The 72089-nt window shown below is 46.9% G+C and overlaps 1 protein-coding gene across 1 annotated transcript; it reads left to right on the plus strand.

Annotated features, from left to right (window-relative positions):
• The first annotated feature begins 6465 nt into the window (after positions 1–6465).
• Positions 6466–51751, plus strand: LOC139235174 (neurotrypsin). The gene is made up of 16 exons (XM_070866394.1): positions 6466–6482; positions 8384–8468; positions 8772–8811; positions 12744–12986; positions 16458–16596; positions 19488–19666; positions 20408–20555; positions 22883–23061; positions 25802–25943; positions 30104–30309; positions 31554–31695; positions 32696–32901; positions 35242–35320; positions 37536–37658; positions 47488–47768; positions 51396–51751. Exons 1-16 carry the CDS (start codon positions 6466–6468, stop codon positions 51749–51751), a joined length of 2565 nt encoding a protein of 854 aa, XP_070722495.1.
• Positions 51752–72089: the final 20338 nt, after the last annotated feature.

Raw genomic sequence — 72089 nt, forward strand, 5'->3', positions numbered from 1 at the left:
GGGGCGAAGGAGTGGCAAGAGTCCGTAGAGGTCCAGGAGAGGCGTGAATCTGGGGCCCAGAAGAGGCGAGGGCCCAGGGGCAGCACGGGCCAGCCCACACTGTGTGTGCGTGCTCGGTCTGTGCAGCAGAGCTGGTCTCCAGTTAGTCTTGGGTAATCCTTGCCACTGGACCAAGACCGAGCTCTGTCAAGCCCGTGTGGTGGCTGGTGTGCAACGGCCACCACACGTTAAAAAAAAATCCACGCACTGGCATCTTCCACTCTTCAAGATGTATTTCGGGATCTGAAATATTAGGTCCTTCCTTGAAACATCTGTGAACTCATCCTTTTGGCGTGGAAGCAAGTCATCCTTGCTTCGAGGGACCGCCTATGATGATAAATGCAAGTCTTCCTATCGTCCAAGCACACAAATAGATGCTCATATATCCTGGGTGGGTACCTTCCTTTACTGGGTTGCAAACAGGCAAGCAATGCTAAACCCTCTGCACCTCCAACTGGTGGAAGCAGTGCTATGAAGTATGGTGTGTATGCAGTCTTTCAAGGAGATGATGGCAATGTTGTACCCAGTTTATGGAGAATTGTGTTCCTCATATCTGCTATATTCCTAGCAACCCATCCTTGTCCGTTATCTAATAATCAACCAATCATAGGGCTAGACTTTAGACATTTACTACCGAAAATACCACCAGTGGTCAATTCATCGCAGATTACCACTGATTTCATAATTTAGCACCGGAAAACCAGTGATAGGGCTAAATGCTGACAATCCAGCCCATAGGAACTGGAGGAGGCCATTCAGCCCCTCGAGCCTGTTCCGCCATTCAATGAGATCATGGCTGATCAGTAACCTAACCCCACATACCTGCCTTTGCCCTATACCCCTTAATACCTTTGGTTAACAAGCTATCAATCTCCAATTTAAAATTAACAATTGATCTAGCATCAATTGCTGTTTGCCGAAGAGAGTTCCAAACTTCTGCCGCCCTTTGTATGTAGAAGTGTTTCTTAATTTCACTCCTGAAAGGTCTGGTTCTAATTTTTAAGACTAGTCCTAGAATCCCCAACCAGCAGAAGTAGTTTCTCCCTATCTACCCTATCTGTTCCCCTTAATATCCTGAAAACTTAGGGATCACTAGCCTCTTGGGTGGGTGGGGAAATGCAGATAAAATAGGGTGATGTCGGCTCCAAGATTCAGAGAATGGAACTTAAGTCATTCTGTGGCATTCTATTGGTCATCTGGTGTTCTGCAGTATGGTTGCTGATTGGCCAGCTGGCCTGGAAGGGTAGACCTGTTTGGAGCTGGGATTCTTCCCACATTCTCCAGGCTCTGAAAGTTTAATGCGGTAACAGGTTCTAGCTCAACAAATTGTGGGAAGAAAATGGAAAAGGAAATATGCAGTCAGATTTGAGCGATAAGTAAGAATAACCAAATTGTCCACTTAGTGGGAGAGGGAATTAAAAAAAAAAAATCATTGACAGGATGTGGGCATTGCTGGCAAGGCCAGCATTTATTGCTCATCCCTAATTTCAGAGGGCAGTTAAGAGTCAACCAAATTGCTGTGGGTCTGGAGTCACATACAGGCCAGACCGGGTAAGGACGGCAGATTTCCTTCCCTCAAGCCCATTAGTGAACCAGACGGGTGTTTAAGGACAATCCGATAGTTTCATGGTCACCATTACTGATAGTAGCTTTTTTAAAAAAGTCTAGATTTATTTAATTTAATTAATTTAAATTCCCTAGCTGCCGTGGTGGGATTTGAACTCACGTCTCCGGATCATTAGTCCAGGTCTCTGGATTACTAGTCCAGTGACAACCACTATGCTACCATTCGCTCACTGGAGTTACTAAAGTGTAGTGTTAGGCCTTCAGGGGCTGAATTGTTGCTAGATCTGGTTATGAGTGAGGAATTGATGAGCTAGATATGAGTGAGCACCTTGGGAGTACTGCGCACAATATGATAAGGTTTCGGATCCATTTAAAAGGAAAAAAATCAGTACAAAACTAGAACGCCATATTGTATCGGGACAGATTTTACAATGATGAGGTGAAATGGAAAAATAAATTGGCACACTAGGTACAAAGAAAGAGATTGACAAAGTACATTCCATTTAAAATAAGGAAGCTACCACTATGGATGCTTAGAGGTTAGAAAACAATTAAAATGGAAGTCATGGACTTGTGAGCACTAAGAATAATAATGAAAAAGTTAAAGAAGAATATCAGAAAGTAGAAGAAAAAGAAAAGGAAGACTTGCATTTATATAGCGTCTTTCATGACCACCAGACATCTCCACAATGAAGTACTTTTTGGAGTGTAGTCGCTGTTGAAATATAGGAAACGCGGCTCCCAATCTGCTCACAGCAAGCTCCCACAAACAGCATTGTGGTAATGACCAGATAATCTGTTTTAGTGATGTTGATTGAGGGATAAATATCGGCCAGGCCACCGGGGATAACTCCCCTGCTCTTCTTCAAAATAGTGCCATGGGATCTTTTACGTCCACCTGAGGGGGCAGGCGGGGCCTCGGTTTAACGTCTCATCCCAAAGACAGCACCTCAGCACTGCACTGGGAGTGTCAGCCTAGATTTATGTGCTCAAGTCTGTGGAATAGGATTTGAACCCACAACCTTCTGACTGAGAAGACATGACTGCTGCCCACTGAGCCATGGCTGACGAACTGGGAAAGGAAAGCTGAAAGGGAATTTGAGATATTTCAAAAGACCTCAGAGGAACAGTGATGTATTTACAAGTATATTAGTAAAAAGAGAATTATTGAAAGCGAGGTGGGACTGCTCTGAGGTAGATGATGAAAAAAAATGACAGGGTATTTAATAAAGACTTCACGTTGGTCTTTACTGAAGAGAAGGATATCAGAGAGGAGGTGAGTACTGAAGTTGCTGAAAGCAAGATGAGTGACTTAACAATGGATAAAAGGAAAATATTAGATAAATTAGGCTAAAGGAAAGAAAGTACGAGGGCCTGATGAGATACATCCTGAGATACTGAGGGAGGGGAGGGAAGAAATTGCCATGGCTTTTGTGTGATTGAAGAGTGGTGAATGTAGTACCCATTTTTAAAAGGGAGCTAGCTAATCCAGGTGATTACAGAGCAGTTGGATTAATACCTGTGACAGGGAAAAAAATAGTTATTAAGGGTGCAATTACCACATATCTAGATAAAGAGCAAATAATTGAAAGCGGCCAGCACAAAATTCAAATGGAATGATACTCGACAAACCTTATAGAATTCTTTGAGAAGGTAACGGTGATAAATAGGGGAAATGCAGTGGATGTAATGTACATGGACTTTGTGAAAGTTGTAGGGAGTGAGTATATTCAGTATTTGATCTGCCCATTTACATAACTTTTCAAATTTAAACATCATTTGCCAAACATAAGCCCATCCTTCCAATTCATCAAGATCTGCTTGCATTAGTTGTAACATGCACTGCAGTCCTAACTCACGCACATATCTTAGTATCACCCACAAACTTGCAGATCACTCCCCTAACATCAGCATCTAAATCATTAATGAAAATTGTAACTAGCAAAGGTCCTAACAGCCATCCCTGCGTGAAGCCACTGGTAACTGGTCACCAAGCAGATCCAAATCCATTGACATCAAATAGCTGCCCAAGGGAATTAGACAATTTTCAATCTACTGGAACAGATTAGAATCCTGAGGAATTAGAGCTATCTTGTAGCGAAGCCTCTTGTGCGGCACCTTGCCAAACGCTTGCTGAAAGTTCAGGTAATGTCTACCCTCGTCCACTAACCTGGTGACTTCAAAAAATTCAAGACACTACCTTATTTTCCAGAAGCTGTGTTGGGTGTTCTTGTTAAGACCTTCTTTATCTCAGTGGTTATTCAGGACATCCCTAATAAGAACATAAGGAACTAGCCATTCGCTCCTTGAACTCACTCCATCATTCAATAAGATCCTGATTGATCTTTGACCTCAACTCAACTTTCCCCATATCCCTTGATTCCCTTAGAGTCCAAAATTCTATCTCTCTCTGCTGTGGCTCAGTGGGTAACACTCTTGCCTCTGAGTCAGAAGGTTGTGGATTCAAATCCCACACCATGGACTTGAGCACAAAAATCTAGGTTGGCATTCCAGTGCAGCGCTGAAGGAGTGCTGCACTGTCAGAGGTGCCGTCTTTCCAATGAGACATTAAATCGAGGCCCTGTCTGCTCTCTCAGATCGATCTCAAGGATCTCACGGCACTATTCGAAGTAGAGCAGGGGAGTTATCCCCGGTGTCCTGGCCAATATTTATCCCTCAATCAACATCACTAAAACAGATTATCTGGTCATTATCACATTGGTGTTTGAGGGACCTTGCTGGGTGCGACTTGGCTGCTGCATTTCCTACATTACAACAGTGACTGCACTCCAAAAGTACGCCATTGGGTGTAAAGCACTTTGAGATGTATGGTGGTCATGAAGGCGCTATATAAATGCAAGTCTTTTTTTTAATTATACTCAATGACTGAGCATCCGCAGACCTCTAGGCTAGAGAATTCCAAAGATTCACAACCCTCTGTGTGAAGAAATTCCTCCTCGTATTAAGTAGCCGACCCCTTATCCTGAGACTATGCCCCAAGTTCTAGACTCCCCAGCCAGGGGAAACAACCTCTCAGCATCTGCCCTGTCAATCGCCATCAGAATCTTATATGTTTCAATGCTTCCTTTGAGCGCCTTACCTACTATTGGATCAAGTATATGGGTCTCTAGTTACCTGATACTGCCATATCACCCTTTTAAAAAATTGAAACCATGGTAGAATCCTTTCGGTCTCTGGGAACGGTTCCTGACTCCAGCAAATGATGAGGATACGGACAAGGGTACCTGTCTTATTTCCTTAAGGTGGCTATCATCTGGGTCGGTAGCCCGATCTATTTCTAAACAGGAACTTTACCAGTGGTCTGCTGGTAAGCTTTATGGTCTTAAGCAGTTAGAACTTTAGCAGAAAGAAAGAAAGACCTGCATTTCTATAGCACCTTTCACAACCAGCGGACGTCTCATAGCACTTTACAGCGAATGAAGTACTTTTGGAGTGTAGTCACTGTTGTAATGTGGGAAACGCAACAGCCAACTTGCGCACAGCAAGCTCCCACAAACAGCAACATGATAATGACCAGATAATCTGTTTTTGTTATGTTGATTGAGGGATAAATATTGGCCAGGACACCAGCAAGAACTCATCTGCTCTTTTGTGAAATAGTTCCATGGGATCTTTTACATCCACCTGAGAGAGAGCAGACGGGGCCTCGGTTTAACATCTCATCCAAAAGACGGCACCTCCAACTTTGCAGCACTCCCTCAGCACTGCACTGGGAGTGTCAGCCTAGATTTATGTGCGCAAGTTCCTTGAGTGGGATTTGAACCCACAACCTTCTGACTCAGAGGCAAGTGTGTTACCCAGTGAGCCACAGCCAACACTCCATTTACACTTGAGAGTCCCCAAGCCTTTGTTCTTTCAAGCAATGCTGATGTTTTATGGACTTGCATAAGTGGAGAATATACCAGACTGCTTCAAAGGAGAGGTGTTATCAGCCTATTATTGCACTATGTAGGTGTTCCTTTTTAAAATTAATTCTCAGAATATGGGCGTCGCTGGCAAGGCCGGTAATTTTCTGCCCATCCCTAGTTGTCTTTGAGAAGGTGGTAGTGGGTCGTCTTCTTGAACCGCTGCAGTCCGTTGGTGAAGGTGCTCCTACAATGCTATTCTGCAGGGAGTTCCAAGACTTTGACTCAGCGATAATGAAGAAACGGCAATCTATGTTCGAGTCAGATGGCACGTGACTTAGAAGGTTCCCAACTATTACATTCTTAAAAGTCGATTAAAGCATTTTAAAAATGTCTCAATTGTTTACTCAATTTCCCAAATCATTGTTTGATTTATCTGTGGCTCAGTGGGTAGCACTCTCTTCTCTAAGTCCGAGGTTCTGGGTTCAAGTACCACTCCAAGAGACTTGAGTACAAAAGTCTGGGCTGACACTTGAGTGCTGCACTGTTAGAGGTGCCATCTTTCAGATGAGATGTTAAGCCAAGGCCACGTCTGCCCTCTCAGGTGAATCTGAAAAATCCTGCGACACTATTTAAAGAAGAGCAGGGGAGTTCCCCCAAGTGTCTTGGCCAACATTTAACCCTCCCAAGATCACTAAAACAGATAATTTGATCTATTTGTTGTTTGTGGGAGCTTGCTGTGTGCAACTTGGCTGCTGCATTTTCCTACATTGCAACAATGACTCATTATTCAAAAGTACTTCATTTGCTGTAAAGTGCTTCTAGACACCCTGAGGTTGTGAAGCGTGCTATATAAATACAAGTTCTTTCATAAACAAAGCTATACGTGATGGGGCATTATCCAGGAGCACAAGTCTTTATCCCATCCCATCCTGTGTGCGGTGAAATTAGCAACAAAATTAGGGTCTGTAATTAGCAAGGATAGACTGCGGAAATGAATCAGGCTATTTAGTGAGAGTCTCTATATATGGGAGGGAGGGGTAAAGAACATTTACTTGGGTCCAGCTTTGCTCTGTTTGTGTTCAATTGTTCGGATTTCCTGTGACCCTCTGATTATTATTTTTTTAAATTAGCCTCATAATTTGGATTGAAGGGTCAATCCCAATTTTACATTTTATCTTCCTGTACCAAGCACTGACCCGGTTTACCTGGTGTTACACTGACACATTCTGAAGTGTAAAAGGACGGAAACTACCTCGCGCCAACCTTTGCTCCCCTGCACAGTCCCTTTTTGCCTTGTGTTTACAAACGGTTGAAAAGAGAAGGCTGAGGGGTGGTCTAATAAAAGTTTTTTAACTTGTGAAAGGTTTTGTTGGGAAGGGCAAAACTAGAGACCATCAATATAAGATACTCACCAACAAATCAACTGCGGAATTCAGAAGAAACTTTTTTTAAGAAAGACGTGCATTTCTATAGCGCCTTTCATGACCTCAGCCTGTCTCAAAGCACTTTACAGCCAATAAAGCACTTTTGGAGTGTAGTCACTGTCGTAATGTAGGAAACGCGGCAGCCAATTTGCGCACAGCAAGCTCCCACAAACAGCAATGTGATCGTGACCCAATGATCTGTTTTTTTGTGATGTTGATTGAGGGGTAAATATTGGTCAGGACACCGGGGATAACTCCCTGCTCTTCGAAATAGATCTTTTGCACCAACCTGAGAGAGCAGACGGAGCCTCGGTTTAATGTCTCCTCCGAAAGACGGCACCTCCGACAGTGCAGCGCTCCCTTAGCACTGCACTGGAAGTGTTAAGAGAGTGGTAAGAATGTGGAACTGGCTACTACAGAGAGTAATTAAGGCGAATTGGTTGGGCCTATACTCATTGGAGTTCAGAAGAATGAGTGAGAGGTGATCTTATTGAAACTTGTAAGATAATGAGGGGGCTCGACAAGGTGGATGCAGAGAGGATATTTCCACTCATAGGGGAAATTAAAACGAGGGGACATAGTCTTAGAATAAGGGGCCGCCCATTTTAAACTGAGATGAGGCGAAATTTCTTCTCTGTGGGTTGTAAATCTATGGAATTCTCTGCCCCAGAGAGCTGTGGAGGCTGGGTCATTGACTATATTTAAGGCGGAGATAGACAGATTTTTGAGCGATAAGGGAGTAAAGGGTTATGGGGAGCGGGCAGGAAAGTGGAGCTGAGTCCATGATCAGATCAGCCATGATCTTATTGAGTGGCGGAGCAGGCTCGAGGGGCCGTATGGCCGACTTCTGCTCCTATTTCTTATGTTTTTATGTTCTTATGAATAGCATAGATGCATTTAAGGGGAAGCTAGATAAGCACATGAGAGAAGGGAACAGAGGGTTATGTTGATAGGCTGAGATGAGGGTGGGAGGAGGCTTTAGTGAAGCAGGAACACCAGTATGGGCCGAATGGCCTGTTTCTGTGCTTTACATTAATGTTTGGTCTCAGGGAAAGTTTCTTTTTACAAAGACGCTGGCATGCACTTCAACCTGACCCTGTGTTCAAAGGGCAGTGCAATCACGATTGAGACTTGGCCAGCATCCTGGGACGGGCTATACTTAAGGTGATGCAATTGAAGGGAGGGGGATTGGAGGACGTCTTGCTGATCCAATCGTGCAGAAAGGGAGAAACCGAATACGCCGATGGGCTGAGATTATCTGCAGTGTGCTGTTCTTTGTGCTCGCTCGGGTCCCACCCATTCACACTCGGCTCCTGCACACTGCAGGGCCATCTCTGCCCACACACACACACACACACTCTCTCTCTCTCTCTCTCTCTGTGCAGACGCCACACTCCGCCTGTTGCCGTTCCCTGGGGCTGGAAATTGGAGCAGGCGCTCCTGCAAATCGCTCCATTTTCCGGCAGGTTAAGAGGCTCCCCGCAGCTCTGGAATCCGGACATGTAACTTCAGGATGGTATTGGCTTCTGTGATCTCGGCAGTGCTTTATTTCTGTTGGGTGGGAGTTGAGGTAAGGTTGCAGCTCAATTTGCTAACTTTAGAAATCTAAAAATTAAGTTTACACTTCCCGCCCCCCCCCCCTAGATTTTTTTCTTACATTTAAAAAATATGATAGAGGCGCAAATTGCACCCTCTCTGATTGATAACCTCTACTCGTCCTGTTGTCCCAGTTTCTGTAGCCTGGCTTGAATCTATGAATTGGACCTGGTATTGGAGCGTGGAGGAGAGATGCAGCCTATCAGTCTGCAGAGACATAGCTCTTAATCATGCACTGGCTTAATTCATATTTGTCTGATGTTTCCTTAAACTACAGATTTCACAGACCCAGCAAGCGGAAGACAATCATCTCTCAGGTAACACCTTTTAATCGGCGTTCTTGTTAAACGTTGTCAAACGCCACGACTTGTTTTATGTTGGTGTATTAAAAAAAAGACAGACTTGCATTCATATAGCGCCTTTCAGAGCGTCCCAGAGCGCGTTACAGCCAATGAAATACTATTGAAGTGTAGTCACTGTTGTAATGTAGGAAAAAACTTAATGTAGCAAATAAATATACTTGGATTTGTATCGCTGCTTACCAGATCTCACTGTAAATCACTTGGAAATAGAAAACAGTCCCATTGCCGATTTTACCCACGGGTAGGTTTGATTTTATTAGTTCATTATAAAAATAATTGATTATTGAAAAAAATCATTTTGAAATAAAGAAGTATGAATGTCTAGTTCAGTGTGTCGTTTGAAAATGTAAGGAAGGCAGATTGATAAGCCCTCCTGTCATTGCAATACATCTGGTTGGAATGATAAATGTTTTTTTAATTTAATTCAACATGTTCCTACATTGCCTCCAGAGAGCAAGCAGTGAGGCTGTGTCGGTGCGAGGGCGTTTACTGGCTGGGAGCAATGTTTCCAATTCTCAGAGTGCAAGATCAAACAAAATGAATGACGAAATGGTTCTAATAATATAATTCTAGGGGGGATTTTACAGACAGGTGAGGACAGGCTAAAGGGGCTGAATGGCCCATCCCTGTTCCTATGTTATGCAAATAGTCTCTTACACACACACACACATACTCACAGATCGCTCCATTCCCATCTTCAAGAAATAGTCACAGAGTGCTGGACCCTTTAAGTCTGTCAAAGGTTTTAAAAATACACGCTGAATGTCAGGCATTGCAACAAAGAGGTCCAGCAGAAGTGAAAGGCAGTATTTGTAGCTGAGAGCCAGGAGCTTTGTGTCAACTGTGGCTCAGTGGGCAGCACACTTGTCTCTTGAATCGGAAGGTTGTGGGTTCAAGTCCCCACTCCAGGGACTTGAGTACAAAAATTTAGGCTAACACTTCCAGTGCGGTGCTGAGCGAGCGATGCACTGTCGGAGGTGCCGTCTTTCGGGTGAGACGTTAGACCGAGGCCCTGTCTGCTCCCTTGGGTGAACGTAAAAGATCCCATGGCGCAATTTTGAAGAAGAGCAGGGGAGTTATACCCGGTGTCCTGGCCAATATTTATCCCTTAATCAACATTGCGAAAAACAGATTATCCGGTCATTATCACATTGCTGATTGTGGGAGCTTGCTGTACGCAAATTGGCTGAGCGTTTCTTATATTTCAACAGTAACTACACTTCAAAAAGTATTTAATTGGCTGTAAAGGGCTTTGGGATGCCTGGGTGGTCGTGAAAGGTGCTATATAAATGCAAGTCTTTTCTTTTTTATGTCTAGAGCAGGGAGTGAAGCTGCTGCCCCCCACCCTGCCACGTGTTCTTCCCATTGCCAAAGTTCAAAGCCCCTCTTGTCCAGTAGGGATGCAGGTTGAGAAAAAGCTGAGGGAAGTTGTTTTCTCAGACTCAAATTGACCTGAACATCGAAGCAGAGGGCCTCATCTTTGACCGTACCAATGCGAAATTAGATGGTTGCTCCAGGTTGCCCTTGATGCCATGAACTTGGCAAGTCGGATGTCTGAAGTGAGTACGAAAGAGTACTCAATCGAGATCCCAGCCTGGCCTGTACAGTAGCCAAGGGACCAGCTTCCAGCTAGCTGTGGCTGGATGTAGGAGTTCTACAATTTTCTGGGGACAGAACACTTGTCACGTATTAAGGGAAAGAGATGTGTCTCCGGGAGGGCTGAGAGGTGGAAGGAACCATGTCTGGGAGCGAGGTAGGGGGGAAAAGAAAGACTTGCCTTTATATAGCGCCTTTCACGACCACCGGACGTCTCAAAGCACTTTACAGCCAATGAAGTACCTTTTGGAGTGTAGTCACTGTTGTAATGTGGGAAACGCGGCAGCCAATTTGCGCACAGCAAGCTCCCACAAACAGCAATGTGATAATGACCCAGATCACCTGTTTTGTTATGTTGATTGAGGGATAAATATTGGCCAGGACATCAGGGATAATTCCCCTGCTCTTCTTCCGATAGTGCCATGGGATCCTTTACATCCACCTGAGAAAGCAGATGGGGTCACGGTTTAACTATTCACCCCTGTGATGCTTCATGCCCATGCAATAAAGAGGAAAATCTGTCCTATTAACTTAAAGTGTGTTTTTTACAATTTTTTTCTTAAGAGGAAGATTCAACAACTTCATTCAAGTAGCCTTTTACGTAGCAAAATGTCCCAAGGTGTTTCACAGGAGCACAAAAAATAGATTTAGTTCATAAGAGTCTAAATATTTTATTTTAACAGCAGCACAGTTTGGCTAAGTTGGTTACAAGATCATGGCTTCAAGCCCCACCGCAGATTTGAGCACATAATCTAGACTGACACGCCAGTGCACTGTTGAAGGTGCTGTCTTTTGGGCGAGACATTAAACGAGGCCCCGTCTGCCTGATCAGATGGACAAAAAAAGATCCCATGGAACTATTCAAACAGGAGCCCCAGTGTTCTGGCCAATATTTCTCTCTCAACCAATACCACCAAAAATAAATTACCTGGTCATTCATTCATTTGCTATGTGAATAACTTTGCCGTGTAAAAATTGGCTGCCGTGCTTGTCGACATGACCCAGTGATTGCACTTCAAAAAGTAATCTTGTGGTTGTAAAGCACTTTGGGACATCCTAAGAATATGTTAAAGCAATGTAAATGCAAATTCAACCTTTTAAAATATTTGATACCATGCTTGATGTGGCTTTACATTGGTCTAATGGCGTAATTTAATCGACTCTGCAAGGTGCGTGTTGCACTGAACATCTGCTGTAGGAGCTGATATCCTTTTGGTTGCACATATTTCGGGTTTGAAAGATGATGATTTCATATTGTTAATAACTGTAGGCATTGTGAGAAATCAGTCTGTTTTACATGCAGAATTTCTGCCAGTATTTTCTAGAGTGGTACGTTGGCCAAGGCTGTAGGTGGTCCAACACCCAAGGCGTGGAAAGGACAGGCTTAGTGTTCGTGGTTCCCTATATTTTGAGTTCTCAGTCCTTCCCGTACAATGAGGGCTGCATAAGACTTTTGTTTGCTGTGTGATAAACTGTTTGTTGCAAGTCCACGCCCCGCCGGCAACTCATTGTGTCAGCCGTGGCTCAGTGGGCAGCACCCTTGCCTCTGAGTCAGAAGGTTGTGGGTTCAAGTCCCACTCCAGGGACTTGAGCACAAAAATCTAGGCTGACACTCCCGGTGCAGTGCTGAGGGAGAGAGGTGCTGTCTTTCAGATGAGATGTTAAACTGAGGCCCTGCCTGCTCTCTCAGGTGGATGTAAAAGATCCCACGGCACTATTTCAAGACGAGCAGGGAAGTTATCCCTGGATGACCTGGGGCCAATATTTAGCCCTCAATCAACATCACTAAAACAGATTATGTGGTTGCTATCACATTGCTGGTTTGTGGGAGCTTGCTGTGCGCAAATTGGCTGCTGCATTTCCACTTTGCAACAGTGACTACACTTCAAAAAGTACTTCATTGGCTGTAAAGGGCTTTGGGACGTCCAGTGGTTGTGAAAGGCGCTATATAATTGCAAGTCTTTCTATAGTCCATGCATGCAAATAGATACTCAGAAAGCCTGAGGCCATAAAAGATGCTATATAAATGCAAGTCTTTCTTTCATTGGTTGACACAGTGGCCTCAATAGACATTTCGTACAATGAGACGAACCGGGTTTAGACAATTTTCACAAGGGATTGGCAGAGAGTAATCCATTCTCAAATGTCTCTTAGTGGTTGGATCACCAGCGACATTGGCTGGTTCCTGGGAGCAAATGACTTCCCCGCCCTCTTTAACAGCACGCGGAGAGGGGGGAGAAAACAGGCGAAGAACAGAGGCTGATTTCTTGATTCTTCTTTTGTTTCCACAGTTGTTGGCTGGTGTTTAGGCAGTGTCACAAAACTGGGTTACTATACCGGGTCAGCAACATCCACTGTGACTGGAGAAGAATGCCTGAGGTGGACAGAGTTCCCAGACTATGTCCAGCAGTATCCCAACAAGGGCCTCGGTGACCACAATTTTTGCCGCAATCCCGATGGCGAAATGATTCCATGGTGTTTCTACCGAAAGGAAACGGGGTCCATAAGCTGGGCAGAATGCGACTGCAATCATGGTAACGGCCCGATTTCCTTCTCACCCATCACACCCGCTTCAAACAGGTTGGAAACACTGCATGGTTTCTGTTGGAACTGAACAATACCGATCAAGGGATAAAAGGATAATAAAATCTAGAGTGGCTAGGACGGACCTTTTTTCCCTTAGCAGAGGGGTCATAACCAGGGGGGCATAGATTGAAAGTAATTGGTAGGAGGTTTAGAGGGGATTTGAGGGGAAATGGTTTCACCCAGAGGGTGGTGGGGGTCTGGAACTCACTGCCTGAAAGGGTGGTAGAGGCAGAAACCCTCACCACATTTAAAAAGTACATAGATGTGCACTTGAAGTGCCGTAACCTGGAAAGTGGGATTAGGCTGGATAGCTCTTTGTCGGCTGGCACGGACTCGATGGGCCGAATGGCCTCCTTCCGTGCTGTAACTTTCTATGATTCTAAAGGACAGCAAAGCCTCACATTTGTGCCTGCGGTTCTCCCCATCTTGTCAGGAGATGCAGCTGATAGAGGCTTCTTGGTTGATGAAGAAATTTAAGATATATGGGCAAGTTCTATGAGGGAGGCCAAGTCGCCTTCACTGCCAAGGGGATGGGATGTAAGGTAGGGATGTAAAATTCAAGCGGCAACCAATCAACTTGCCCTAGTAAAGGATCCGTCAGGATTCCTTGTAAGGGGCATGAGGATTGTTTTTTGGCTCACCTGCTGAGTTTTGGTCATGAAATGGTGTGCTGGATGGATTACTGTACAACGGCAGTGTTTATCACCTTAAGGAAGAGGAAAGATTGGCAAACCTAAGGCCTATCTCACTGGGGCGCATCTCCCTCATGGATCAGGCCATTGCCGATGGGCGGCACGGGCAAGTTCCCAATCCAAACCCTCCTACCCTCTCCACTGGGGAAGGAAGGAGTAACAGTGAATAGTTGGGGATGGAGGGCACGATGAAGTTTGACAAGTTGCAATGCCAAAACAGGTAAGTAAGATTATCTTTCAAATATCGTTTAACCAAAGAGTGGAAGGGTACAACATGCAGATATCCTATAGAAACAAATTCATTGTACAGAGGAGAGAGGTACCTGTAGATAGAAAGGCTAGGAACATTTGGCGAGAGTATATAACATGTATCAAAGTTTATGTTTTGGATATTTCCCCACCGTCCCATTAATTTTCACTCCTCCCCACCTTGAAGGTGTTGACACTTTGCTGGGTTCGGGTCCTTGGGAGCCGAAAATAAGAACATAAGAAATAGGAGCAGAAGTAGGCCATACGGCCCCTCGAGCCTGCTTCGCCATTCAATAAGATCACGGCTGATCTTCTACCTCAACTCCACTTCCCCGTCTGCTCCCCATAACCCTTGACTCCCTTGTAGTTCAAAAATCTGTCTATCTCCGCCTTGATTATAGTCAATGACCCAGCCTCCACAGCTCTCTGTGGTAGAGAATTCCAAAGATTCACGACCCTCTGAGAGAAGAAATTCCTCCTCTACTAGCTTGCTTCCACGGCCATTCTTCGAGCGTGAGCCTACACAGGGGATTTCTGGACGCTAATCAAGGGTGGGGATCCCGACCGCATTTACCCCTCCCTCACCAAGGGACGACAGTCGTAGCACCCCTTGCTGCCAACCCGGCCGAGACCAGCTGTCTCAGTACAGAGCAGGGATCGAGCGGGGCACCTACCTTGACTGCATGGCTCTGCTGTTTGCCTTCGTAATAAGCCGAGCCACTGGGGATTCCTAGACCCCTTGCTTCAAATAATCCTCTCTCTCAGCCCGAATGGATTTAATGAATATCAACAAATCTTTCAAGAATCATAGAATCATAGAAATTTACAGCACAGAAGGAGGCCATTTGGCCCATCATGTCTGCGCCGGCCAACAAAGAGCTATCCAGCCTAATCCCACTTTACAGCTCTTGGTCTGTAGCCCTGTAGGTTACGGAACTTCAAGTGCACATCCAAGTACTTTTTAAATGTAGTGAGGGATTCTGCCTCTACCACCTTTCAGGCAGTGAGTTCCAGACGCCCACCACCCTCTGGGTGAAAACATTTCCCCTCAAATCCCTTCTAAACCTTCTACCAATTACTTTCAATCTGTGCTCCCTGGTTGTTGACCCCTCTGCTAAGGGAAATAGGTCCTTCCTATCCACTCTATCTAGGCCCCTAATAATTTTATACACCTCAATATGGTCTCCCCTCAGCCTCCTCTGTTCCAAAGAAAACAATCCCAGCCTATCCAATCTTTCCTCATAGCTAAAATTCTCCAGTCCAGGCAACATCCTCGTAAATCTCCTGTGTACCCTTTCCAGTGCGATCACATCTTTCCTGTAATGTGGTGACCGGAACTGCATGCAGTACTCCAGCTGTGGCCAAACTAGTGTGTTTTATACAGTTGAAGCATAACATCCCTGCTCTTATATTCAAGAAAGCAGAATAGCAGTTGGGAACCGGAAATTACATTTGTGGGGGAATAGAATTTTCCAAGTTGAATCTGATCTTCTCTGTGAGCTGGACTGAATGATGATGTAACCCACATGAGTCTGCGTTACCTATCTATGTGTATTCTTAAAGTAGTGAGAGAACATAGTGGCTATGTTACTGGGTTAGCAATCCAGAGGCCTAGACTAATGATTCAGAGACATGAGTTCAAATCCCACCACGGCAGCTGAGGAATTTAAATTAAGTTCATGAAAAAAAATCTGGAATAAAAAACTAGCATCAGTAATGGTAACCATGTCACTACTGGATTGTCGGAAAAACGGATCTGGTTCACTAATGACCTCATTAGGGAAGGAAATCTGCAGCCCTCACTCGATCGGGCCTACATGTGACTCCAGACCCACAGCCACGTGGTTGACTCTTAACTGCCCTCTGAAAAGGCCTAGCAAGTCAACAAACCGCTGCGACAACCTCGCTGTGGGAGCGCCTTCACCACGTGGACTGCAGCTGTTCCCGAAGGAGGCTCACCACCTTCTTCAGGGCAATTAGGGATGGCCAATAATGCTGTAGTTGCCGCCCACATCAAAAAAAAAAATGAATTTGCATCCGACTTAATTAGTTCTCCTCACTGCACATCAGCCTAAGTTTCGGGAACAGGGTGCGCTGCAGTTGCGTTGTGGTGGGAACAGTGCCTCAGTGATGGGAGGTCCCCTCTGCGAAGTCACTGAAGCGGTGGTGCGTTGGTGCTGGCAGAGTTATACCGCACTCGTTTGGCTGGCATGAGGAAGATTGCAACCTGGTCCTGCGTCCAGAAATGCCGGGTGACGGGGACACCAGTTGGATAAGTAAAGGCGAGGACAAAGCTAGCATGTCGGAAAGCAATGTGGAGGCGGGATAAGATGGCGGAGACAAATTTTAGCGTGTTTCCAACACTTTTTTTTTAACGTATTTTTCATTTGTATGTAATGTGCACATACTTATTTTGATTTAGATTTTGTTACTTTTCAAAGGACAAAATTCTGTTCATAGTTTCCTTGGATTTCTAAGGTGCCATCCGATTGAGTGGAGGAGCCAGCCAACATGAGGGAAGGGTGGAGTTATTTTACAACGGACAATGGGGCACTGTCTGTGACACGAACTGGGATGATAGACAAGCCAGTGTGGTCTGTCGTCAGCTGAGCTTGAGGTATGAATGTTGAGACAATACATCTAGCAATTATTCTGAACATAGTAATTACAGCTGCTGCCAGGATGATATTAAACCTCCCGAGCGATGTATAGCTCTTGGCACTGTACTCTTCAATGTTTAATCACTTTCTATACAGTGTTTTTATTCTCCTACAGCAGGAATTGCTCGCATCACTTCTGAACCATTTTGTTGCCTGTCAGTTGAAGTGTTGCTGGATTCGTCACGTGAAGAACATAAGAATCAGGAGCAGGAATCGGCCATTCGGCCCCTCGAGCCTGCTCCGCCATTCAATAAGATCACGGCTGATCTTCTACCTCAACTCCACCTTCCCCCCCCGATCCCCATATCCCTTGATTCCCTTAGTTCCCAAAAATCTATCGATCTCTGTCTTGAATATACTCAATGACTGAGCCTCCACAGTCCTCGGGGGCAGAGAATTCCAAAGATTCACCACCCACTGAGTGAAAAAGTTTCTCCTCATCTCAGTCCAGAAGGGCCGACCCCTTATTCTGAGACTGTGACCCCTGGTTCGAGACTCCCCAGCCAGGAGAAACATCCGCCCTGCATCTACCTTGTCAAGCCCTGTAAGAATGTTGTATGTTTCAATTAGATCACCTCTCATTCTTCTAAACTCTTCCATGGTATATGGAATTAGATCGCAGACCATAAGAACATAAGAATTAGGAACAGGAGTAGGCCATCTAGCCCCTCGAGCCTGCTCCGCCATTCAAAAAGATCATGGCTGATCTGGCCGTGGACTCAGCTCCACTTACCCGCCCGCTCCCCCTAACCCTTAATTCCCTTATTGGTTAAAAATCTATCTATCTGTGATTTGAATACATTCAATGAGCTAGCCTCAACTGCTTCCTTGGGCAGAGAATTCCACAGATTCACAACCCTCTGGGAGAAGAAATTCCTTCTCAACTCGGTTTTAAATTGGCTCCCCCGTATTTTGAGGCTGTGCCCCCTAGTTCTAGTCTCCCCGACCAGTGGAAACAACCTCTCTGCCTCTATCTTGTCTATCCCTTTCATGATTTTAAATGTTTCTATAAGATCACCCCTCATCCTTCTGAACTCCAACAAGTAAAGACCCAGTCTACTCAATCTATCATCATAAGGTAACCCCCTCATCTCTGGAATCAGCCTAGTGAATCGTCTCTGTACCCCTTCCAAAGCTAGTATATCCTTCCTTAAGTAAGGTGACCAAAACTGCACGCAGTACTCCAGGTGCGGCCTCACCAATACCCTGTACAGTTGCAGCAGGACCTCCCTGCTTTTGTACTCCATCCCTCTCGCAATGAAGGCCAACATTCCATTCGCCTTCCTGGTTACCTGCTGCACCTGCAAACTAGCTTTTTGGGATTCATGCACAAGGACTCCCAGGTCCCTCTGCACCGCAGCATGTTGTAATTTCTCCCCATTCAAATAATATTCCCTTTTACTGTTTTTTATTCCAAGGTGGATGACCTCACATTTTCCGACATTGTATTCCATATGCCAAACCTTAGCCCATTCGATTAACCTATCTAAATCTCTTTGCAGCCTCTCTGTGTCCTCTACACAACCCGCTTTCCCACTAATCTTTGTATCTTCAGCAAATTTTGTTACACTACACTCTGTCCCCTCTTCCAGATCATCTATGCTCACATTAAGTTGCGCTGCCACTTGGCCGCACGGCGCACTGGGCTTCCCGCGTAGCCGGCTCGCCAGTTTTCAACAGGAAAAGATGCGCATGCGGGGTATTTTGAATGGGCCGCGCAGCCCCTTAAAGGGGCCACACACCCAAAAGAAATTAATGGGAGCATTGGCCATGATCTCATTGAATGACGGAACTGGGCTTGAGGGGTTAAACGTCGCCTCCTGTTCCTATGTGTACCAGGGATAGAAGAACTTGAGCATTGTTGCTCTTTGTATTGGAATAGTACAGGTACAACGTCCCCAATCTGGCAACCACGGGACCGAGACCCTGCCGGCTTTTGGATTTTACCGGATTTCGGACAAGAAAATCACTAAAATCAGTAGCCTATCTTAGAATTATTTGAATGGCTCAGAGAAACAAGGAATACGTGAAGTAGAATAAAGCCCATTATTGTAAGGTAAATATAAGGATAAAATAATATGCATTTAAAGTAAATTAACTATTTATTACAAGCGTACGTATTGCTACCGAGACAAAGTACTAATGGTGGTGTAGTTCGGGCTGGGTCGAGGGTCATTCGGCAAAGCTTGGACCGATCGCACACCATTTAAAACATAGCGGTGAAGCCGATAACTCCTCCGGCCCGCCGGTTTTTGGGGAATAATTCCGGATTTTATTTTACTGAATATTAAAATGGGATTTTTCTCAAAAATATCCAGTTTTCAGACGATTCCAATTTTCCGACAGCCGGATTTGAGACGTTGTACCTGTAGCGCCACCATACTGTGGGAAGAGTGACCCGCAGGGGCTTTACTGTCTACCTCAGGTCAATTTTAGCAGCCCCCATGATTGCTCCCAGGACTAATATCATCTGAGGAAATGTTCTTCAGTGAATCAAGAAGCAGTGCATTTAATTGTCAAACCTACGAAAGGAGCTTCACTTCCTTTGCACATTATTTTCAGTTCATTGATTAACGGATTTGCATTAAATTTCTGCAATTTTATCATCGTCATTAATCTGTTTATTTTTAAGATGTTAATGACGGTATCAAAGTGGCACACATTTGTTAACTAGCACACTAAAAATAGCGGACAGAGGAAATTAATCTCCAAAACACGTAGTGCAAACAATTCTACTCATAAAATAACCCATTGTCATTTCCTTTCCTCCTTCCTTCTGCCTCCTTTAATCCCTTCTCCCACCGCTACCTTCCGTTCCTCCAACCCCCTCTATCACTTATATTCACAGCGAAGTAGGTGGCGGCAAGAGGAATTCATTCTTCGGCGCAGGCTCGGGACCCGTACACATGGATGTGGTGCACTGTCGGGGCGATGAGACGGCCCTGTTGCAGTGCAGAAACAGCACGTTAGCAAGCGGAGTTTGCAGACATGCCAATGATGCGGGGGTTGTCTGCGGACTTCCGCAAGGTAAAAGTCAGCAGTTAACTCCTCGGCAAACGTAACTGGAATTCATGGATTTATAAACAAAAACAGTTGATATTTATTACCATTACGCAATACAATATATAAGATAAAGCGACTTTATTGTAACTGGTTTCCCTTGATATCCTAACGCACATCAAGTCCCGTTCACCCACCACCCCTGTGCTCGCTGACCGACATTGATTCCCAGTCCGGCAATGTCTCAGTTGTTAAAATTCTCATCCTTGTTTTCAAATCGCTCCATGGCCTCGTCCCTCCCTATCTCTGTAAACTCCTCCAGCCCTACAACCCTCTGAGATCTCTGCGCTCCTCAAATTCTGGTCTCAAATTTGCACATGCCTGATTTTCATCGCTCCACCACTGGTGGCCGTGCCTTCAGCTGCCTGGGCCCCTAAGCGCTAGAATTCCCTCCCTAAACCTCTCTGCCTGTCTCCTCTGTCCTCCTTTAAGACATTCATTAATACCTACCTCTTTGACCAAGCTACATTACAACAGTGACTACACTTCAAAAGTACTTCATTGGCTGTAAAGCGCTTTGGGTCTTCCTGAGGTTGTGAAAGGTGCTATATAAATGCAAGTCTTTCTTTCTCCCACGTGACATGGCACTGTAGCACCCCAAAATTATCATCATTGCATTTTAGCGTGAATATCAAAATTGTCATTGAACAATGTATTAATATTGAAATGTCACTTTATAGGTCCTTGTCTTGGTTTTCTCAAGTGCAGGTTCAGTAATGCCCATTCGTTTGGTTGGAGGTCAGGAGGACTATGAAGGCCGAGTTGAAGTCTTTCATGGTGAAAAGTGGGGGACTGTCTGTGATGACCAGTGGGACAATCTTGACGCAGAGGTTGTCTGTAGACAGTTGGGGCTAAGGTACGATAACTGCAGAAGGGGAAAGTGTTTCCTGCCTGCTCAAATGTTCAGCTTGGCTTTATCAAACATTGAATAATACCAACATTAACCTGTAATGTATGCACCTGTGAGTATGCTCACAGGTTTGTTGAGCTATTGCATTGTGAGTGGCTTAGCCTGTCACGTGATGTTCACAAGACTCAATAAAACCCCAGCCAGTTGGGTTCAGGGGATCCACAATGAGGTAGGTGGTTGTGAGTCTGGTGGATGAACTGGTAATGTGTAGTGTGATTTTTAAAGCTTTGCTAATAAACCAACTAGTTCTTAATAGAAAAGTGTTGCTATAAATTCTTAAGCAAAGAACCCTTGAAGCAAATACATTACAACACCTACCTCTTTGACCAAGCTACATTACAACAGTGACTACACTTCAAAAGTACTTCATTGGCTGTAAAGGGCTATGGTACTACCTGAGGTTGTGAAAGGCGCTATATAAATGCAAGTCGTTCTTTCTCCAACGGGTCTTAAAGGGATAATATTGATGGATGATGGACAAGGTAGCAACAGTAGATACCATGGTGGATGACCTTTCGCCATGAAAGGTCGTCAACCCGAAACGTTAACTCTGTTTCTCTCTCCTCAGACCACTGCTTGACCCATTGAGCATTTCCAGCATTTTCTGTTTTTATTCCAGAGTTCCAGCAGATGCAGTATTTTGCTTTTGTAAATACTATGGTTAACTCGTTATCAAGTAGCAATGCCTACATGTATGCTGTATTTATTCCATGGTGCCACAGTGGGTACAGGACGTAGCTCGTGGCATAAATGGACGGGATTTTCTGCTCATTATGTTTGTATTGAAATCATGTAGACCCCCCCTCCCTCCCCCCCAGCCCCTGCCATTTAACTTATATCCTGCCCTGCTGTGTGTCCTCTGGAGTTAAGCACCATTCCCGGGAAAAATGCTGCCATGTGATGTTCATGTGATATGTCAGCAGATGCTGTGTCCCGTGTTAATTGACTAACAGGATTATTTAAAATTGGTTTGAAAAACACAGTAGAGTTTAAAAAATAAGGAAACATAAAAAAAAAACTGCAGATGCCGGAATAAACACAGCAGGTCAGTCAGCGTCGGAAAGGACAAAACTGCTCTGAGCAGCGACCCTTCATCAGAATGATTGCAAGCCGAACTTTCCACTCTGGCCAAGGCACCACATCTGAAATGTTAGCCCACTTTTCTCTAGTCATGTGCTGCTGGGCTTACTGGGTGTTTCCAGCATTTTATTTTCATTTAAAAAAAAAAACGATTTCAGTTTAACGCACAAGGTTAATGTTCGGACTGTAAGAAGCTTTGGAGCATGTCAGGATTAAGAAGTGACCCAATCCAACCTTTCCAAGGAGTGAGCTGTGATACAGGCAGTGAAGAAGCTCAAATAATTGGAATGATTAATTAAGAACCTTTGCAATTCATCCTCTCCGACATTACCTGGTGTATCCCCTTAGAACCCACAACACTAAGCTCATTGAACAAGGTAACCTGGGCCGAGTGGAATATACAGATGCACAGATCAGTCAAAATGAATGACATTATTATAGTTATCATCTGACAGGATAGCATAGTCATTTCCCTCTTTTTTTTCTCCCTGTCAGGATGTAAAAGAACCCACGGCACTAAGGGAGTTCCTCTTGGCTAATATTTATCCCTCAATCAACATCACTAAAACAGATGATCTGGTCATTATCACATTGTTGTTTTTGGGATCTTGCTGTGCGCAAATTGGCTGCCGCATTTCCTACATTGCAACAGTGACTGCACTTCAGAATGACTTCATTGGCTGTAAAGGGCATGAAAGGCGCCATATAAATTCAAGCCTTTCTGTACCATTGAGTGGCTCGCTAGGCCATTTCAGAGGGCAATTAAGAGACAACCACATTACTGTGGGTCTGGAGTCACATATAGGCCAGACCGGGTAAGGACGATTTCCTCCCCTAAAGGACATGAGTGAACCAGATGGGTTTTTTATGATAATCCAAGCACTTCATGCTCAGGTTTACTGGTACCAGCTTTTTATTTCCTCATTCTTGTATTTTTTTAATCGTATTCAAATTCTCAATTTGCCATGGCGGGATTTGAACTCATGCTCTCCGGATTACTTGTCCAGTAATATAACCACCAGGCTATTGTACCCGTGATAAATGCAGTCTTTGGCTAAAAGGCATAATAGTTTACAATTAACCATGAAAAGCTATGGAAGAGCAACTTTAGAGAGGTAGAAATGGAATATTACAAAGTTTCTGCCATTGTGCCCAGGTGACTCTCTCTTTGTTCTTGTCTCTTCCCTCTGCAGTGGCACTGCCAAGTCTTGGATGTGGTCTCACTTTGGCCGCGGGTCAGGGCCCATACTCCTGGATGAAGTTGAGTGCACGGGTAATGAATTGTATTTGGATGAGTGCAAGAAGAGCAACTGGGGAGAACACAACTGTGAGCATGCAGAAGATGTTGGCGTGTCCTGCAACCCATTCACAGGTATAAAGTGCGGGCGGTCTCTTGCGTGGCCTTTCAGCTGTCGGTGTTTTGTTTGGGACGATAAGCCTTTCCGAGAACTGCCACTCGTTTGATAGGGCGGGTGATCTCCTTCTGTGCTGTACAAATTCAATGGGCCCGAATTTGGTGGACTCCCTGTCCACTGCCCCCGACATTCCGCCCCGGGTCCCGCCCGGTGCCACTTTCCGATTGGTCTGGAGCGGGTGGGAGGGGAGAGCCACCGGGAACCACCTGCTGATGTCAGCGGGCGGCTAAGTGGCGTAACTGAGCTCCCGCCGAGATGCCGTATTGACGCCAGAACGGGGGCGGACCGCTGGCTGGAGGCTGGCCTGTCCCCGACGGTGAGTATGAAGATATGAAAAAAAGGTGAGTAAATACTTTTTACTTTTTTTACCTGTAGGGGGTCCCCTGAAGGTCTTCCGATGATTTTTTTTGTGGGGTGCTTTTTCTTTGACCCTCCGTGGACCTGACTCCATCCTCGGCGGCTCTTGGGCGGCAAGCGCCTTTGCTGTCGAGAATGAGACCTCCTGCCGGCTGCCGCCCAGATTGGCTGCATACGTCGCTGCTTTGCCACCTGCCGACATTGGAGGGGCCTTTTTGATGAAAACCCCCACCCCACGTACCGTCAGGCACCTCGGTGGCCATCAGCGGTCCTATGGGCGGCGGGGTCCTTCATCAAATTCAGGCCCAATGATTTGCCACGGGGCAAACGCCTCCGACTTGCTAGAAAGGTCCACACCTATCTGATACCTCTGGACCTTTGAAGACTTGTGGTCCCGGCCCTACAGGTGTCACCTGCGTAAAGGCCCAGCATCCCAGGGATGCAGACGGTTCGCAAGCGTCCCTTGGATCACATGGGCTGGCCCAACCAATGATAAAAGGGGATTCTCATTATGCTTATGGGGAACAACATTTACGTACGCAATCCCCATAAGCTTCATGGGAATCACCCCAAAAGTACAATGTCACAGCACTGAACTAAAAATAAATCATCACATGTTCAAAATTAATTAAAATATAATTTGATTAAACATTTAAAACAAAAAATTTAATTTAAAAAAAAAATCAAATTTAAACATTTTTAAAGGGGGCCAAAAATAACCTAAATTAAATTTAAAGGTTTTTGAATGTTTAAATCATTTAAAAAAAATATTTTTAAAATATTTATTTAAACTCTTACGCTGGTAAAGGAGAGCCAGACGCCTGCTTTTACCAGGTTTAGTGGGTATTCGCTGGGCAAATCCCAGCGAAAGTCCAATTCCTGTGGATGGGTACGATCGGTCGAGCAGAATCTTAACAATCGCAAGTCCCGGTTTTTCGCGCACGCGCATTGCACACAGAAACCCGGAACATACGGGGCGCTTACGGCAGCGTACCCTGTGCGTATATGGTTATAGGCCCCGGAAAATCTGGGCCATTCACAAATTTAAGAATGTTCTATTTTATTCACATTTGGAACCAGTAATGCAAAAAAGAAAAGAATACCTATTCATAAGCCTGAGTCTTTATCGTTACTGAACACTTCTCTAACCTCCCAGATCACAAATGAGCTTCCGATTACAAAACTCCTTCAGCCGGATGTTATGTGTAATCAGAATTAATCATTTGTAACCTTATAGGGCCCGGCATCTTGTGCAAACGCAGCAGTGATCTGTATGTCCTGTAAACAAATTATATTCTCTTTAAATGGATTGCTGCTAATGTAACAGTCATGTTTTGTGAGCTGCACACAAGCATACTTTGATTATTAAAATTAGACAGTGCAGCTGCCTTTTCGTAAAACCTTGCTTAAATATGTGCATTTGATTCCGGCAGCAAAAATCACATTACTGCAGGCTCATGTACAAAGCACAGAGTCCTCATGGTGGCTTGGGGTTTATTGTGTGATTTAAGACGCTCCTTAAAACCTACCTCTTTGACCTAGATTTTGGTCACCTGTCCTAATATCTCGTGGCTTTGTTTCAAATTTTGTTTGATAATACTCCTGTGAAGCACCTTGGGACGTTTTACTATGTTAAAGGCGCTATATAAATACAAGTTGTCGTTGTTATCGACCTTGGATTCACTTCAATCAGCATCGCGCTGTCATGAATTAGAAACCCTAAATGCTTTAACGTTGCAACCTGGGTATCAGACCCACATCCATCTTTCGGATGAGAAGTTAAACCGAGGCCCCGTCGACTCTCTCAGGTGGGCGTAAAAGATCCCATGGCCACTATTTCGCAGACGAGCAGAGGAGTTATCGCCGGTGTCCGGGCCAATATTTATCCCTCAATCAACACCTAAAACCGATTATCTGGGTCATTATCACATTGCTGGTTTGCGGGAGCTTGCTGTGCGCAAATTGGCTGCCGTGTTTCCCACATTGCAACAGTGGCTACACATCAAAAAGTACTTCATTGGCTGTAAAGGGCTTTGGGACGTCCGGTGGACATGAAAGGCGCTGTACTTTCGCTGGAGCACACGGCCCAATTCCGCGTCGGGGGCGGGACTTCCCGGCCCCGGAAGGTTACCGCCCTAATCGGGGCGAGGGGCAATTTTGCAGCCCAGTAGTCACCAGGTGGCACTATTACAATGTGTGAAGTGCTTTAAGATATTTCAACATGACAAGTTGCTATCTAAATGCAAGTACTGTTTCTCTTCTCCACCCGAGCCCTTGACTGCTGCCTTTTCTGTAAACAATCAATGATGCAAATGTGTGTTCAATGGATGATTGCTACAGATGGTGTCATACGGCTGGTTGGAGGCAGGGATTCCAGTGAGGGAAGGTTGGAACTCTATCGTAACGGAGAGTGGGGCACAGTGTGTGATGACAAGTGGACTAAACTGAATGCTCAGGTTGTCTGCAGACAGCTTGGATTCAGGTAATTTTCAAATCCTTTCAGCGTCCGTTGTTTCATAGAACGATGCAGCACAGTACGAGGTCCTTCGGCCCATTGTGCCTTCGAAAGAGCTATCCAATTTGTCCCACTCCGCTGCTCTTTCCCCAGTGTAATGTTTGCACCTGCGAGTATGCTCACAGGTTTGTAGAGACTGAAGATCTAAAGGTCTCTGGTTCAATCCTGGGTTTCGACAATAGAGGTTGCCCTTCTTTAGTGCCCTCAAAAAAAGGCGAAAAAAAAGGCCACTTTAATAAGGGGGCACTTGGTTATTGGTGTCTAGAAAAATAGTTGTAGAGCTGTTGCATTTGAAGGGGTTGCTCCTCAAATTCTGGTTACATTTCAGTCCCACGCTCCTGATCTTTGGGCACCCTGTGCGGAAGGGAGCGGGCAGGTCCGAGGGCCTCCTTGTGGGTCTGCTCCTGGGCCTGGCCAAGGGGGCCATCACCCGGTCCAGGCAGCGTGTGGTCGAGGGAGTCGTTCAGCCCGACTGCCTGTCTCTCCTCCGCGGTTACATCCGAGCCAGGGTGTCCTTGGAGATGGAGCACGCGGTATCCACCAGTACGCTCGCGGCCTTCCACGAGAGGTGGGCGCCGGAGGGACTGGAGTGCATCATCTGCCCCGGCAACCAAATTTTTATTTGATTTTATATGTTTTAAAGTTTAATTTGTTTTATTGCCGGGTTTTAGTGCCCCCTCCCCTTTTAGCCAGTGGGCACTTGTATAATTTGTGGGTTTAGTGCCCCCAAAAAAAAAGAAACAAAAAAGGGCACTTAAAAAGTGTTTGGAGTGCCCTCCCCCTTTTAATCAGGGGGCACTTGACTTAATTGTTTTTATTTTGCAACAAAATAGTTGTAGAGCTGTTTGACAACAAATGAGTTGTAGAGCTGCATTGTGAGTTCAGAAGACTCAATAAAACCCCAGCCAGTTGGGTCTAGGTCATCCACGATGAGGTATGCAGTTGTGAGCCCAATGGATGAAGCGGTAATGTAGTGTGAATGTTAAACCTTTGTTAATAAACCAACTAGTTCTTAATAGCAATGTGTTTCTATGAATTCTTAAGTAAAGAACCCTTGAAGTAAATACATTGTACCCATAGCTCTGAACATTTTTCCCCTTGAAGTATTTATCCAATTCCCGGTTTGAAAGTTGCTGTTGAATCTGCTTCCACCGCCCTTTCAGGCAGCGCGTTCCTGATCACAATAACTCGCTGCATCAAAAAGATTCTGCTCATCTCCCCTCTGGTCTATTTTCTAATTATCTTAAATCTTGCAGCCTACCAACAATCAATATTAAGAGTCAAACATGCTTAATGGCCAATTTTTATTATGGTTTTTTATTGACCTCTAGACTTGACTATTCCAATGCACTCCTGGCTGGCCTCCCACATTCTGCCCTATGTAAACTAGAGGTGATCCAAAACTCGGCTGCCCGTGTCCTAACTCTCTCCAAGTCCCGCTCACCCATCACCCACTGTGCTCGCTGCCCCCGTGTCCTAACTCGCACCAAGTCCCGCTCACCCATCACCCCCTGTGCTCGCTGACCTACATTGGTTTCCAGTTAAGCAACGCCTCGATTTCAAAATTCTCATCCTTATTTTCAAATCCCTCCCCGGCCTCACCCCTCCCTATTTCTGTAATCTTCTCTAGCCCCACAACCTCCCGTGATGTCTGCGCTCCTCTAATTCTGCCCTCTTGAGCATCCCTGAGTATAATCACTCAACTATTGGTGGCCGTGCCTTCTGTTGCCTAGGCCCCAAGCTCTGGAACTCCCTCCCTAAACCTCTCCACCTCTCTACCTCTCTTTCCTCCTTCAAGACGTTCCTTAAAACCTACCTCTTTGATCAAGCTTTTGGTCACCTGCGCTAATTTCTACTTATGCGGCTCGGTGTCAAATTTGTTGTCGCATAATACTCCTGTGAAGCGCCTTGGGACGTTTCACTACGTTAAAGGCGCTATATAAATACAAGTTGTTGTGTTGTTGAATCCATTTTAAGAATATTCTTTTGCAGCTTTGAAGGCGGGAGCCTCACCCAAGCCCCAGGAGGCACTCAGATGTTTTAGGCATGTCAGCGATAAGTGGGAACACAGAACTGAAGCTTTTACTTTTTTCACAAGCAAGAATGGCCAGGCTAGATGCAGTGCTCTCAGCACTAAGCTACGCTTGCGATAAGTGGGGTTGGAGAACGGGTTACAGCCCTACAACACTCATTGTTCAACCAATGCTCTGTGTGTGTGTGTGTGTGGTTCCCCGCTGGGACTCAGAGAGTGCTGAATTTACTCTCGTAACTGACCTGAACTACAGGAGACAGACACACATCCGAATTTCTTGTGAATTAATATTTTTTAAATGGCGGGAGACTGGGAAACATTGATATTCAGAAGGACCTGGGCATCCTTGGAGACCAATCACAAAAAGTTACACACGCAAATACAGCAAGCAATTAGGAAAGCAAATGGTATGTTAGTCTTTAGTGCAAAGGGATTGGAATATAAGAGTAAAGACGTCTTACTGCAATTATATAGGGCCCTGGTGAGACCGCAACTGGGATATTGTGTACAGTTTTGGTCTCCTTACCTAAGGAAGGATATACTTGCCACAGAGGGAGTGCAACGAAGGTTCACCAGACTAATTCCTGGGCTGGGGGGATTGTCCTATGAGGAGAGATTGAGTAGACTAGATCTATATTCTCTAGAGTTTAGAAGATTGAGAGGTGATCGCTTTGAAACATATAAAATGCTTAAGGGGCTTGGCAGGAAGGATGTTTTCCCTGACTGGGGAGTCTAGAACCAGGGGTCACAGTCTCAGAATAAGGGGTCGGCCATTTGGGACTGAGATGAGGAGAAACTTCTTCACTTAGAGGGTTGTGAATCTTTGGAATTCTCTACCCCAGAGGGCTGTGGATGCTGAGTCGTTGAGTATATTCAAGACAGGGATCGATAGATTTTTAGATATTAAGAGAATAAAAGGATATGGGGACAGTGCAGGAAAGATAGAAGATCAGCCATGATCACAATGAATGGCGGAGCAGGCTCGAGGGGCTGAATGGCCTACTCCTGCTCCTATGTTCTTGTGTAAGAGGAATTGGTTTGTCATTGTCTGATTCCAGAAAACTCTGCTGCTCTTCACTAAAGGGTGATATCATCACCACAGGCAGTCCCTCGAAATCGAGGAAGACTTGCTTCCACTCTAAAAGTCAGTTCTCAGGTGACTGAACAGTCCAATACGGGAATTACAGTCTCTGTCACAGGTGGGACAGACACTCGCTGAAGGAAAGGGTGGTGGGGAGTCTGGTTTGCCGCACGCTCCTTCCGCTGTCTGCGCTTGTTTTCTGCACGCTCTCGGCGACGAGACTCGAGGTGCTCAGCGCCCTCCCGGATGCACTTCCTCCACTTAGGGTAGTCTTGGGCCAGGGACTCCCAGGTGTCGGTGGGGATGTTGCACTTTATCAGGGAGGCTTTGAGGGTGTCCTTGAAACATTTCCTCTGCCCACCTGAGGCTCGAACACACGATATGAACGATATGGTGATTATGAACACACGAACAATGAGGGACAGGAGAAGGCCCTCTGGTCCAACCAGCCTGTCCCACACCATTGTGATACCGTGTATATCACGATATATACGCTCTCCCCGCCCCACTCAAAAACCATGTATGGAAGCAAGTGCCCTTTGGAGGGGAGGAAACAGGAGAAGCAAAGTCCACGAGGGAGAAGAAAAGTCCTGAAAAATTGAAATAGCAGGTTGCAGATATTCTCACAACTAACGCAATTGGCAGCAGCTTCATTTGAACACACTGATTCCAAAAGATCAGATGGCCACAAGGGAACTGCACGGAGCCTGAGAGAAAATGCTTGTTTTCCAACAGAGCAGCCAACTCCCTTTGTATGGTGTCACCTTTAAGGGAATTACAGTCTGGTCCTCTTAATTCACAGTTGCTCAATTCAGATTAATTTAAATTGAAGTCATGCAAAAAAAAAAACCTTCCTGCCTATTTAACTTGCTTAATTTTGAAAGTTTTTCCAGCGTAAAATGACTTTGAAGTTGCGGGCATGGACTGTAGTAAAACTCCACTGACCTATTTGCTCCCACTGTATTTTTGAGATTGTACCTCCTGCCTCATTGAATTGTATTTATCATTGACCAGTGGCCCTGGAATTGTGGCACCGGAGGCCAAATTTGGACAGGGAACTGGCTTCATATTCTTGGACGACGTGGTCTGCGCGGGGACTGAACCGGATCTGCTGGGCTGTGCTCGGAGTAACTGGGGCCAGCACGACTGCTCGCATCACGAGGATGTGGGCGTGATATGCGCACAGGAAGAGACCGATAAACCAACCGAGTCTAATTTGGGTAAGAAGCATGCAGTTTCCCAATCAACTCTTTTAAGGGGAAGCCAGCTGGGTACATGAGGGAGAAAGGAATAGAGGGTTATGCTGATGGGGTGAGTTGAAGTAAGGTGAGAGGAGGCTCGTGTGGAGCATAAACGCCGGCATGGACCTGTTATGCGACTCGGTGTCAAATGTTGTTTGATAATCGCTCCTGTGAAGCACTTTGGGACATTTTACTGCCTTAAAGGCGCTATATAAATACGATTTGTTGTGTGCACATTGGCTGCTCTCTCCTAGGCAGTGACTACACTTCAAGGGTACTAATTGGTTGTGAAGCACTTTGGGACGGCCCGTGGATGAGATAAGGCGCTATATAAACCCAATATAAACAGATACAGGCTGTTCTACAAGCTACATAAATGCGAGTGCTTTCTTTATACCGTTGACAGCATAACGTTTGGACAGGTGGGTGGGAGGGACAAGACTTGGAAATGTTTGGGGAGGGGGGGAGAAGGGAAGACAGGATGGGATTACGATGAAAAGTCAGAGTTGCCCTGAAAAAAATGGTGAGTTGGCACGTGCAATATGAAGGACTCCGGCTCTGAAGCTCCTCTACACCGGTGGGTCATATTCCTCCTGAATTTCGCAGCAGTGAGACCACACCTGGAGTACTGCATCCAATTTTGGTCTCCTTATTTAAGGAGGGATATACTTTCATTGTAGGAGGTTCAGAGAAGGTTCACTAGGTTAACCCCTGAGATGAAGGGATTGTCTTATGAAGAAAGGTTGAGCAGGTTAGGCCTATACACATTGGAGTTTAGAAGAATGAGAGGTGATCTTATTGAAACATATAAGATTCTGAGAGGGCTTGACAGGGTAGATGCAGAGAGGATGTTTCCCCTCATGGGGGAATCTAGAATAAGGGGGCATAGCTTCAGAATAAGGGGTCGTCCATTTAAAACGGAGATGTGGAAGGATTTCTTCTCTCAGAGGGTCGTGAATCTTTGGAATTCTCTGTCCCAGAGAGCTGCGGAGGCTGAGTCATTGAATATATTTAAGGTGGAGATCGACAGATTTTTGAACGATAAGGGAGTCAAGGGTTATGGGGAGCGGGCGGGGAAGTGGAGCTGAGCCCAAGATCCGATCAGCCAAGATCTTATTGAATGGCGGAGCAGGCTCGAGGGGCCAAATGGCCGACTCCTGCTCCTATTTCTTATGTTCTTATGTTCAGTGCTTCATGCATGACTGGTTACACGGTGTTTACAGGGCCAGTCATCCGGCTTGTGGACGGAGAGAACAGCAAGGAGGGGCGCGTGGAGGTGTACCTCGCTGGAGAGTGGGGGAGTGTCTGCGATGACGGATGGACAGACAGAGATGCGAGAGTTGTCTGCAGGCAGTTGGGTTACAGGTGAGTCAGGGAGGGTGACCACCTTAACGCAGCCCATAATAGGAACAGGAGGAGGCCATTCAGCCCCTCGAGCCCGCTTCGCCATTCATTGAGATCATGGCTGATCTTCGACCTAACCCCATACCCCTTAATATCTTTGGTTAACTAAAAGCCATCAATCTTCGATTTAACATTAACAATTGATCCAGCATCAATTGTCGTTTACAGGAAAGAGTTCCAAACTTCCCCTACATTTTCCCCTAGCTTTCCAAATATTTGAAGAATCAAAAACATCTCACTAACAAGATGGCAAAAAAATCAGGAACCTAGGGAATATATCGACAATTCATTTAACGTATGTTTTGCTGCCAAGACAGTAGCCCAGGAATTTTCTTCCTCACACCTTCCGATCATATTATTTGTGTGTGGCAAATTGTTGGAAATGTTATTTGATATCCGGGCATCTGGGACCTCGGTGAACATTAGGTCCAATGGTCTATCTCCATAACCAGTTAAGGATAGAGGAACGGAGGAGGAGGAAAAAGGCCAGCATTTATTGCCCATCCCTAATTGCCCCTCGAGAAGGTGGTGGTGAGCCGCCTTCTTGAACCACTGCAGTCCGTTTGGTGAAGGTGCTCCCACAGTGCTGTTAGGGAGGGAGTTCCAGGATTGTGACCCAGCGACGATGAAGAAACGACCGATATATTTCCAAGTTAGGATGGTGTGTGACTTGGAGAGGAACGTAGAGGTGGTGGTGTTCCCATGCGCCTGCTGCCCTTGTCCTTCTAGGTGGTAGAGGTCGTGGGTTTGGGAGGTGCTGCTGAAGAAGCCTTGGCGAGTTGTTGCGGTGCATCTTGTAGATGGTGCACACTGCAGCCACGGTGCGCCGGTGGTGGAGGGAGTGAATGTTGAAGGTGGTGGATGGGGTGCCAATCAAGTGCTTCATTGGCTGTAAAGCGCTTTGGGACGTCCATGAAAGGCGCTATATAAATGCAAGTCTTTTTCTTTTTTTCCCTTACAGCGGCCAATCCAAAGCCAGAACAATGGCCTATTTTGGGGAGGGTCTTGGACCTATCCACCTGGACAATGTGAAGTGTACAGGCCGCGAGCGTTCACTGGAGCAGTGTGGCACGCCCGGCTTTGGCATCCACAACTGTTGGCACAGTGAGGACGCAGGCGTCATCTGCGATTACAAGGAGGATCCACTGGAGGAGCTTAGCAACAGCGGTGAGTAGTGAGGGAAGCTGAAGGGCGACTGGGACAAGCTCCCATCTGGACTTTTTTTGCCCAGTATCTTTTGTTACCTCCAGACTTGACTATTCCAACGCACTCGGCTCAAAAACTCGGCTGCTCGTGTCCTAACTCGCACCAAGTCCCGCTCACCCACCCACCCCTGTGCTCGCTGACCTACATTGACTCCCGGTTAAGCAACGCCTCGATTTCAAAATTCTCATCCTTGTTTACAATTTCCTTCATGGCCCTCGCCCCCTCCCTATCTCTGTAATCTCCTCCAACCCCACAGCCCCCCGAGATGTCTGCACTCCTCTAATTCTGCTCTCCTGAGCATCCCTGATTATAATCACTCAACCGTTGGTGGCCGTGCCCTCTGTTGCCTAGACCCCAAACTCTGGAACTCCCTGCCTAAACCTCTCCGCTTCTCTAGCTCTCTTTCTTTCTTCAAGACGCTCCTTAAAACATATCTCTTTGACCAAGCTTTTTGTCACCTGCCCTAATTTCTACTTGTGCGCCGTCAAAATTTTATCACATAATACTCCTGTGAAGCACCTTGGGACATTTCACTATGTTAAAGGTGCTATATAAACACAAGTTGTTGTTGTTGATTCTTTTGAAAATAGTTACTGCGCCCATAATCCTGGGTTCACTTCTTTTCTGTCTGCGCACGCCATCGACGCACACTGTTCATAACCATCTACAAGGACATGCCAGGTGAATGTTGCACAGGAAGTGCCAGGTAATCTGTAGAGGCCCACCTAAACTTGCCACTGATTGGGACAAAGGTTTTCAGGGTGCTATTCTGACAGCAACTACCTGATTTCTGGGTCTAACTGCCCATGCTTGGATGCTGGAGGCTGCCGTCCGATTTACTCCATAATAACATAAGAACATAAGAAACAGGAGCAGGAGTCGGCCATACGGCCCCTCGAGCCTGCTCCGCCATTTAATAAGATCATGGCTGATCTGATCATGGACTCAGCTCCACTTCCCTGCCCGCTCCCCAGAACCCCTTATCCCCTTATCGCTCAAGAAACTGTCTATTTCTGTCTTAAATTTAATCAATGTCCCAGCTTCCACAGCTCTCCGAGGCAGCGAATTCCACAGATTTACAACCCTCTGAGAGAAGAAATTTCTCCTCATCTCTGTTTTAAATGGGCGACCCATATTCTAAAATCATACCCTCTAGTTCTAGTCTCCCCCATCAGTGGAAACATCCTCCCTGCATCCACCTTGTCAAGCCCCCTCATAATCTTACACGTTTCAATAAGATCACCTCTAATTCTTCTGAACTCCAATGAGTAGAGGCTCAACCTACTCAACCTTTCCTCATAAGTCAACCCCCTCATCCCCGGAATTAACCTAGTGAACCTTCTCTGAACTGCCTCCACAGCAAGCATATCCTTTTGTAAATATGGAAACCAAAACTGCACGCAGTATTCCAGGTGCGACCTCACCAATACCCTGTATAACTGTAGCAAGACTTCCCTGCTTTTATACTCCATCCCCTTTGCAATAAAGGCCAAGATTCCATTGGCCTTCCTGATCACTTGCTGTACCTGCATACTATCCTTTTGTGTTTCATGCACAAGTATCCCCAGGTCCCGCTGAACTGCGGCACTTTACAATCTTTCTCCATTTAAATAATAACTTGCTCTTTGATTTTTTTCTGCCAAAGTACATGACCTCACACTTTCCAATAACGCTGATAGCCTCACCCTTATCCTCACCACAAAATCCCATCCCTTAAAAAAAATCAAATTGGGAAACCAAGAAATCCAATAGGGAATTCAGAAGAACCTTCTTTACCCAGAGAGAGGTGAGAATGTGGAACTCGCTACCACAGGGAGTGGTTGAGGCGAATAGTATCGATGCATTTAAGGGGAGGTTGGACAAACATATGAGGGAGAAGGGAATAGAGGGTTATGCCGATAGATTTAGATGAGGAAAGACGGGAGGAGGCTCGAGTGGAGCATAAACGCCAGCACGGACTGGTTGGGCCCAATGGCCTGTTTCTGTGTTGTATATCCTTTTGTATGAGTTACTGCCATCTAAAAAAAGGTGTGTTACATGGATTTATTCCTGAAGCATTGTCCTACCTTTTCTCTTTACAGATACTGACTGATCTGCCATGTAACTGCAGCAGTTTCTGTTTTTTAAAAACTAGTAAACTGGGTGACTTCTCAATCTTTTCTTTTAGCCTCGGGTTTACATATTTCACAAAAATAACCCTTGTTTAAGATGTATCCTTTGATAATGATTGACTTTGGTGCAAATTTAAGTTTTATTCAGTGGTTACCTTAAATGTTAATCGATGTTTTTGGGGATGTTTAGGTTCTTTGCCTTCAGTGTGCGGCCTGCGTTTAATGAATCGTCGGAAAAAGCGTATTATTGGTGGGAATAAGTCTATCAGGTAGGAATCGGAAACAGTATTTTAATCTACATTTTACTCTCGGCTGAGAAACCCATGTCGTCCAATGGTCAGCTGCGTTTAAAGGGACAAGTGTTGCCAAGTTTGGCATTTACTTTTAATAAAGGTAAATGAATATTTGCAAACGATATTTTGTCTTCCTTCCTAATTACCAGAAAAGATGGCTGATTCTGGATCAGTCGATCCCTTCAAAAATAAACGGGATCGGCTTCTGTGGAGAAAGAGGGTTGGGGCTTATAGAGCTGTTCATAGATGAGTTCATAGAATGGTTACAGCACCGACGAAGGCCATTTGGCCTGTCGATCCCGTGCCAACTCTCAGCTCGTCCCACTCTCCCGCCTTTTCCCCCGTAGCCCTGATTTTATTATAAACTCCCAGCTTCCAGATCAAACATGGAAGACTGTCGATTGGATTAACACCGTACTTTGTGTGTTCAACCCAAGAGTGCAGACGCCAATTGTAGCAACCCCTATTTCCATCCAAGACTTCAGCTGACATGACCAGAGCGAGGATTTCCTCACGGTCCGGCAGCGCCTTGATAGTAAATTCTCATCCTGGTTTACAAATCTCTCCAGGGCCTCGCCACTCTCTATCTCTGTAACCTCCTACAGCCCTACAAGCCCCTCCGCCCCCCCCCCCCCCCCCCCCAGATCTCTGCGCTCCTCCAATTCTCTTACGCATCCCCAATTTTAATTGCTCCATTATTGGTGGCTGTGCCTTCAGGTCCCTCGGCCCTATAGAATTGTTACAGCACGGAAGGGGGCCATTCGGCCCCTCGAGCCCGTGCCGGCTCTCTGCAAGAGTACCTCCGCTAGTCCCACTCCCCTGCACCTTCCCTGGAGCCCTGCAATGTTTTTTTCCTTCAGACACTCCCTTTTGAAAGCCACGATTGAATCTTAATCCTCCACCCTTTCAGACCATGCAATTCAGATCCCAACCACTCGCTGCGTAAAAACGGTTCTTCTTACATCGCCTTTGGTTCTTTTGCCAATCACCTTAAATCTGTGTCCTCTGGTTCTCGACCCTTCTGCCAATGGGAACAGTTTCTCTCTACCTACTCCATTTGATTCACATGGGAGTTTGTAAAAGATTACAGGGGTCTGGTGGGTGAGGGGCCATAGGGAATCCATGAGTCCAGTGGTCATTATTGAACCGTCAATTGCTGGCTTGGTGGGGGCAAATGGCCTTTTGTCATTCCAAGCTTTCTTATGTTCTTTCTATCAAAATAATAAAACGATTGCGACCCTATTTTCATTTTATTTTATTTCCCCTTAACTTTTTTTGCTCTAAGGTGAACAACCCCAGCCTCTCCAGTCTCTCCACATAACTGACGTCCATCATCCCTGGTGCCATTCTAGTCAATCTCCTCCGCACCCTCTCCAAGGCCTTGACATCTTTCCTAAAGTATGCTGCTCAGAATTGGATGCAATACTCCAGCTGGGGCCTAACCAGTGTTTTATAAAGGCTCAGCATAGCTTCCTTGCTTATATATTATATTTATAAAGGCAAGGATCCCGTTATAACAGAGAAAACATCCGTGCACAAATGGGGCCAATGGAAACCACTTATCCAAAACTGGGCTGCCCGTGTCCTAACTCGCTCCAAGTCCCGCTCACCCATCACCCCCTGTGCTCGCTGACCTACATTGGCTCCCAGTTAAGCAACGCCTCGATTTCAAAATTCTCATCCTTGTTTACAAATCCCTTCATGGCCCTCACCCCTCCCTATCTCTGTAATCTCCTCCAGCCCTACAACCCCCCCCGAGATGTCTGCGCTCCTCTAATTCTGCCCTCCTGAGCATCCCTGATTATAATCACTCCACCATTGGTGGCCATGCCTTCTGATGCCTGGGCCCCAAGCTCAGGAACTCCCTGCCTAAACCTCTCTACCTCTCTTTCCTCCTTCAAGATGTTCCTTAAAACCTACCTCTTTGACCAAGCTTTTGGTCACCTGCGCTAATTTCTACTTATGTCAAATTTTTGGTGTCAAATTTTGGATCTCAATACTCCTGTGTAGCGCCTTGGGACGTTTCACTACGTTAAAGGTGCTATACAAATATAACTTGTTGTTGTATGTATGTAAAATAAAAAGTGTGAGTGACTCTGTCTCTCTTCTGGTTAATCCTGTTCATGCCATCACCACACAGAGGTGTTTGTGAGTGTTTTGCGGTAAAGATATTTCTGGCCTGTGTTTGCAGAGGTGGATGGCCGTGGCAAGCCTCGCTGAGGCTCAAGACGTTTTACCGCGAGAGCCGTTTATTGTGTGGAGCCACGTTGATCAGCAACTGCTGGGTACTGACGGCAGCTCATTGCTTCAAAAGGTTTGTGACGGGGGTGGGGGGAACAGGCCTTTGCATTCGTTCGAAACGCAGTTTTGGTGCTGTTTTCTCATTAGCCAGGCCGACGTGTCATTTTTGTTTTGTACGCGGGTGGTACTCACACCTCCCCCTCCCTCCCCACCCCCATTCCCCCGACATCAGCAGCGAATGCACTGACTCTGCCGCAGACCTCAAAGCGGTGAAGCCACCGAGTAGAACTTAGTGCGTGCTTGATTGCACTGGGGTTGGAGCTTGCTAAGTATCAGCCGTGGCTCAGTGGGCAGCACTCTCGCCTCTGAGTCAGAAGGTTGTGGGTTCAAGTCTCATTCCAGAGACTAGAGCACAAAAATCCAGGCTGACGCTCCCAGTGCAGTGTTGAGGGAGTGCCGCACTGTTGGAGGTGCCGTCTTGCGGATGAGGCGTTAAACCGAGGCCCCGTCTGCCCTCTCAGGTAGATGCAGAAGATCCCATGCGCCCTGTTTCGAAAAAGAGCAGGGGAGTTTTCCCCGGTATCCTGCCACATATTTATCCTTCAACCAACATCACCAAAAAACAGATTATCTGGGTCATTATCACATTGCTGTTTGTGGGAGCTTGCTGTGTGCAAAATTGTCTGCTGTGTTTCCTGCATTACAACTGTGACTACACTCCAAAAGTACTTCGTTGGCTGTAAAGGGCTTTGGAACATCTGGTGGTTGTGAAAGGGGCTATATAAAATGCCAGTCTTTCTAATTATATGGATACAAAACTCGCTGCCGATTTTTAGTCCCCACCTGCACAGTGACCTTGGAATTACGCTGTGCAAATATCAGTGCACAGACGCCAAACAACCTGTATGAAATTTCTTTGTCTATTTTAAAGGGGTTAACGCCTCTGATAAAACAGCAGGCAAAGGAATTGGGTACGACGGCGTTAACGTGCGAATATTCGCACGGAGTAGTTGTGCTCTAGTTCCACAGGTGTGGAATTTCGAGGCCTCCGTGTCTATGCTCTCGCGTGAAGGACGGCCACTTGGTTGAGGTACCCGAGGACACCTGGCACCCATGAGCTATATCCCCGGCATAGAATCATAGAGTTGTTACGGCATAGAAGGAGGCCATTCGGCCCGTCGAGCCCGTGCCGGCTCTCTGCCAGAGCACTTTAGCCAGTCCCACTCCCTCGCCCTTTCCCCATAGCCCTGCAAAAAAAAATTCCTTCGGGTACTTATCCAACTCCCTTTTGAAAGCCACGATTGAGTCTGCCTCCACCACTCTCTCAGGCAGCGCATTCCAGATCCTAACCACTCGCTGCGTAAAAATTTTTTTCCTCATGTCGCCTTTGGTTCTTCTGCCAATCACCTTAAATCTGTGCCCCCTGGTTCTCGACCCTTCTGCCAATGGGAACAGTCTCTATCTACTCTGTCCAGACCCCTCATGATTTTGAAGACCTCGATCAAATCTCCTCTCAACCTTCTCTGCTCCAAGGAGAACAACCCCAGCTTCTCCAGTCCATCCACGTAACCAAAGTCCCTCATCCCTGGAGCCATTCTTGTAAATGCCAACTCCTTCTACGGTTCCTACCGTGGATATTTCATTATAATGCTGTGAGTGGCCCGGGAATCATCCCACAGAAACTAGCTCAAAGGGAACTCTCTCAGCAAATGCTTAATGTCAGCATAATGCAATTCAAGATTTATTAACTCTGGACACCATTGGTTGAGCACATGAATTGATACAGCACTCAACATTCTACAATGCTACAACTATTAGCGACACAATGCTCGACCCCAGTGATTATAACACAGCCCCAAGACTGGATAATCCTCAGCACAAGTAAACAGAATCTAAAATCATTATAGCCAAAGTTATAAATTTGACTATTTAGTAGTAGAATATGACACCATTAGGGCTTTGAACTTAACATTATATAATGGGAAAATTCAGCTTCAAAGATTGCATTACATCCTTGGCAAAGTTGGTTGAGCACATTCAAGACAGAGATTGCTAATTTTTTGGATACTAAGGGAATCAAAGAATATGGGGATTGAGTGGGAAAATGGAGTTGAGGTTGAACATCAGCCATGATCTTATTGCATGGCGGAGCAGGCTCGAGGGGCTAAATGGCCGACTCCTGCTCCTAGTTCTTATGTTTCCTTCCTCGATCAGCCAGAAGCAATCTGATCGCACTAATATTCTTCCACTGCAAATAATATGAATGAAATTATTATGTAGGCCAAGATCACCTGGTATATCATGTTGTGCTGATTCAAATTCTTGGAGTCCATCTTTATAGTCATCTTCTCGGTTGGCTAGTGACAATCCTTATCTTTTATTTTCTTTTTTCACTTTCCTTCTCTCCAAAACCATCTTCCTCTTCAAGATCTTCCAGTTCAGGTGTACAACACTGAACAACAACAACATCTTGCTTAACATAGTGCTTTGAATGTAGTAAAACGTCCCAAGGTGATTCACAGGAGTAGTTATCAAACATCACGAAAGAGGTAGGTTTTTAAAGGAGCAGTCTTAAAGGAGGAGAGAGAGGCAGAGAGGTTTAGGGAGGGAATTCAAGAGCTTTGTCTAGACAGAGTAGATAAGTCAGAGTAGATAGAGAGAAACTGTTCTCATTGGCAGAAAGGTCGAGAACCAGAGGACACAGATTTAAGGTGACTGGCAAAGGAACCAAATGCAACGTAAGGAAAAACTGTTTTCCGTAGCGAGTGGTTAGGATCTGGAATGCGCTGCCTGAGAGGGTGGTGGAGGCAGACTCAATCGCGGCTTTCAAAAGGGAGTTGGATCAGTACCTGAAAGAAAAACAGCTGCAGGACTACGGGGAAAGGGCGGGGGAGTGGGACTGGCTGAGGTGCTCTAGCAGAGAGCCGGCACGGGCTCGACGGGCCGAATGGCTTCCTTACGGGCCGAATGGCCTCCATATGGCTGAGGGTCCTGAAGGCACGGCCACCAATAATGGAGCAATTAAAATCGGGGTTGCATAGGAGAATTGGAGGAGTGCAGAAATCTCAGGGGGGAGGGGTTGTAGGGCTGTAGGAGGTTACAGAGATGGGGAGCGGCGAGGCCCTGGAGAGATTTCAGAATAAGGGGTCGCCCATTTAAAATGGAGAAGAGGAGGAATTTCTTCTCTCAGAGTGTCGTGTATCTTTGGATTTCTCTACCCGAGAGAGAATACATTGAATACATTCAAGGCGGAGATCGACAGATTTTTGAACTACAGGGGACTCGAGGGTTATGGGGCACTGGCAGGAAAGTAGAGTTGAGGCCAAGATCGGATCAGCCATGATGTTATTGAATGGCGGAGCAGGCTTGAGTGGCCGTATGGCCTACTCCTGCTCCTATTTCTTATTTGTAAACCAGGATGAGAATTTACTATCAAGGCGTTGCCGGACTGGTAGGAAATCCTCGCTGTGGTTGTGTCAGCTGAAGTCTTGGGTGGCAGTAGGGGTTGCTACAATTGGCGTCCGCACCCTTGGGTTGAACACACGTGGTACAAAGTACGGTGATAATCCAATCGACAGTCTTCTGTGTTTGACCTGGAAGCTGGGAGTTTACAATGGAATCAGCTCTCACTTCCTAATGCTGCTTCCCGTGCCTGATTACACGCCAAGCTTTTCCTTTGCCCCTGTTCCTGTGGTGATGGACAGCGACATTTACCAACCGCTCAGCAACAATCAGCGTGATGCATCGGAGGAGGAAGGTTGGGAGTTGTCACAAGTACATAAGAATTAGGAGCAGGAGTCGGCCATACGGCCCCTCGAGCCTGCTCCGCCATTCAATAGGATCACGGCTGATCTTCGACCTCAACTCCACTTCCCTGCCCGATCCCCATATCCTTCGATTACCCTAGAGTTCAAAAATCTATCGATCTCAGCCTTGAATATACTCAAAGATTTAGTATCACAGCCCTCTGGGGCAGAGACTCACAACGATTCTCAACCCTGTGAGTGAAGAAATTTCTCCTCATCGCACGCTTAAATGGCCGACCCCTTATCCTGAGACTATGCGCCCCCTAGTTCTAGATTTGCCAGCCGGGGAGGAAAAAGCCTCTCTGCATCTACCCTGTCAATCCCCCTCAGAATCGTACATGTTTCAATGAGATCACCTCTCATTTTCTAAACTCCAGAGAGTATCGGCTCAGTCTGCTCAATCTCTCCTCATAGGACAACCCTCTTATCCCAGGGGTGAATCTAGTCATATACACAGGGAACAAAAGGAAGGAAGAACAGCTACTCATGGAGTTCCAAGTGAGGTCACCCAGAGCCTGAGGGAGACATAGGAACAGGAGAAGGCCATTCAGCCCCTCGAGCCCGTTCCGCCATTCAGTGAGATCATGGCTGATCCATGACCTAATTCCATCCACCTACCATGGCTCTATGTCCCTCTGTTCACGGCCATCAAAATTCTATCGCTCTCAGATTTAAGATTATTAATTGAGCTAGCTACTGCTTTTTGTGGGATAGAGGTCCACACTTCTACCACCTCTCCTGAATGGGACCTGGTTCTGATTTTAAGGTGATGTCCCCTTGGCCTAGACCCCCCCCCCGCAGCGGTGAAAGCAAGCAGTGAAACTTTGAAGTTGCGTGGTGTGAACGGAGACTGGTGTAAGGATAGTGGGAAAGCCAATAATGTAGACAATGGACAGCAAGACCGCCCGAACCTTGTGCATCAAAGATATCAAGACTGAAATGTAGAAAGGGGAAGAATAACAGTGTCTTTTCCCAAAGTGGCATCGACTGTTTTATGGGAGAGGGAAGAAATTGAGTTGGGAATGTAACAGCAGATTTGGGTGCCTGGAGCATATCAGTTTCATGTTACTGCGACAGGTTTTATTTTACTCCAGATTAACGTGCTTTAGCGCTAAGCCACACACACAGCATTTACCTCACCTCCGCCAGAACAGCCTCAGGGAAAGGTCCATTTCCATTATGCTCCCGGAACCATCAAGCAGACTTCCAACACTCTTGTGCAAGATTTAAAGAGAGACTGTTGCGGGTTTAGAAAGAGATATGAGCCGGGGAGGGGGTGGTTACAGTAATATTGGAATTCCTTCCCTAAACCTCTGTGCTTCTCTGTGCTCCTTTAAGACGCTGCTTACAACCTACCTCTTTGACCAAGCTTTTAGGGCCACCTGTCCCAATGTGGCTCCGTGTCAAAATGGTCTGATAATGCTTCCATTTACTCCATTAAAGATGCTACACAAATGCAAGTTGGTGTTGTTGTACCTGGCCAGTGGAGGAACCAACAGGATCGGGTGGAACACTGGGTTTAGACACTTTACTGAAGAGTAAAATCAGGTGTAACACCAGAATTGCACCCGATGCTGTCATTCTCCCGGTAAAATTGCCCCTGTAAAGTCACGGGCAAGCAAAGTCATTTATAATGCTGCATTTTACTGCAACTACACGGTCACTCTGGGATGAAAATTCGGCCGCGCCTCCGTTGCGGCGTTAATCCGGGCGGGGCGGTAAATTTTGCGGCGGGAAATGGTTTGCGTTTCCAGCCGCAAAATTCACCAGCTGGGCCCTGAGTGTGGGGCGGAGCGCTCCACACCGCTCTTTGGGCACTAGGCCAGCTGAGCAACTGAAAATCCCGAGCTAAACAGCCGGCCTCGGAGTGCCCTAACAGAGGCTTCCACGCCAAAAATCTGAAAAATAAACACCAAAATCATTCCTTATACTTTTCTTCTTCGGCGGTCCCTCGAAGCGGGGATGACTTGTTTCCACGCCAAAAAGGGATGAGTTCACATGTGTTTGAATGAAGGACCTAATATTCCAGGTCCTGAACTACATAGTGTAAGGTGGAAGATGCCTGTGTGTGGATTTTTTTTTACGTGGGGTGGCCGTTGCACACCAGCCACCACACGGGCTTGACAGAGCCAGGTCTTGGTCCAGTGGCGAGGGTTAACCAGGACCACTGGAGACCAGCTCTGTTGCGTGGACCGAGTGGGCGCACATATCGCAGTGTGGGCTGGGCCCGTGCTGCCCCTGGGCCCTCGGCTCTTCTGGGCCCTGAACTCGCGCCTCTCCTGGGCCCCGATCATGCCGCTCCTGCTGTGCCTGCCCACGCACCAATCAGCGACCTGGATTATGGTGACGTCCAATCCAGTCGCCCTATTCATTGCCGTCGCCCTCCTGCACCAGCTCACGCTGATCCCTCGAGTGGTGTGCTCCTTTTAAGTGACCCCACGTGTGACTCTCCAATAGGCTGATCATACTTCCCCATTTTCCTTATACTTTACTGACACCACATCAACATTAATTGCAAAAGTAAAAAAACGATCACGCTCACCTCAGGTCGACATTATTTACCTCTGCCGCCGGTGCAGCTCGGAACGGCAGCTTTCACCGGTGGTCCCACCAGGGGGTGCTGCGGGGCGCTACGGACCGGGCGCGGACCAAATATCGAGACGGTGTTGGAACCAGGGACGTTGCACACCGGCTCACCTCTCCCGGGCGGTGCTGCTCCGCGCCCACTCGAAACCGGCACCGAATGTCCCGGCGGGGCACTGGAAGGCCGGAAATTATTTTGGCCGCCATTACCTCCCCTCGGGGGGGGGGCAAAAACAGAGGCGGCAACAAACCGCAAATCCAGCCCTTCATGTGTTTTAGAAAATAGAGGAAATTCCTACAACCTCCATACCGGTGCGAGGCCAGTCTTTTAACCTTGTGGAGCTCATAGGTCCCAAAGCACCATGACACCCAAGTATTACGTTTCAATCCATGTTCCTAGTAATTTTCCTTTAGCTCAAAGATGCTGATACATCCTTAGTTAAAAAAAAAACAAATAAAGACAGATGCTGTGGACACAAGAATGTCAGACTGGTGCAATTTATAGATTGGCCCTCAGAGATGGGGCGTTTTATTGAGGCAATGTAGGGAGATGAGTTTTATCCAACCAGACTCAACCTTTATGTGACAGTGGTTGATGCTGCCGCTAAGTGCAAAGTGTTCCTAACTCTGTTACCCGCCAACTTGGCGATAATGTCTATAAATACCAAGAAGTGGTCTTACTTTGTATCCTTCTAGAAGTCATGTCCAATTCTGAGTGGATCCCAATTATGATCCGTCCAAATTTACCCAGGTTAGACCTGGATGCCCTCCCATCAATCTCGGTACGTACTATGGGCTCAATGTTCCCCAATTACGTTTTTTGGCATTCTTGAAGAATTACGCACATTTTATTGGGGCCCAACTACGGCAAAAAAATCAAACTGTCCCCATTTGAATTGTTGGTTTTGGTGCCGCCTGTCCTTTAGTTTTGGAAGTGGAGCCAAAGATCGGCGGCAAAAAGATCGGGTTGCCAGGGTAACGAGGGACACACTGCGGGCTGAGGCTGGAAAGTGAAACATACAACACATTCTGGCCAGCTCTCAGCAACCTGCACACGCACCTCGCACATTGTAGCAGCTTACCAGCATTAAATTATTAAAGAGAGTTTATGCCAAAAGTCTGTCCCCCGCCCCCACCCCTCCGGGTGCCGCTGCTAACCCTGGTCGAAAGGCCTCTCTCCTCTCCCTCCTCTCCCCCCCCTTTTCCTCTCCTCTCCCCCCCTCTCTCCTCTCCCCCCTCTCTCCTCTCTCCCCCCTCTCTCCTCTCCCCCCCCTCTCTCCTCTCTCCCCCCTCCTCTCCCCCCCTCTCTCCTCTCCCCCCTCTCTCTCTCACCTCTCTCCTCTCCCCCCCTCTCCTCTCTCCCCCTCTCTCCTCTCTCCCCTCCTCTCTCCTTTCTTCCCCCCTCTCTCCTCTCTCCCCCCCTCTCTCCTCTCCCCCTCTCTCTCTCTCCCCCTCTCTCCTCTCCCACCCCTCTCCTCTCTCCCCCTCTCTCCTCTCCTCTCCTCTCTCCCCCTTCTCTCTTCTCCCCCTTCTCTCCTCTCCCCCTCTCTCCTCTCCCCCCCCCTCTCTCCTCTCCCCCTCTCTCCCCTTTCCCCCCTCTTTCCTCTCTCCCCCCTCTCTCCTCTCCCCCCCTCTCTTCCCCCCTCTCTCCTCTCTCCCCCTTCTCTCCTCTCCCTCTCTCTCCTCTCCCTCCCTCTCTCCCCTCTCCCCCCTCTCTCCCCTCTCTCCCCTCTCCCCCTCTCTCCTCTCCCCCCCCTCCCCCCGCTCTCCTCTTCCCCCTCTCTCCTCTCTCCCCCCTCTCTCCTCTCTCCCCCCCTCTCTCCTTTCCCCCCTCTCTCCTTTCCCCCCTCTCTCCTTTCCCCCCTCTCTCCTTTCCCCCCTCTCTCCTCTCTCCCCCCTCTCTCCTCTCCCCCCTCTCTCCTCTCTCCCCCTTCTCTCCTCTTCCCCCTTCTCTCCTCTTTCCCCCCTCTCTCCTCTCTCCCCCCTCTTTCCTCTCCCCCTTCTCTCCTCTCTCCCCCCTCTCTCCTTTCCCCCCCTCTCTCCTCTCTCCCCCCTCTCTCCTCTCTCCCCCCCCACCACCCCTCTCTGCCGCTGCTGTCCGGGCCGTGGAACTGTACCTTGTGCACTGATTCTCTGACCTGCGCCGATTTTGTTAACTGCCCAGAAGGTTTTTCCAGAGCAGTCACATACGCCGTCTTAAGAAAAATTGAAGTAAATCGGAGCTGGCCAAACTTGCTTAAATGGCCAGAATTGGCACAGCTGGCAGGTTATGCTCCCAATGAAGTAAAAAAATCGCACCCTAAAAAAATCCTACCGAAGTGAATTACGCCTGCGCGGAAACTTTGGGGAAACTTGGAGATTTTAATTTACTCCAAAAAAAAAATGGTGCACAACAGAAGAATGGCGCAGATAATTGGGAAAATCGAGCCCCTGGACTGGTGTTGGAACAGGTAACATCTGAAACAGTCTGGAAAACCAATTATGAACAAAAAAAACTAAGCTTTGCATGTGCCAATCCAAAAATGTGGCGATCTCGTGAATCTGAATGTTCTGGGTCTGGGCTACGGTGCCTATCCCCCTGCCCCGCCCCATCCATGTTGGCAAAACCGTCAGCCCTCACACCCATCATCCTCTCTGCCTCGCTGCGTTGCGCCCTGCGTTCAAAAAACCTCCTCCATACATGTCTCTTCGACTAGGCTCTTGGTCACCTCCCCCAGTCTCCATATTTCTGTTTGGTTTCCACTCAGTCCCTTTGCGAAAGGCGTTTGTGAAAGAAGTAACGTAACTGAAACAACAAAATGGGAAATGAACACTTTTTTAAAATATGAATTAGCAGATAATTTGAATGAAATGACTTTGAGTTAAGAGGAGTAGACTTGGAATAGTGGGATAATCCGAAGCATTTCAAAGAAAGAAAGACTTGCATTTATATAGTGCGTTTCATGTCTCAGAGCGCTTTACAGCCATTGAAGTACTTTTGGAGTGTGGTCACTGTTGTAATGTGGAAAACGCAGCAACCAATTTGCACACAGCAAGCTCCCACAAACAGCAATGTGATAGTGAGCAGATAATCAGTTTTTTTAGTGATGTTGATTGAGGGATAAATATTGGCCAGGACACCGGGGAGAACTCCCCACTTCTTCGAAATAGTGCCATGGGATCTTTTACGTCCATCTGAGAGAGCAGACGGGGCCTCGGTTTAACGTCTCATCCAAAAGACGGCACCTCCGACAGTGCAGCACTCCCTCAGCACTGCACTGGGAGTGTCAGCCTAGATTTTTGTGCTTAAGTCCCTGGAGTGGGACTTGAACCCACAACCTGCTGACCCAGAGGCGAGGGTGCCCACTGAGCCACTAAGGACAGCTGTGGAGAACCCTGTACCCGAGGATGTATGGCCTTTCTGTCCTTGCTCCTATCGAAGAAGCTAAAATGGAAAAGGGGGAAAATACCTACGCTATGAAACCTTTATTTCAAAAAGGAGTTTGCGTTTACTGGGCTGTTGAACCTTTCCAGGTTTGGCAACAGCACACGGCATTACTTTATTCGGGTTGGAGACTATCACACGGCCGTGGAGGATGAATATGAGCGAGAAATCCCGGTGGAAAGGATCGTCACACACAAGGACTACAAGCCCGACAGCAGTGACAATGATGTAGCGCTGGTCAGAATGAAGGGCAGAGAGGGACATTGTGTGACGTTTAATCAGTATGCAACACCGGTCTGCTTACCAGGCAGAAAGGAGAGAGGCAGAGTAAACAGGCAAACCTGCTACATCACTGGTTGGGGAGATACAGGTAAGAGATTGCCAACTTCTGCAACTATTCATAGAATTTACAGGACAGAAAAAGGCCCTTCACCCCCTCAGGTCGATCCATAGGATATATAGCACAGAAACAGGCCATTCGGCCTAACCAGTCCATGCCGGCGTTTATGCTCCACTCGAGCCTCCTCCCGTCTTTCCTCATTTAAATCCAACCCTCTATTCCCTTCTCCCTCATATGCTTGTCTAGTCTCCCCTTAAATGTATCGATACTATTCGCTTCAACCACTCCCTCTGGTAGGGAGTTCCACATTCTCACCACTCTCTGGGGTAAAGTGAAAGACAGCACCTCCAACAGTGCAGCACTCCCTCAGCACTGCACTGGAGTGTCGGCCTAGATTTTGTGCTCAAGTCTCTGGAGTGGGACTTGAACCCACAACCTTCTGACTCAGAGTGCTACCCACTGAGCCACAGCTGACACTGATACTGGTGTTTGTGTTCCACAAGAGTCTCCTCCCACCCTTCTGCACCCAACCCTGTCAACATAACCTTTTAGTCCTATCATCCTCGTGTGTTTATCCCGCTTCCCCTTAAAGGCATCTCTGGCTATTTGCCTCAACTGGGATTGACAGGATAGATGCTAAGACGTTGTTTCCCCCGGGCTGGAGTGTCTAGAACCAGGGGGCACAGTCTCAGGATAAGGGGTCGGCCATCTAAGACTGAGATGAGGAGGAATTTCTTCTCTCAGAGGGTGGTGAATCTTTGGAATTCTCTGCCCCAGAGGGCTGTGGATGCTGAGTCTCTGAATATATTCAAGGCTGAGATCAATAGATTTTTGGAGTCTAGGAGAATCAAGGGATATGGAGATTGGACGGGAAAGTGGAGTTGATCAGGCGCAATCTTATTTAATGGCGGAGCAGGCTCGAGGGGCCTTAAGGCCTACTCCTGCTCATAATTCTTATGTTCTTATGTGAATGCTCCCTGGGGGTGGCAAGTTCCACATTCTAACCACGCTCTGGGTAAAGAAGTTGCTCCTGAGTTCTTCAGTGGATTTATTAGTGACTATCTTGCTTCCACTTTGGGTGTAATCACGAATCACAGCACAAATTCCGCTGGTTTTCTGAAGTGACGTTACGGTTCAAGTTTCTGCTCAAGCTCATTTGCATAATCACAAATGTAAATTCTTCCATGAACCAGCATTGTTTGGTACAACTGGGTGTCTCGCTGGGACATTTCAGAGGGGCAGTTAAGAGTCAACCACATTGCTGTGGGTTTGGAGTCACATATAGGCCAGACCGGGTAAGGACGTTTTAGAACCTAATTGTTTAATATTTTTTTTCCCTTGCGTTAAAAAATAAAACTATTGACAAGTGGTGTCCCCCAGAGATCTGCACCAGGGCCTCAGCTTTTCACCGTGTACATTAATGACTTGGATGAAGGTATAGAGCGCTATATATCCAAGTTTGAAGATGACGCTAAGTTAGGAGGCTGTGTAAGTTGTGTAGATCAGAGCAGGAAGTTACAAAGGGACATCGGCAGACTCAGCGAGTGGGCAAAACTATGGCAGATGGAGTTCAAAGTTTGCAAGTGTGAAATCATTTACTTTGGAATAGTTTCTTAATGGCAAGAGACGAGGAGCTGTGGAGAAGGAAAGGGATTTAGCTGTCCATGTGAACAAATCATTAAAAGCGAGCGCGCAGATACAATATGTAATCACAAACGGCTAATGGAATATAGGGCTTTATCTCGGGGGTTGGAATACAGAACTCAGGAAGTTATGCTTCAGTTGTACTGAACCTTGGTCGGCCTGGACTAATGATCTGGAGAACCAAGTTCAAATCCCACCACAGCAGCTGGGGAATTTAAATTCAGTTAATTAAATAAATCTGGAATTAAAAAGCTATTGTCAGTAATGGTGACCATGAAACTACCAGATTATCGTAAAAACCCAACTGGTTCACAAATGCCCTTCAGGGAAGGAAATCTGCCGTCCTTACCCGGTCTGGCCTATATGTGACTCCAGACCCACAGCAACGTGGTTGACTCTTAACTGCCCCTCTGAAATGTCCCAGTGAGCTCACTCCGTTGTACCGAACCGCTACGACAAAGTCAGCACTGTGGGAGCACTTTCACCACACGGACTGCAGCGGTTCAAGAAAGTATGCTCACAGGCTTGTAGAGCTGTTGAGTTGGGAGTGGATTAGCCAGTCACGAGATGTTCACAAGACTCAATAAAACCCCAGTTAATCCAAGGAGAACAACCCCAGCTTCTCTAGTCTATGTACATCAGTGTAATCTCTCATCATTGGAACCATTCTCGTAACTCTCTGCTGCACCCTCTCCAAAGCCTTCACGTCCCTCCTAAAATGCGGTGCCCAGAATTGGACACAGTACTCTAGCTGGAGCCCAACTAGTGTATAAGGTCATGTGATAATTGCATCACTATTTTGAAAAAAGATACTCCTTAAAACACATCAGTGTAAAACTTCCAATCGGCAAAGTGTGTGTACGGACAGTTGCCGAGGGTTACTGGGTTATTATGGCACTATCTCCAGGCAGGTGTCACACTGCTTACACTAAACGTTCCTGTGTAAAAATAGCATACATGGAACCATACAGCATAGTAGGAGACCATTCGGCCCGTTGTGTCTCTGCCGGCTCTTTGAAAGAGCGATCCAATTAGTTCCACACCTCACAGCCCTGCTAATTTTTCCTTTTGAAGTACCTGTACATATCCAATTCCCTTTTGAAAGTTACTATTGAATCTATTTCCACCGCCTTTCAGGCAGCGTGTTCCAGATCGTAACAACTCGCTGTAAAAAAGGGAAGGCATTGAGAACACATTAACATATGTCAACTTTACCTGCTGAAAGCTCTACCCTATCAGATTGAAATAAAATGGCCGACATTGACCACTCTAGCGGTGTAATGTATGCACCTGTGAGTATGCTCCAAGGTTTGTAGAGCTGTTGCAAGGGGCTGCTCCTCAATTTTTGGTTGCACTTCAGTCCCACACTCCTGATCTTTGGGCACCCTGTGCGGAGGGGAGCGGGCAGGTCCGAGGGCCTCCTCGTAGGACTGCTCCTGGGCACGGCCAAGGGGGCCATCAGCCGGTCCAGGCAGCGGGCGGTTGAGTGGATCGTTCAGTCCGACTGCCTGGCTCTCCTCCGCAGTTACATCCGGGCCAGGGTGTCCCTGGAGATGGAGCACGCGGTGTCCACCGGTACGCTCGCGGCCTTCCGCGAGAGGTGGGCGCCGGAGGGACTGGGGTGCATCATCGCCCCCTGGGAACAGAATTTTAATTTAATTTGGTAAAGCTTCCAATTAATTAGGAAATTTGTGGGTTCTAGTGTCCTTATTAAAAGGGGGGTACTTGTTTTAAAAATTCTATCAAGATAGTTGTAGAGCTGTTGAGTTGGGAGTGGCTTGGCCAGTCACGTGATGTTCACAAGACTCAATAAAACCCCAGCCAGTTGGGTTCGGGGGATGAGGCAGGTGGTTGTGAGCCTGGTGAATGAACTGGTAATGTGTCGTGTGATTGGTTGGTTTATTAACAAACGGTTTAACAATGTGTTGCTGTGAATTCTTAAGCAAGGAACCCTTGAAGTAAAGCAGCGGCAAGCCACCCAGTGACTTATTGTTGTTCTCACCCACTGTCTAGGACGATCCTACTCACGTACCTTGCTGCAGGGCGCTGTGCCTTTACTGCCGAAGAGGCTCTGCCAGAGCCGCTACCGCAACAAGTTCACCGCCCGCATGATCTGCGCGGGCAACCTGTCGGAGCACAAGCGGGTGGACAGTTGCCAGGGCGATAGCGGAGGACCCCTGATGTGCCAGCGCGCGGGCGGCCGCTGGGTCATTCTGGGGATCACCTCGTGGGGCTACGGCTGCGGGAGGAAGGACTCCCCCGGGGTCTACACCAAAGTCTCCAAGTTTGTCTCTTGGATCAGGAAAGTGACTAAAACCAAAGTGAAACCGCAGGACAACCGCAGGAGCAAGCGCACTCGAAAGGCCTGAGGTGCGGGGTCAGGGGTCGGTGGGGGGGGGGGGGTAATACACGAGCGACTGAATTACTCTTACTGCATCAAAGAGCAATATTGGGATATAACATCTCTCCATTACACCTCGAAAACAAACGGCAAACGCGATGTTAGATACAGACAATGAAAGGTTGGTCCCCGAGACGCCTGGGATGAGGATTAAGCTCATGTTTGACACTTTAACTGGCAGTTATTTAATAACGCCTTGCACTATCTTTTTCTTACCAATATTTTTATTTAAAAAGAAAACAAAGACTTGCATTTATGTCGCGCCTCTCACGGCAGCCGGATGCCTCAAGCACGGAGGGAGAATTCTTCCACTTGCCATTCACAGCGAAAACTTTTTAAAGTAGTCTCTGTGTACACGTTCACAATTTCAGCATCGGAGACGGAGAACAGAACGCTTCTCCTCATAATTGTCCTGTGGACTAGAACAGGGCCAGTTTATATCTTGGCCTTGACGAAAGATTCCTCATCGAGGAGCCCACAGTACAACCTGAAGGATCAAACCTTTCTCGCAAACAGTGGACAGCCATCGACCGCCTCGGAGCTGGTCACGGTCGGTGGTGCCACCTTCTCCATAGGTGGAAGATTAAAGCCTCCCCATCATGTGACTGTGGAGCTCCTATTCAGACCCAGGAGCATATCGTCGAGCACTGCCCTCAGAGAGAATGCGCAGGCAGCCTACAGGATATCCACGCTGTTACACCGGAGGCTTTGGCCTGGATATCCGACTTAGATGCTGACGTTTGATTTGCTTTGCTGCCACCATACGGAAGAAGAGGAAGAAAGCCTTGACTACCGTTCACCTTGTCTCGCTCTGTGTTAGCTCCATGGTGTACCTTATTGTGGTACAGTAGTTCAGCAGTGGGGAAGCAAGGCCCATCCTGCACTGCAACACAAGACTGCTGTCCGCTGACACAATGCGAGGCTAACTCCACAGCCCCGGACTGACTCTCTCCCTGACCGCTTAAAACCAGGAAGGCGTCAGGAGCAGCTCATGTTTCCCCCCCCCCCCCCCGAGCACATTCCCCGCTGAGGATTAACTTTACTTCGAAAAAGAAAAAAAAGACTTTCATTTCTATAGCACCTTTCACGATCACCGGACGCCTCAAAGCGCTTTACAGCCAATGAAGTATTTTTGGAGTGTAGTCACTGTGGGAAACGTGGCAGCCAATTTGTGCACAGCAAGCTCCCACAAACTGCACTGTGACGATGACCAGAAAATCTGTTTTTTTTTTGTTATGTTGATTGAGGGATAAATATTGGCCCCAGGACACCGGGGATAACTCCCCTGCTCGTCTTCGAAATAGTGCCGTGGGATCTTTTGCGTCCACCTGAGAGAGCAGACAAGAGCCTCGGTTTAACGTCCCATCCGAAAGACGGCACCTCCGACAGTGCGGCACTCCCTCGGCACTGCACTGGGAGTGTCGGCCCAGAGACTGATTCATCGGGCAAGACAAAGATTGTCGTGTCAGACCGCTGAGGCAAAGGGTGTCAAACGGCGAATACGGTCCATACAAAATGGAAAAGGTTACGAGGAGAAAAGGATCGGCCCACATCAGGCGCGATTGCAGGAAGGAAAGGACAGATAATCCTGGGTCACCCTGTGCCCGTGGAGACCGAGCCTCCGAATCCCGCGATGTACGGCCTTGCGAACCAACAGCTCGTCTCTCACAGCATCTGCCGGCAGCTATCTCCTGACAATCGTGCTCATCTTTCTGAGGTCGCCAAAGTATAAATATTTAACATCGCAGCCAAATGTGTAAACTGTACGAGTTTTGTGAGCCTGTGTCCCGTTCCGTCTCACAGTTCTGCTTTTTTGTTTTAAGGAGCACCTCTCTAATTCTGTGAATTATCCAGTCGTTGCCTGCAGCAGTAAAGTTAGGAATAAACATGCCTGTTCCCCATTATAAAGTGTACAGACGGTGCAGGTGCTTATTCGATTAACCAAAGAAGGTGTTGTACTGAGCTCTTAAAACACTGCATCTTCCAAACAACAGGCTGAATGAATATAAAGTGCTAATTTAATATTGATAGATTCCATTGCGTTCATCTGCATGCTGTCTTGCTGATTGGAATCGCTGATTATGCTGCAGTTCTACAGAAGTGCCAGCAGGGGGCGATCTATTGCATGTTACAGAATTGTATCCTGTTCATCAGACCCAATGTCTTTGTTCGTAGAAGAATGCCTGAATATTACGCTGTTGTTAATAACCATTCTGCTATACTTCTAAAAGAAATGTTTCGCATTAGCGCAGTGGCTTACAAAAAAACTGTCACGTAAATTTCAATTGTACCGTTGCCATATGAATGCAATTTATAAAACATTACTGCTACCAAGTTCTGATAACCAGTTAAAAAGAGAAAGAACTTGCATTTATATAGCGACTTTCACGGCCTCAGTACTTCATTTATAGCCAATGAAGTACTGTCTTCACCATTGTAATGCAGTAGCCAATTTTTACACAGCAAGCTCCCACAATGATTTAAATCACCTGCTAATCTGTTTTTGTGATCCTGGTTGAGGGATAAATATTGGATTCATCAGATGAACTCTGCTTTTCTTCTTCAAATAGTGGCTCTATGATCTTTTATGTCCACCTGAGAGGGCAGACGGGGCCTCAGTTCAACATTGCATCTGAAAGACAGCATTTCTGACAGTGCAGTACTCCCTCAGTACTGCACTGGGCACACTCTGACAGTGCAGCACTCCCTCGAGAACCAGCCTGGATTTTGTGCTCAAGTCTCTGGAGTGGGATTTGAACCCACAACTTGCTGACTCAGAGGCAATGGTGCTGCCCACTGAGCCACGGTTGACATGGCAGCCTGAAACCTAAGTGACTGCAGTGTGATCGTATCTTACCCATGTTCTCAAAAATAATGATACTTTCAAATGCTATTTTTTGGCGTGGGAGGAGATTTCTTCTAAAAAATATTTTGGGCTCGAAATTGCGCTGTGGGATTACTCACGATAAAGCACTTAAATGTGGTTGCATAAAATTCATCCATGTTTAAAGAGAGGTGTTAATCGGTTCAAAACAATTTAAAGGCTTTCATCTTTATCTTGCAAAACAGAATTAAGTCTCACAGTTGTATGACTGACCTACCTAGATCTGAACAAATAACAGACAAAATTTGCAGATGACACAAAATTTGGAAGTATATACAGTGAGGAGGATAGTGATAGACTTCAAGAGGATATAGACAGGCTGGTGGAATGGGCGGGCATGTGGCAGATGACATTTAAGGGATCAAGGGTTATGGAGAGAAAGCAGGAAAGGGGTACTGAGGTGAATGATCAGCCATGATCTTATTGAATGGTGGTGCAGGCTCGAAGGGCCGAATGGCCTGCTCCTGCACCTATTTTCTATGTTTCTATGTTAACGCAGAAATGTGTGAAGTGATACATTTTGGTAGAAAGAATGAGGAGAGGCAATATAAACTAAAGGGTACATTCCTAAAGGGAGTGCATGAACAGAGAGACCTGGGGTGGCAGGAGAAGTTGAGAAAGCAGTTAAAATAGCTTGCAGGATCTTGGACTTCATGAATAGAGGTATAGAGTATAAAAGCGTGGACATTATATGAACCTGTATAAAACACTGGTTCGGTCTCAACTGGAGTATTGTGTCCAGTTTTGGGCATCGCACTTTAGGAAGGATTTGGAGGCCTTAGAGAGGGCGCAGACATGATTTACGAGAATGGTTCCAAGGATGAGAGACTCCAGTGGATAGACTGGAGAAGCTGGGGTTGTTCTCCTTGGAGCAGAGAAGGCTGAGGGGAGATTTGATAGAGGTTTTGAGGGGTCTAGACAGAGTAGAGAGAAAGAAACTGTTCCCATTGGCAGAAGGGTCGAGAACCAGAGGACACAGATTTAAGGTGACTGGCAGAAGAACCAAAGGCGACGTGAGATAAAACCTTTTTACGCAGCGAGTGGTTAGGATCTGGAATGCGCTGCCTGAAAGGATGGTGGAGGCAGATTCAGTTACGGCTTTCAAAAGGCAGTTGGATAAATACCGGACGGAAAAAACTTTGCAGGGCTCCAGGCAAGGTGCAAGGGAGTGGGGTAAGCCATTTAGGACCGAGATGAGGAGAAACTTCTTCACTCAGAGAGTGGTTAACCTGTGGAATTCTCTACCGCTGAAAGTTGTTGAGGCCAGTTCGTTAGATATTCAAAAGGGAGTTAGATGTGGCCCTTATGGCCAAAGGGATCAAGGGGTATGGAGAGACAGCAGGAAAGGGGTACTAAGGTTGAATGATCAGCCATGATCTTATTGAATGGTGGTGCAGGCTCGAAGGGCCGAATGGCCTGCTCCTGCACTTAATTTCTATGTTTCTATGACTAGCGGAGGTGCTCTTGCAGAGAGCCGGCACGAGCTCAACGGGCCGAATGGCCTCCGTCTGTGCTGTAACCATTCTATAGGGCCGAGAAACCTGAAGGCACGGCTACCAATAATGGAGCAATTAAACCCGGGGCTGCGTAAGAGAATTGGAGGAATGTAGAGATCTCGGGGGAGTTGTAGGGCTGTAGGAGTTTACAGAGATAGGGAGTGGCGAGGCCCTGGAGAGATTTGTAAACCAGGATGAGAATTTAATAACAAGGCATTGCCAGACCGTGAGGAAATCCTCGCTCTGGTCATGTCAGCTGAAGTCTTGGATGTCAATAGTGGTTGCTACAATTGGCATCCGCACCTTTGGGTTAAACACACGTGGTACAAAGTACGGTGATAATCCAAAGAACCAGTTGCAGAGAGCCGGCCTTCTTCCATGCTGTAACCATTCTATGATGCTATGAACTCAGAGATAGCGTCACACAAGAGCTTCTGTATAAAGAGTACCTGTAGCTTGCCACGTGCTGAAGCATTAAAGGACTGTTCGAGCCAGGTGCCTTGTGATAGGAAACGGTTTTTTGATCACTAATGTATTTGCTTCATGGGTTCTTTGCTTAAGAATTCATAGCAACACATTGCTATCAAGAACGAGTTGGCTTATTAGCAAAGGTTTAACAATCACACTACACATTACCAGTTCATCCACTGGGCTCACAACTGCATACCTCATCGTGGATGATCGAGACCCAACTGGCTGGGGTTTTATTGAGTCTTGTAAGCCGCTCCCAACTCAACAGCTCTACAAACCCGTGAGCATACTCACAGGTACATACATTACAGTCGCTAGTATTGATAAGGACATTTTGGCAAACATGCCTTCCTGCAATTTCATAAAATAAACTTCAAAATGGGAATTTTTCTTGCTTTTCAAACACGAGAATAATACAGCCCCAAAAATCTTTTTTACTAAGTCGAAAGCTGTTGCTTGCAAAATATCATATCGGCACGAAGTATCTCACTGATAACTGCTAGCTGGTTTCAAATTGAATACTTATCACTTATTAATCCTTAACTTTTCACATCTGTTAATACTCCTTTTGGGATGAGACGTTAAACCGAGGCCCCGTCTGCTCTCTCAGGTGGATGTAAAAGATCCCACGGCACTATTTCAAAGAAGAGCAGGGGAGTTATCCCCGGGGTCCTGGGGCCAATATTTATCCCTCAATCAACATCACAAAAACAGATTATCTGGTCATCGTCACATTGCTGTTTGTGGGAGCTTGCTGTGCGCAAATTGGCTGCCACGTTTCCCACATTACAACAGTGACTACACTCCAAAAGGACTTCATTGGCTGCAAAGCGCTTTGAGACGTTCGGTGGTCGCGAAAGGCGCTATAGAAATATAAGTCTTTCTTTCAACCACTGTCTGCCCCACTTGTGACAGTCTGTAGGTCCCGCAATGGCCTCTTCAGTCACCTGAGAACTCATTTTTAGTGTGGAAGCAAGTTATCTTCGACTCCGGGGGACTACCTATGATGATCATGAAGATCTGCCATTTTACAATGACAACTTACAATAATATTATGCATTTAAAATAGCAAAATATCCCACGGCGTTTAACCAGAATGATATCAATAAAAATAGAGTTTGACATCGAGCCACTGAAGGAGCTATCAGGACAGGTGACCAAAAGCTTGGTCAAAGAGGGAGGTTTTAAGGAGCATCTTAAAGGAGGAAAGAGAAGTCAAGAGGCGGAGAGGTTTAGGGAGGGAATTTCACAGCTTAGTGCCCAGGCAGCTGAAGGCACGGCCACCGATGGTGGCGATTAGAATCAGAGATGCGCAAGAGGCCGGAATTGGAGGAGTGCGGAGATCTTGGAGGATTGTAGGGCTGGAGGAGATTACAGAGATAGGGAGGGGCGAGGGATTTTAGAAAACATTACTAGTGGCCACTATTAGATAAAACGTGTATCAGAAAAATAGGAAGTTTGTGGGTTTGTTTGAATCAAACATAAAAATATTTTAACTGTTAAATTATACTTGATGTTCTAGAAATATATTTAGCAGGTGTTGCTCGCAGAAAGGTACGTAAGAAATAGGAGCAGAAGTTGGCCATTCGGCCCCTCGAGCCTGCTCCGCCATTCAATAAGATCATGGCTGATCTGATCTTGGCCTCAGCTCCACTTCCCCGCCCGCTCCCCATAACCCTCGACTTCCTTATCGCTCAAAAATCTGTCTATCTCCACCTTAAATATATTCAATGACCCAGCCTCCACAGCTCTCTGGGGCAGAGAATTCCACAGATTTACAACCCTCTGAGAGAAGAAATTCCTCCTCATCTCTCTTTTAAATGGGCGACCCCTTATTCTGAAACTATGCCCCCTAGTTTTAGATTCCCCCATGAGGGGAAACATCCTCTCAGCATCTACCCTGTCGAGCCCCCTCAGAATCTTACAAGTTTCGATAAGATCACCTCTCATTCTTCTCAACTCCAATGAGTATAGGCTCAACCTGCTCAACCTTTCTTCATAAGTCAACCCTTTCATTTCAGGAATGCTGAATATACTCTCTATCTTAGCTATTGATGTCACTGGTGATGTCTCTGTGTCTCGTCTTAGCTGTGTTTTTATTTCTCCGTTATTTACCATTTATTTATTGCCATCACACTCTCCCTCTCACCTGCACTTTGACCCTCTCCCTCCACTCGCCCTCAGCTAATATTGAACTGCCTTCTATTATCTTCCCCTCCTCCGCCCTCTTTTTTCAAGTCAACATCGTGAGATTAGAGAGCAGGGGTAATTTAAAAAATACAGATGGTAATAGGAGAGGAAGGGAACTTAACAAAACTACAGCACAGCAACAGGAGTTAATAAAGAAAAAAAAGAAGTCTTGTATTTATATAGCGCCTTTCACAATTTCAGGACGTTCCAAAGCACTTCAGAGCCAATGAAGTATATTTGGAGTGTAGTCACTGTTGTAATAGTTGAGGATATAACGAGCATGGTGGATAGAAGTGTACCGATGGATGTGGTGTATTTAGATTTCCAAAAGGCATTCGATAAGGTGCCACACAAAAGGTTACTGCAGAAGATAAAGGTACGCGGAGTCAGAGGAAATGTATTAGCATGGATAGAGAATTGGCTGGCTAACGGAAAGCAGAGAGTCGGGATAAATGGGTCCTTTTCGGGTTGGAAATCAGTGGTTAGTGGTGTGCCACAGGGATCAGTGCTGGGACCACAACTGTTTACAATATACATAGATGACCTGGAAGAGGGGACAGAGTGTAGTGTAACAAAATTTGCAGATGACACAAAGATTAGTGGGAAAGTGGGTTGTGTAGAGGACACAGAGAGGCTGCAAAGAGACTTAGATAGGTTAATCGAATGGGCTAAGGTTTGGCAGATGGAATACAATGTCGAAAAATGTGAGGTCATCCACCTTGGGGAAAAAAAACAGTAAAAGGGAATATTATTTGAATGGGGAGAAATGACAACATACTGCGGTGCAGAGGGACCTGGGGGTCCTTGTGCATGAATCCCAAAAAGTTAGTTTGCAGGTGCAGCAGGTAATCAGGAAGGCGAATGGAATGTTGGCCTTCATTGCGAGAGGAATGGAGTACAAAAGCAGGGAGGTCCTGCTGCAACTGTACAGGGTATTGGTGAGGCTGCACCTGGAGTACTGCGTGCAGTTTTGGTCACCTTACTTAAGGAAGGATATACTAGCTTTGGAGGGGGTACAGAGACGATTCACTAAGCTGATTCCGGAGATGAGGGGGTTACCTTATGATGATAGATTGAGTAGACTGGGTCTTTACTCGTTGGAGTTCTGAAGGATGAGGGGTGATCTTATAGAAACATTTAAGATAATGAAAGGGATAGACAAGATAGAGGCAGAGAGGTTGTTTCCACTGGTCGGGGAGACTAGAACTAGGGGGCACAGCCTCAAAATACGGGGGAGCCAATTTAAAACCGAGTTGAGAAGGAATTTCTTCTCCCAGAGGGTTGTGAATCTGTGGAATTCTCTGCCCAGGGAAGCAGTTGAGGCTAGCTCATTGAATGTATTCAAGTCACAGATAGATAGATTTTTAACCAATAAGGGAATTAAGGGTTATGGGGAGCGGGCGGGTAAGTGGAGCTGAGTCCATGGCCAGATCAGCCATGATCTTGTGTGTGGCGGAGCAGGCTCGAGGGGCTAGATGGCCTACTCCTGTTCCTAATTCTTATGTAATATGGGAAACGCGGCAGCCAATTTGCACACAGCAAGCTCCCACAAACAGCGATGTGGTCATGACCCGATCATCATGTTGATTGAGGGATAAATATTGGCCAGGACACCGGGGATAACTTCTTCGAAATAGTGCCATGGGATCTTCTACATCCACCTGAGAGAGCAGACGGGGCCTCCGTTTAATGGCTCATCTGAAAGACGGCACCTCCGACAGTGCAGCACTCCCCTGGAGTGTCAGCCTAGATTTTTGTGCTTAAGTCCCTGGAGTGGGACTTGAACCTACAACCTTCTGACTCAGAGGCGAGAGTTCTACAGCTGACACCTAAGTAACGGCTATTTACTTATTTCTGCTCAGTAGCACTGGATTAAAAATTGGACTGAGCACCTTGGTAATGGCTATTTACTTATCTATAAATTAACAAATGGACACTTGGGTACGCTTGAGTAATACTTATGTAATGCTAACGTTATGTTACTCTTTATGTGGTTCGGTGTCAAATTTTGTCTGATAATGCTGATGTGAAGCACTTTGGGATGTTTTACTACCTGAAAGGGTGGTAGAGGCAGAAACCCTCATCACATTTATAAAGAACTTGGATATGCACCTGAAGTGGTCAAAAGTGGGATTCAGCTGGGTAGCTCTTTTTCAGCTGGCACGGACACGATGGACCGAAATGTCATAAATTTGTTATTTATTCATTCGCGGGCTGTGGCCATTGTTGGCAGGGCCGGCGTTTATTGTGGTGGTGGTGGTGAACCGCCTTCTTGAACCGCTGCAGTCCGTGTGGTGATGGTGCTCCCAACAGTGCTGACTTTGTCATAGTGGTTTTGATACAACTGAGTGTCTCGCTGGGCCATTTCAGAGGGGCAGTTAAGAGTCAACCACATTGCTGTGGGTCTGGAGTCACATATAGGCCAGAAACAGGTAAGGACAGCAGATTTCCTTCCTCAAAGGGCATTAGTGAACCAGTTGGGCTTTTACAACAATTCATGGTCACCATTACTGATTCAAGCTTTTTAAATTCCAGATTTATTTAACTAACTGAATTTAAATTCCCCAGCTGCTGTGGTGGGATTTGAACACACTTCTCCAAGATTATTAGTCCAGGTCTCTGGATTTCTAGTTCAGTAACATAACCACTATGCTATCGCATCCCTGCATATTGTTGTGAGGCTGCAAATGCCTGCTTCTCAAGCTCAAGTATCCATAATTACCAGTATACTTGACTTTCAGTCCTCCCAACCATAGATGGCACTGTGGAGCAAGTCGCCCACATCCACCTGCCATTTTGTTTTTACGAACCTAATTTTGCCTTCACTCCAAGCCCTGCACGTATGTCTTTCCCAAGTTGAATGTACCGCATGTCCAAGTTATTTTCCACGCTGAAACTTTATGTTTTAATTTTTTCTGCTGGTCTTTTCTCAGAATCAAGACTTTCATCGCTGCAACCGGATAGAAATAAATAAACGTTCTGCTACCTTTGCAACTGTTGGCTGTTCAAACCAATTTTCAATTGATCTTTGCCTGTTTTTTGTGACGTAGGAAACGCGGCAGCCATTTTGCACACAGCAAGCTCCCGCAAACGGCGATGTGATAATCACCAGTCAACCTGTTTTTTTAGTGATGTAAGTCATCATCATCATCATAGACAGTCCCTCGGAATCGAGGAAGACTTGCTTCCACTCTAAAAGTGTGTTCTCGGGTGACTGAGGAGTCCAATGCGGGAATTACAGTCTGTCACAGGTGGGACAGACAGTGCTTGAAGAAAAGGATGGGTGGGAAGTCTGGGTTGATGCACACTCCTTCCGCTGTCTATGCTTGGTTTCTGCATGCTCTCGGCGATGGGACTCGAGGTGCTCAGCGCCCTCCCGGATGCTCTTCCTCCATTTTGGGCGGTTGTGGGCCAGGGATTCCTAGGAGTTGGTGGGGATGTTGCACTTTATCAAGGAGGCTTTGAGGGTGTCCTTGAAGCGTTTCCTCTGCCCACCTGGAGTTCGCCTGCTGTGTCGGAGCTCCATGTAGAGCTCTTGCTTTGGGAGTCTCGTGTCAGGCATGCGGACTATGTGGCCCGCCCAGCGGAGCTGATCGAGCATGCTCAGTGCTTCGGGATGCTGGGGATGTTGACCTGAGCGAGAACACTGACGTTGTTAGCGTTGGTGGAGGCCTTAGAGCAGACCAAACGCCTACCCTCTTGGCCGCAGTTGATGGGGAGAACAAGGAAGGGGAGAACGACAAGGGAACGATCCTCAAATATCTGATTCCGCTATATTCTGTGTGGACAAATCGATCCGTGCAAAGTTGCCCACACTAGTTGTCATCGATGTACAGGCTGCGGCACAATGCCGTGAGTGAAAGGCTCATGAGTTGCCACATGTCGATGTCCGCTACTATCCGCACGAGCGCGCAAGTTTAAGAAATATCGAGCGAGCCAGGCAAAGCAACCTGAGGCTTGCTAAAAAGTCCCGTTTTACATTAGGGAACCTGATCTGCTCTTGGCAAAAGCTGCAAAATAATATCAGCATAGCAGTGAAGCACCCAAGCCAAGCAGAAACGCATTGTGTGGGAAGTAATTGGAACTCTTAAATGTCACACCCTCAACGGAAGCAACGGTGCGATCAATGCAGGGAGTGGGATAAGGAGGTTGAAATGGTTACGTAATCTACATTCTACCCTCCGTAAGCTAGAGGTGATCCAAAACTCGGCAGCCCCTGTCCTAACTTGCACAAAGTCCCGCTTACCCATCACACCCCTGTGCTCGCTGACCTACATTGGCTCCCAGTTAAGCAACGCCTCGATTTCAAAATTCTCATCCTTATTTTCAAATTCCTCCATGGCCTCGCCCCTCCCTATCTCTGTAATCTCCTCCAGCCCCACAACCCCACCCCCTCAGAGATGTCTGCGCTCCCCTAATTCTGCCCTCCTGAGCATCCCTGATTATAATCGCTCAACCATCGGCGGCCATGCCTTCTGTTACCTGGGTCCCAAGCTCTGGAGCTCCCTGCCTAAACCCCTCCGCCTCTCTACCTCTCTTTCCTCCTTCAAGACGCACCTTAAAACCTACCTCTTTGACCAAGCTTTTGGTCCCCTGCGCTAATTTCTACTTATGCGGCTCAGTGTCGAATTTCTGTCTCACAATACACCTGTGAAGCGCCTTGGGACATTTCATCATCATCATAGGCAGTCCCTCGTATCGAGGATGACTTGTTTCCACACCAAAAAGGAATAAGTTTCAATGAAAGACCTAATATTCCAGGTCCCGAACTGCATGTTGAGGGGGTGGAAGATGCCTGTGCGTGGATTTTTTTAACGTGGGGTGGCCGTTGCACACCAGCCACCACACGGGCTTGACAGAGCTAGGTCTTGGTCCAGTGGCACGGGTTAACCAGGACGACTGGAGACCAGCTCTGCTGCACGGACCCAGTGCGCGCACATATCGCAGTGTGGGCTGGGCCCAGTGCTGCCCCTGGGCCCTCGTCTCTTCTGGGCCCCGAACTCACGCCTCTCCTGGGCCCTGATCACATTGCTCTGCAATCTCTCGCCGCTCCTCGATTGAGCCACTGGGGAATCAAAAGCTGCCACCGCAACAGTGAGAAGTCCGCCCATTTACGTTGGAGCCCGAGCCTGGGGCCTCGTCCCCTCACGGCCTAAGGCCCGGGGGAAGCCCCAGTGCGACGCCATCACCATGCGCAGCGACCCGTTCTCGCCCCGGGCCTTAGGCCGCTCGCGGGGCGAAAATTAAAGGAGGAGGTGCGGTGTTGGAAATTTTTAAAGAGTCCAACTTACCTGTCGCGGCTTTCTCAACGTCAGATGGTGGGGTCCATGCCGCCATGTTGCAGCCCCAGCGCTCCGCCTCTGTGCTGGGCCGCTGCCGCGACACCCCACCTCCCGGTGGTCTAGCGCTGGGCCCCCTCCTCCCTCCTGCAGAGTCGGCAGCGTGGCTCCTCCCCTTTAATGGCAGGGGCGGGCCCTGTGTTCCCACCAGCGCTACGCGCCTCTCCGCATAGCGCTGGAAAGTTCGCGTTGGTTAGCGGCCTGCACCTGCCCCCGAGAGGAAGTGGAGCGCGAGATAATGCGGTAAGCCCAATTGTGGAAGTCCCACCGCGGAGCTGTTACCACCCCCCAGTGGAGGTACGCAATCTCGTGCCACATCTCTCCGGAAAACCTTTAAATCACGGCGAGGTTAGTAATAGCTTGATTAACTTGATAAGCTTGATAATAGCTGACAAGCACTTAATATGCTTGTGATGGTGCGTCTGTCCTCCCAGGGGATTTGCAGGATCTTGCGGAGACATCGTTGGTGATATTTCTCCAGCGATCTGAGGCGCCTACTGTACATGGTCCATGTCTCTGAGCCATACAGGAGGGCGGGCATCACTACAGCTCTGTACACCATGAGTTTGGTGCCAGATTTGAGAGCCTGATCTTCGAACACTTTCTGTCTCAGGCGGCCGAAGGCTGCGCTGGCGCACTGGAGGTGGTGTTGAACCTCGTTGTCGATTTCTGCCCTTGCTGAGGTATGGAAAGTGGTCCATGTTGTCCAGGGCCGCCAAAGACCGCCTTAAATGAAAGAAGAGCATCAGGGAGGGCGCTGAGCACCTCGAGTCTCATCGCTGAAAGCACGCAGAAAACAAGCGCAGGCAGCGGAAGGAGCGTGCGGCAAACCAGACTCCCCACCCACCCTTTCCTTCAACCACTGTCTGCCCCACCTGTGACAGAGACTATAATTCCTGTATTGGACTGTTCAGTCATCTAAGAACTCACTTTTAGAGTGGAAGCAAGTCTACCTCGCTTTCGAGGGACTGTCTATGATGATGATGAAGATGCTTGTGACAAACTTCCCTCTCCTATTTTACCAGACGTGTTAAACTTCAACAGGTTAAATTAGCAGACAGAGGCATGCCATACAAACATGCTAACTAATCATCCATTATTTTCACTGGCAGTAAGTTATACCCTACAGTCATCTGTTATCTTATTTGCAAGCAATTCGACAACAGAAAATAAACATGGCCTATGGTCCTGCAGGGTATGTACAGTTCCCTTAGAGCCTTCCATCTTCCACCCTACATAATGTTGAGCTCATCTAAAATTCTGCTGCCCGTATCCCAACTCGCACAAAGTCTCGTTCACCCACCACCCCCTGTGCTCGCTGACCTACATTAGCACCCAGTCCGGCAACACCTCAATTTAAAAATTCTCATCCTTGTTTTCAAATCCCTCCATGGCCTCGCCCCTCCCTATCTCTGTAATCTCCTCCAGCCCCACAACCCACCCCCACCCCCCCCGAGATTTCTGCGCTCCTCATTACAACAGTGACTACACTTCAAAAGTACTTCATCGGCTGTAAAGCGCTTTGGGACGTCCGGTGGTCGTGAAAGGCGCTATATAAATGCAAATCTTTCTTTCCTCCAATTCTGGCCTCTTGAGCATCCCTGATTATAATCGCTCCACCATCGGCGGCCGTGCCTTCAGCTGCCTGGGCCCCAAGCTCTGGGACTCCCTCCTTAAACCTCTCCACCTCTCTTTCTTCCTTTAAGACTCTCCTTAAAATCTAACTCTTTGACCAAGCTTTTGATCACTTGTACTAATATCTCTTTATGCGGCTCGGTGTGAGATGTTGTCTGATAAGACGTGGAATGTTTTACTATTTTAAAGGTACAATATGAATGAGCGTTGTTAATGTTGTAGACGAAGAATAGTGGCAGATGAAGTACTTATAATAAACATAAATAATGATTACTGTTTAAAATCACAGCGAAACTGATGTGTCAGTATCTTCACTGTAAGTAAACATGATGTCAGGAAGCAGTACACACATAAAGTGACTGTCAACTGATAAACCGAGGATCTAAATACCCAAACATATGACACAGGCTCTTTCATGGTCAGTTGATGCCTATAAACCGTTAATTACTAGTGGCAGATGGAGATTAATACTGGACTGGCACTGATGTACGTATTTCATTAGCGACAAAGTCTCGAAACAGTATGCCTGCGGATCTCAAGCATGCACCATCGCAGATTGTAAAATCACGTGCACGGTTTTATAAAGGAATATTTAAACTGTGCAGTCTCAGGTATTGACTGAACTTGAGAATTCATCTGTTAATCATTTTTCATCTAATTAAAAAGCAGACTCCACATGAAGTGTTTCAGTAATGTTTGGTTACTACAAGCCTGCGCTTGACACTATTGAGCCACCCATTTTTTTATTTGTTCACGGGATGTGGGCATCGCTGGCAAGGCCGGCATTTATTGCCCATCCCTAATCGCCCTCGAGAAGGTGGTGGTGAGCCGCCTTCTTGAACCGCTGCAGTCCGTGTGGTGAAGGTGCTGTTAGGGAGGGAGTTCCAGGATTGTGACCCAGCGACGATGAAGGAACGGCCGATATATTTCCAAGTCAGGATGGTGTGTGACTGGGAGGGGAACGTGGAGGTGGTGGTGTTCCCATGCGCCTGCTGCCCTTGTCCTTCTAGGTGGTAGAGGTCACGGGTTCGGGAGGTGCTGCCAAAGAAGTGGGTTAAGCAGAAAATTGCCCTTGCTGGTGCATATATCTGCAGTGTAAGCTAATTCTGCCCTTTTGAGCATCCCTGATTATAATCGCTCAACCATCGGTGGCCGTGCCTTCTGTTGCCTGGGCCCCAAGCTCTGGAACTCCCTCCCTAAACCTCTCCACCTCTCTTTCCTCCTTCAAGACGCTTCTTAAAACCTACCTCTTTGACCAAGCTTTTGGTCACCTGCGCTAATTGCTCCTTATGCGGCTCGGTGTCAAATTTTCAATCTCATAATACTCCTGTGAAACGCCTTGGGGACGTTTCACTACATTAAAGGTGCTACATAAATACAAGTTGTTGTTGTTGTTGCCCTGGGCATCCAACCAATCGCCTGAGCGCTTTTTAAACCTACCGTCAAATCCACACCAGCATTATATTGCAGCCTCCTCCTCTCTTGTACCGTTTGGTTTAGTGCATCGCGAGTCACAGTGACCCAGAATTTGCTGTGAAAAATAACGGTGAGTTTAATGCGCACGCAGTTATTAATACATAAGAAAAAGCATTCTGTGGTGCGAGAGGAATTGCTAATCACCACAAGTTCCTGGATGGTGTGTGCCATCCCTCTCCGCCGCCCACCCCCCCCAGTTAGCTTCGGAAACCTCCCCGCGAGTTTCAAGAAATTGCTGCATTTGCCTCGCTAAACTCGCCGCACAAAGTTAGGGCTAATATTTGTCGACATAAGGACCCATTTAATTACGAGATTTGTGTTGCTATAATATTGCTCGACCTCTCTGGCCCAGAAAAAAAGATTTGCATTTATATAGCGCCTTTTACGACCACCGGACGTCTGAAAGCGCTTTGCAGCCAATGGAATACTTTTGAAGTATAGACACTGTTGTAATGTAGGAAACGCGGCAGCCAATTTGTGCACAGCAAGCTCCCACACACAGCAATGTGATAATGAGCAGATAAACTGTTTTTAGTGATGTTGATTGAGAGATAAATATTGGCCCCAGGACGCCGGGGATAACTCCCCTACTCTTCTTCGAAATAGTGCCGTGTGATCTTTTACACCCACCTGAGACTCGGTTTAACGTCTCATCTGAAAGACGGCACCTCCGACAGTGCGGCACTCCCTCAGCACTGCACTGGAGTATCAGCCTAGATTTATGTGCTCAAAGGGGAAAGGAACAATTAAAAGTGCGGTGTCGCATTCCTGCAGGTAGTACATTGTTCCTAGCTGTAATTAAAATTCAGAATTTTAATATTTTTTCTTCCTTTTTCTTTCTGTCTCTTTACTCTCTCTTAATCCAATCTTTCCTTCCCTCTCTCTATTTCTCTTTCTGTAATCTAAATTGACTCTACTTTACCCGATTTCCTTCTCTGTCGTTCCCTTGCTTCTTTCTCAATCCTTAAATTTTAATGTTTAAGCGGATAGACTGTCGGTCCCATTGTTCACCGAGGTTCCAGATGCCTGGTTGACTTTGCCGTGCCGTTATAGGAACATTCAGCCATTCAGTCCCTCGAGTCTGTTCCCCCATTCAATCAGATCATGGCTGATCTGTTATCAGCTCACCCTGTCAGCAACTTACAACAACATCTTGTATTTATATAGTGCCTTTAACGTAGTAAAATGTCCCAAGGCTTCACAGGAGCGTTTTCCAACAAAATTTGATACCGAGCTGCATCAGGAGATATTGGGGCAGACGACCAAAATCTTTGCCGAAGACGTAAGTTTTAAGGAGCGTCTTAAAGGGGAAAAGAGAGGTAGAGAGGCGGAGAGGTTTAGGAGCTTGGAGCCTAGGCAAAGGAAGGCACGGCCACCGATGGTTGAGCGATTATAATCAGGGATGCTCAAGAGGCCAGAATTGGAGGAGCGCCGATATATCGGAGGGTTGTGGGGCTGGAGGAGGTTACAGAGAGAGGGGTGAGGCCATGGAGGGATTTGAAAACAAGGATGAGAGTTTTAAAATCAAGAGGTTTCTTGACACATGTAAAGAGGTGTGTGGGAGGTATGTTGGGGGAAAATCTGGGATTTGGAATGCATGACTGAATCCCTCTTCTCCTTTGCCAATAGTTTTGTCTTTACTTCAAAGCTGATAAAGAATTCCGTATAGATTGAGTCTCTTTATTAAATGATGAACCACTCAATCACTTTGCAATAATATTGGTTTAATGCATCTTACATTTCCCTGCTGCAGTCCCAATCTTCGTGGAGTTAATCGACACCATGTGGATTCCTTCAATACCTGGATAAACTGCACATCACTTTGGCAGCACCTCCCAAACCCGCGACCTCTACCACCTAGAAGGGCAAGGGCAGCAGGCGCATGGGAACACCACCACCTCCACATTCCCCTCCAAGTCACACACCATCCTGACTTGGAAATATATCGGCCGTTCCTTCATTGTCGCTGGGTCAAAATCCTGGAACTCCCTCCCTAACAGCACTGTGGGAGCACCTTCACCATCAGAACATAAGAATTAGGAGTAGGAAAAGGCCCTACGGCCCCTCAAGCCTGCTCCGCTATTCTATATCACAGCTGATCATCGACCTCAACTCCACTTTCCCACCCGATCCCCATATCCCTTGATTCCCCTAGAGTCCAAAAATCTATCGATCTCAACTTTAAATATATTCAACAACTGAGCATCCACAGCCCTTTGGGGCAGAGAATTCTAAAGATTCACCACCCTCTGAGTGAAGATCTTTCTCCTCATCTCAGTCCTAAATGGCCGACCCCTTATCCTGAGACTGTGACCCCCTTGTTCTGGACTCTCCAGCAATGTGGTTCAAGAAGGCGGCTCACCACCACCTTCTCAGGGGCAATTGAGGATGGGCAATAAATGCCAGTCTTGCCAGTGACGCCCACAACCCAGGAACGAATAAAAAATAATGTGGGATGAGGCAGTTGGATTTTCAGCCCTGCCTATTTGTTAGGTGCCGTATTCTTTGAAGCAAAATGTTGTGATGGTACTTTAGTTAGTCAATCACCACCTGCCATAGGTGGCCTTCATAAAAAAAAGGTCGCTTTGGAAAACCATCAGCTGCCAAATTCGATACGACGCCAAATACCTTTGATGAAAAGACCCGGAGATATCTCGCACAATGAGGGCATAATTTTAGAATAAGGGGCCGCCCATTTAAAACTGAGATGAGAAGAAAATTCTTCTCTCAGAAGGTTGTAAATCTGTGGAATTCGCTGCCTCAGAGAGCTGTGGAAGCCGGGATATTGAATACATTTAAGACAGAAATAGAGAGTTTCTTAAATGATAAGGGGTTATGGGGAGCGGACGAGGAAGTGGACTCGAGTCCATGATCGGATCAGCCATGACCATATTGAATGGCGGACCAGGCTCGAGGGGCTGTATGGCCTACTCCTGCTCCTATTTCTTATGTTCTTATAATGACGCGTTCTTTCACCTCGCAGTATCTGGGTCTGATCAACATCTGAATATGACCATTGTACAGGGCCTTGGTGAGACCACACCTGCAGTACTTTGCACAGTTTTGGTCTTCTTCTCTAAGGAAAGATCATCATCATCATCATCATAGGCGGTCCCTGGAACGAGGATGACTTGCTTCCACACCAAAAGGGATGAGTTTGCACATGTTTCAGTGAAGGACCTGATAATGCAGTCCTGAACTCCAGTTGAAGGGGTGGAAGATGCCTGTGCGTGGATTTATTTAACGTGTGGTGGCCGTTGCACATCAGCCACCACACGGGCTTGACAGAGCTCGGCCTTTATCCAGTGGCAAGGGTTAACCAGGATGACTGGAGACCAGCTCTGCTGCACGGACCCAGTGCGCACACATATCGCAGTGTTGACTGGTCCGTGCTGCCCCTGGGCCCTTGGCTCTTCTGGGCCCTGTACCGTCATTTGCCGCACCTCCGCCATGATCTCTCACCGCTCCTCCGCCATAAACATTCGCCGCACCTCCGCCACGATCTCTCAACGCACCTCCGCACCAAACATTCGCCGCGCCTCCGCCCCGATCACTCGCCGAATCTCAGCCACGATCTCTCAACGCACCTCCGCACCAAACATTCGCCGCGCCTCCGCCCCGATCACTCGCCGAATCTCAGCCACGATCTCTCACCGTTCCTCCGCCCCGATCATTTGTCGCATTTCTTCCTCAGTTTCTCGCCGCTTCTCCGCCTCAAACATCCGCCACGACCTCTCACTGAGAGATACGGAAGGATCACTTGCCTTGGAGGCGGTGCAACGGAGATTCGCTAGATTGATTCCTGGAATGAGATGGCTGCCTTATGAGGAGAGATTGTGTAGAATGGGCCTATACTCTCTGGAGTTTAGAAGAATGAGAGGTGATCTCATTGAAGCATACAAAATTCTGAAGAGGATTGTCAGGGTAGATGCTGAGAGGATGTGTCCCCCTGGCTGGAGTGTCTAGAACTAGGGTGTCACAGTCTCAGGGTAAGGGGTCGGCCATTTAAGACGGAGGTGAGGGGACATTTCTTCACTCAGAGGGTTGTGAATCTTTAGAATTCTCTGCCCCAGAGGGCTGTGGATGCTGAGTCTCTGAGTATATTCAAGGCTGAGATCGATAGATCTTTGGACTCTAGGGGAATAAAGGGATATGGAGACCGTGCAGGAAAGTGGAGTTGAGGTAGAAGATCAGCCACGATCTAATTGAATGGCGGAGCAGGCTCGAGGGGCCATAGGGCCTACTCCTTCTCCAATTTCTTATGTTCTTATGTTCTTAACACCCGTGGAGAATTCGCACAGGTAAGCATTTAAGTAAGGAAAGCAAGATCATTGATAGAAACAGAAACATAGAAAATAGGTGCATGAGTAGGCCATTCGGCCCTTCGAGCCTGCACCAGCATTCACCTCAGTACCCCTTTCCTGTTTTCTCTCCATATCCCTTGATCCCTTTAGCCATGAGGGCCACATCTAACTCCCTTTTGAATATATCTAACGAACTGGCCTCAACAACTTTCTGTGGTAGAGAATTCCACAGGTTCACAATTCTCTGAGTGAAGAAGTTTCTCCTCATCTCGGTCTTAAATGGCTTACCCCTTATCCTTAGACTGTGACCCCTGGTTCTGGACTTCCCTAACATTGGGGAAGTCCAGAACCCCGATTTTTCTTCCTGCATCTACTCCCGTCAGAATTTTATATGTTTCTATGAGATCCCCTCTCATTCTTCTAAATTCCAATGAATATAAGCCTAGTCGATCCAGTCTTTCTTCATATGTCAGTCCTGCCATCCCAGGAATCAGTCTGGTGAACCTTCGCT

Source organism: Pristiophorus japonicus, chromosome 22, assembly GCF_044704955.1.
Source record: "Pristiophorus japonicus isolate sPriJap1 chromosome 22, sPriJap1.hap1, whole genome shotgun sequence".
NCBI lineage: Eukaryota > Metazoa > Chordata > Chondrichthyes > Pristiophoridae > Pristiophorus > Pristiophorus japonicus.

Bases quoted from the DNA above. Each gene is read 5' to 3' on its own strand.
- LOC139235174 (XM_070866394.1), top strand. The intron at 20,556-22,882 runs GTACGATAACTG...TTCCCTCTGCAG, and splicing joins TGTAGACAGTTGGGGCTAAG to TGGCACTGCCAAGTCTTGGA. The intron at 35,321-37,535 runs GTAGGAATCGGA...CTGTGTTTGCAG, and splicing joins GGTGGGAATAAGTCTATCAG to AGGTGGATGGCCGTGGCAAG.